This window comes from Arachis stenosperma, chromosome 7 (genome assembly GCF_014773155.1).
Source record: "Arachis stenosperma cultivar V10309 chromosome 7, arast.V10309.gnm1.PFL2, whole genome shotgun sequence".
NCBI lineage: Eukaryota > Viridiplantae > Streptophyta > Magnoliopsida > Fabales > Fabaceae > Arachis > Arachis stenosperma.
The window spans coordinates 17,558,743-17,612,047 of NC_080383.1; the positions used below are offsets into that span (position 1 = coordinate 17,558,743).

General features: G+C 33.8%; 3 protein-coding genes across 8 annotated transcripts; all 3 read left to right on the plus strand.

Moving 5' to 3' along the window:
- The first annotated feature begins 1,377 nt into the window (after positions 1-1,377).
- Positions 1,378-2,805, plus strand: LOC130941749 (protein RSI-1-like). The gene is made up of 3 exons (XM_057870327.1): positions 1,378-1,556; positions 1,914-1,944; positions 2,415-2,805. The coding sequence occupies exons 1-3, from the start codon at positions 1,473-1,475 to the stop codon at positions 2,594-2,596; spliced, it is 297 nt and encodes a 98-aa protein (XP_057726310.1). The 5' UTR covers positions 1,378-1,472; the 3' UTR covers positions 2,597-2,805.
- Positions 2,806-14,242: 11,437 nt separating this feature from the next.
- Positions 14,243-20,977, plus strand: LOC130941281 (senescence-associated protein AAF, chlorolplastic). Of its 4 annotated transcripts, none has more exons than XM_057869720.1 (13): positions 14,243-14,475; positions 15,536-15,928; positions 16,530-16,670; positions 16,968-17,041; positions 17,525-17,601; positions 17,704-17,775; positions 18,467-18,535; positions 19,135-19,181; positions 19,262-19,391; positions 19,502-19,570; positions 19,678-19,781; positions 20,175-20,250; positions 20,364-20,977. In XM_057869720.1, exons 2-13 carry the CDS (start codon positions 15,597-15,599, stop codon positions 20,535-20,537), a joined length of 1,365 nt encoding a protein of 454 aa, XP_057725703.1. In that variant the 5' UTR covers positions 14,243-14,475; positions 15,536-15,596; the 3' UTR covers positions 20,538-20,977. The 4 variants fall into 4 exon arrangements, with proteins under 4 accessions (XP_057725703.1, XP_057725705.1, XP_057725704.1 ...); XM_057869722.1 differs by having other exon boundaries at positions 16,530-16,661; XM_057869721.1 differs by having other exon boundaries at positions 16,533-16,670.
- A 6,506-nt stretch (positions 20,978-27,483) lies between these two features.
- On the plus strand, positions 27,484-32,062 carry LOC130940622 (myosin-binding protein 3). 3 transcript variants are annotated; one of them, XM_057868820.1, is made up of 6 exons: positions 27,484-28,706; positions 28,802-29,023; positions 29,097-29,225; positions 29,295-29,396; positions 29,501-30,919; positions 31,338-32,062. In XM_057868820.1, the coding sequence occupies exons 1-5, from the start codon at positions 27,596-27,598 to the stop codon at positions 30,874-30,876; spliced, it is 2,940 nt and encodes a 979-aa protein (XP_057724803.1). In that variant the 5' UTR covers positions 27,484-27,595; the 3' UTR covers positions 30,877-30,919; positions 31,338-32,062. The 3 variants fall into 3 exon arrangements, with proteins under 3 accessions (XP_057724803.1, XP_057724804.1, XP_057724805.1); XM_057868821.1 differs by having other exon boundaries at positions 29,301-29,396; XM_057868822.1 differs by having other exon boundaries at positions 29,118-29,225.
- The last annotated feature ends 21,243 nt before the right edge of the window (positions 32,063-53,305 follow it).

Genomic DNA, 53,305 nt, shown 5'->3' on the forward strand with positions numbered 1-53,305 from the left:
TACTTCAATATATGAAATTTTTTTGAATTTTTTATTGCGCAATTCACTTTAACACAAATAAATTAATTTATAAAAATCTAAACTTGAACGCTTGTTATGATTAAACTCAAACTTTAATTTATTTTGTCATATTATTATATAAATATTAAATTCTTTAATTTATTATATTATGTCTTTTTGTGTTATTTTTTTTTTAAGTTTTTAAAGAATATTCGTAGATACCCGAAGAGATCTACGTTCTCTAAGGGGTAATTAAACAAGAACTTGCAATGACGGAGAAAGAACGGGGACTTTTTTTTAAAATAGGAATGAGAGATAGAAAGTGGGTTTCTCACGCTCCCTGAGTTCTCATTACCATATTAATTTATTTTTCAATAGAATAAATTATATATTGAATAACAAAAGTTGTTATCGGTTTCTTTTCACACTAACTAATACTCAACGATGGTGTTTCGATACACCATATTACCAAAAAATATTAATCGATCTAATAACTTTTGTAATGACATAAGTTTATGAATTTAAAAATTTAAAAATTATTTCATAAAATGTGAAGTTTTAACAAGTAATAATGTTGATTATATTGTTTTGATTCAAGAATGAATATGATAGCAATAAATAAAATTGTCTATTAATGACTAAAATATTTCAAGTAAATTTCAACAAAGACAAAAATTCATAAGTATTTCTATTAATGAAAAATTAATCTATTTTAAAGACGAATACAATTTTTTTTTTATGAATTTCCTAACTTGGCAAGTCGAGAATTAATCCACCACATATTGATGCTCTATTTATTAAGGGTATGTCGCTAACTAATAGATTGTGATACACACAAGGCAAGATTCAAATTACAAATACTTGCTTAAGCGGGCAAATAAGATGACCATTCAATAAATTTAAATTGACTAAAATAAATATTAATTATTTTTAATATTTTTAAGTTATAAAATATTTATAATAATAATTACTATGTATATTTTTTGTTTAAATTTTAATAAAAAATTTATATAATTTTATGTATTATCCCGTGTAGGACACGGGAACATACACTAATTTTTGAGCAAGGAAAGAAAAAAGGGTAAAATATTTTTTCTTTTAAAAGAAGAACAAATGGTAATAACAAAAAGAAAGAACAAATATGAATGGAGAAAGGACCCTACCATGTTACTGAGTTGAAAAATTGCAAATGAAAACAAAAGACACGCCGCTATTACCGCGCACTTCACTCTTGCAACCTCATTTCTTTCCATGTTACCAATCACTTCCTAATCACCCTTTTCAACGCCATAAACAACGGAAATTCTTTTACTTCTTTCTTTTAAATGATTATTAGCTTTCGTTATAAATATCTACCCAAGTATTCCAACTCCTACATCATCAGTAACACTTCCTTACTCGTTTTTGCCTTTTTATTTTTCCTTTACTCTGAAAGTGAGCTTTTTATCCAATTTGTTCCGCATATCATAGCAATGGCAGCACGTTCTTCCACCAGCTCCATCGTCTTCATTGCTCTCTCTTTGCTTCTTTTGCTCACATTCTCCAATGTGGCTGAGGTACTTACATAACATATAATAACTTACGCCTGAAAACACCTAAATTTAATTTCAAAAAATATTAGAGGTATTAGAATTTATTATTTTTGTTCATTACTTAGTCATCAACTTAATTTTTTTAGTTTAGTAATATAAAAAGATACTTTATCTCATTTTTTTAAACGTTGATAACTAATTAACAAACAAAAATAACATATTCTGATATTCTCACACTTTTCTTTAATTTACTTTGTTTTATTAATTAATTAGTCATGGCTTTCTTTCTCGTGGCAGCATTATGCATGCTATCAAATTAAGATGCCAGTTATTCTAATTCTTACAAAAAAATGTTTGTTTTTGTGTAATCCTTTTGGCCAGGCTTATGGAAGTGCAAGACTTCGCCCTTCAGGTATCTTATAGATTCACTAGCTCTTATGCCACTCGATAAGTTTGCTTATTCAAAATTTTGAAGGAACAAACTTTTAAAAATTTCACTTTCTACTCTCAGTAGCTTTTTTACCAATCATAATAAAAGTAAAATTAATTTTTAATAACAAATGTATTTATATTTCTTTTATTAGTGTTTTAATAACTCAACAAATGGTTTATATTTATGTGTATATTGTGCATGCGTCTTCATTGTTCTGAAATAGTATAAACTTACGCAACCTTAGTTAATAACCTTAGTTTTTTTGTATATATATCATAAAAAATATAAATTTAATAGTAATTAATTTTAAAAAAAAAAATTGGATCTTTATGATATGTAGTTATGTACACATGACAAGTGGTAGTTATAATTTATAAATTAGGTTTTTAGTGATTTTAGTTTGCTAACTAATAGTGGTAAGAAAATATAATTTTAATTATATTGCACAGATTGTAAACCAAGGTGCAGTTACCGTTGCTCAGCAACTTCACACAAGAAGCCATGCATGTTTTTCTGCCAGAAATGTTGCGCCAAATGCCTGTGTGTTCCTCCTGGTACATATGGAAACAAGCAAGTGTGCCCTTGCTACAACACCTGGAAGACCAAGGAAGGGGGTCCCAAATGCCCTTAAAACTTTAAACCCTCTCTTTCCTAATCATATCAACTTTATATATACAAGCTAATTAGTAATACTAATACCACATCAATATTCTATTATATATTTACAATGCCCTGCTTGGCAATAGAAGGGCACATTTGGCTATGTATTTTAGTTTTCCCTTAACGTAGAGGAAATATTAGAGCTTATTGTGTTTGTTGCTGCAATTATATTTTAGTAAATTTATGTGTAGTTATTTTTGTATAAAATTAATAGTTGATAACGGTTAAAGATGATAATTTAATCAAATATATTAAATTATTTATCGATTTTTAGTTATTAATTTTATATAAAAAATTATATGTGAATTTTCACTTTCTATTTTTGTCTTTGGCACATTGTCGCCTTTTTTTTTTTCAAAGCAAAAGTCGAAACTGTAATATTGATTAATAGTAGGCATTTGTCAAGTTTTTCAAGAATCAAGAGAGTAAAGAATTCAAGGCAAATGGCTCTCGGGTCATATTATAATTTGGAAAGAATTATATTTCTCCGGTATTAATTGGTATTAATTAATGAATTCTATCAATTTAGTATGGTAAATAATGATTGAGCAGATATTGTTATTAAAATTTAAGGACATACGAAAAACGTTTCTAAATTTTGGTTTAGGAAAAGGTATTAGAATTTTCTTTTTTAGTAAAAAATAGGATTTACTCGTTTGAAAGATGAATTACAAATCAGGAACCAATTAAGAATATAACCAACTAGAACCAATTAATTTTATAATAAGAGGTTTGTTATAAAAAAAATAACCCTTCACTATTTTTAATTTTTCGAATTTTAAAACTAAAAATACAAGAGAGATTGACTTGAGTTGGCTCATAATTTAATTAGTTCTTTAGATTTTTTCATTACAAAAAGATCATTACAAACACTATACTATAATAGATGGCTGATGCAAAACTGAAAAAAAAAACTCTCAAATTACAATTTACAAACCTAAATTGAAACAGAATAACTAAACAAAATAAAACTAATACTACAAGTAAAAAATGATGAATTAAGAATTTATAAATAAAAAACTAAAATCTCTTGGCGAATAATAGAACTTGAAACCATGTTTGAGAAATTTGTAAAATAGTGAATCAAGATAGAAGAGATAAATCAATCAAGAAACTGAATTCGCCATCACCAATTAAATTAGAAAATTAATCTCTAATTTGCAAAATGATCATAATATTACAACATTACTATCACAATAAAAATACCACAATGGATAAAAAAAAAGAATGGCACAAATTAGTCTAAAAAGGTACAGATTGACCAGAAAATGGTACCAAAAAAGGTACAAATATTATGGAAGAATCATCACATGGCAAGACAATCAAGACATTGCAAAATAGAATTAGTTTATTAACCTGACATCAATTATGATTGAGAAGAGGTAACTGCAGCTGGGCCTTTGGCCCCGTTACCTATCAAAAAATAAAAAATTAAAAAGAATAGGTAACCGCAGAAATTATTGTTCTGTAGAAAATGTTCGTTAGACCATTAGTCCATATAAAAAAAAAAAAATTGTCTTAGGCTCTTAGCTCATTTTTTAATCTTTGAACTAAAATTACTTATACTTTGTACAGACAAATTTTACTTTATATAAACTGAGGATATATCATATAAGATGTGATACTAACTTATTATATTAGCATGTTTCATCTTTTTAAGGTGACAAGTTATTTTGGCCCAATATCCTAATTCGAGCGACTGGTCGATCCGACGAGTACACGAAATTTAAATCGGGAGGCAACTCAAAACGCCACTTTTCCTCCCATGAGGTACCTGATAACTGGAGATAAAAGCTTTTTGAAATGTGAGTTTGTTCCTATAGGACTCGCCCTAATGTAGACTGTATAAGGGGAGGGTTTTACCCCTTTCCAGAGGTACGTCACTTAACCCTTATCCTAATTGACGACTTTGTACGAACACTGATTAAAGCGTCGGAGTCCATTTGCAGGTGGCATCCCCCCTCTTCACTCCACATCGTTAACTCGGGAGGACCTCGAGTTCTGACCTTCTCCTCTACACTCTGGTCCTGAAGATCCAGACGCATGAAGGTAATCCGAATCCAGTTTTTCCATCATTCCTAAGCATTTAGCACATCCGACCCGTTCGATACACGGGCAATCAAACACAAGTTATCCTATAATGAATAAAAAGATTAATTTAATTTACAATTTTAAGTATTATTTTTTGGATTATACTACGTATACACTAAAATCAGTTATTAGTATAAAATACATACTAAAATATAAATACATGTTAAAAATAAATCAAATCACATATATTTATACACAAATATATTGGTGACTGATTTTGGTGTACAAATAGCAATTTTGTCATTTTTTTAAACGAATTCCAATCTAACAATATATAAAAGATTGATACTTTAATATTCACACCCCTTCTAAATATTAAGGCCAATGTTACTATATAGATGGCCAAAAATTTCTACATATATAAATTTAAAGCGTTAAAATAAGATTGGACTTTGTCTATAATAATGAGATCCACACTTATTTAAGCGGACGAGTGAGCTGACTACTCGACCAACCCAAGTTGGTTAGCTTGTGTCTCATTTAAATTAGTTAATATTTCTAATTAATATTTAATGAAATCTTTTGTATTGGGCCAGTTACCGAAATTTTTGGATTGGACTTGGGACTAACCTTTTACTTAGTTCAATGTTTTGTTGCAGTGATAACAAATTTTAGGTTTAAAAATTATTATTAATTGATAAAATTAATAAAACTATATTTGTTAGAAATTTCGTTTTATCAATTTGAATAATATAAATTTAATTTATCCTATGTAACAAAAAATACTATGACTTTAAAACTTTATTTGGTAAAAAATTTTTTTCTTCGTACATAAATTTGATGTAATAGTAAAAAAAAAAGTTAAAAAATGATAGTAATAGTTTTTTTAACATAGAAATATATATTAGCATTTAATTGAGAAAAACTGTAATAAATCATGTAAAAGAGAGAATAGACATTATTTCAAGACTATTTTAAAGATATAGTATATTTGCACCATTATTTTTTAAAAAAAATAATGTAAAATACTTCTCATTTTATTTTTTGTCACTCAGGATAAATTAAATTTATATTATTTGAAATTATAAAAAAATCTCTTTAATAAATCAATCTAATTTTAATTTATTATATATATAATTAGAAAATTTTGTTCAAAACTTTTTTTCAAAGATAATAATATTTTGTAAATATTCATAATTATAAGGACAATTTACTCAAATAAATAAAATGGGTGAAAGCTTTACCCAAATACACAAAACAAAATTCTGTTACGTGCATGTGCATTTTGTCATTTATATGTAATCCGTGGGAAGCAACCACGGTTTCACATTTGAACATAAACCGTGGTAGCTAGCAACGGATTATGAAAGGTGGTTTTGTGAACGTAAACCGTAGCAGGTTGCAACGGATTACGAAAGAAAAAATCAATGCATAAACCGTGGGAGGCTACCACAGTTTATGAAGAGGGCGATTTAAACGTAAACCCCTATAGGTTATCACGGTTTACGTGTTAAAATGCTATAAATACATAATCCACTGAAGTTCCAATAATAATTATTGATATTCATCCAATATGTTTTCTTTTTTTGTATCTTATTAAAAAATAAAAAATTTTACTCCAAGACATACTGAAACCTTTACCCAAATACACAAAACAGAAATATATTACGTGCATGTGCATTTTTATTTTCACCTTTCTATGTAATCCGTGGGAAGCAACCACGGTTTATGTAAAAAGGTTTCTCATTTTTACATAAACCGTGGCTGCCAAGGACGGATTATGAATGATGGGTGTTGTGTGTAAACCGTGGCAAGCCACCACGGTTTACTAAGGCTGCGAGGTGATGATAAAACGTTGTGGGCTACAACGGTTTATGAAGTATTGGCCTTCCATCATTTTCACGTAATGTGGCCTTCCACCATCATTTTCACGTAATGATTTATCTGCTGAAAATATTGACCTTCCACCACCATTTTAAAATAATGTTCCATTTGAACCACCTATTGTATATATTCCTTCCAGTTTTTTCTTAGGGGTAAGTACGATTTTGGTCCCTTAAGTTTAGTGCCAGAATCGAATTCGTCCCTCTTGTTTTTTTGCCATTAAAATCGTCCTTAATGTTGCATTTGTATTTAAGTTCGTCCTTTGTAATTAAATTTTCTTTTTAATGACAATTCTACCCTTTTCATTTCGCGGGAAACGCTTGGTTTCTTTTATTAGATGAGAAACCCTTAACGTTTCTTATTCACAACGCTTGGTTTGTTATTCACAAGGCTTCGTAAAGGAAATCCAATACATTGTGCCCTAACCCAGAATCGGAGAAGACCGTAGATTTTGATGGATTGAAACTGAAGAGAGGAGGCGAGATCGAGGAACTGGAAGAAAGGGACGCGAGGAGTCGCTGGAGCATTACCAATAGGGTTTGAGTAGGTATGTTTTTGTTCCTTCTTTTCAGTTTGGTAGCTCTCGCTGCAGTGGGTATTCTCGGGTTAGATAACTTAGGGTTTGGGGGTGTGTTTATCGTTGGAATGAGGCCATGTGTGTGGACAGTAGGGATTAGGTAGGTCCGTCTATTTCATATTCTATATTAATCTGTATGTGTTGTTGTACTCTGTTTCAGGGTGTGGTAGAAGAGGATGGGTTATTTTAAAATGAAGGTTCACCATGGAGGATGGTTTACGTATAAGAACGGTCCATTAGAGTATGTGGGAGGAGAAACAACGGTGATAGAAGAGATTGACGGTGATCGGTGGTCTGTATTTGAAGCGTATGCTGAGCTAAAGCAACTTGGTTACGTCGAGGAGAATATCCCATCATTATGGTTCAAGGATCCAGTTGCTGAAGACATGGAGAAAAATCTGAAATTGTTTAAAACTGATGCGGATTCCATTGAGATGTGTCGAATAGCAGAGTTGAGAGACCATGTAGATTTATATGTTGTCCATAAGGTTCAGGTTCAGGAGGAAGAGATGTTTCCTGATGTTGGCTACATTGATGTTGGGGATAAAGATGGGATGGGTGACATTAGTGAGGGGCAGGAGCTGGTTCCGTATGGGGGAGTAGATGAGGGGGAAAAGCAATCTGAACCATTTGGTGCTAACTCTGGGGCAGAGGACGACAATGAAGTTGGGTATGATAAAGCTAGTGACAGTGACAGTCTCGATTCGGAGTACAATCCATCTGGGGAAGAGGACGATAGTGAAGATGATGTGCACTTTACTGATAGTGATGATGATGTTGATCCTGAGGTAAGTGGGTTTCAAGATGTGAATGTGATGAGTAAAAAACCTAGGGCTGTGAAGAAGAATGCTTGTGCAAATGAGCAGTTTGAGAATGTTGAGGGAGGAGACAGTGATGACTTAGATTTCGATCACCAGGTTGGGTCTGATTCAGAGCATGAAGGCTTCACATTTCCAGTTCACAAGCTTAAGAAAGATATGAGTCAATACAAGTGGGAAGTTGGCACTTTGTATGCATCTCGGGAGGAGTTCAAGGACACTGTAACTGCTTATGCTGTGCATACGGCAAGGTCAATCAGGTTTAGGAAGTGTGACTTGCAGAGGGTTAGGGCTGTTTGTTCGGGTGATTGTCCTTTCTGGGTGTATGCTGCAAAGGTCAAGGGTGAGGAAACTTGGCAGCTACGCAGCATGAACTTGACACACACATGCACACAAGCACACAGGGTGGGAATCTTACATTCGAAATGGCTCGGCAAGGCGTTTAAGAAGAAGGTTGAGTCAAATCCGAAGGTGAAAATAAAGGAGTTGGTTTCGAAGGCACAGAAGAAATGGAACTTGACTGTCACTAAGTCACTGGCCACTAAGACCAAGCAGATTGCACTTGATCAAATTCAGGGAACCTTCCGAGAGCAGTATAAAAGAATTTACGATTATGGACAAGAGCTGATGAGGGCAAATCCAGGATCATCCGTTCGCATACAAGTGCAGAGGTCCCCAGATCTTGACAGTGAAGCACCAGCATCATCAAGGACCAGTTACTGCATCTTTCAGAGGATCTATGTGTGCTTGGAAGCATGCAAGCAGAGCTTCCAGCATTGCAGGGATTTCATTGGCCTAGATGGCTGCTTTTTGAAGACACCCCAGGGAGGACAGCTGCTAACTGCAATTGGGTGGGATCCCAATGACCAAATGCTGCCGATTGCGTATGCGGTTGTGGAAGCCGAGACGAAGGACTCCTGGAGTTGGTTTCTAAGTCAGCTTGCATCTGATATTGGGCTGGATAAGATGGGAAGATCTACCTTCATGTCTGACCAACAAAAAGTAAGCAAAGTACACTAAATTTATACAGTGAATCACTTCCATTCAATTCTCCCTAATTACAATTGCCTTGATTTCATGCGTGCAGGGTCTGTTGCCAGCATATGAGGAGGTTATACCTGGTGTGGATAATCGGTTCTGTGTGAGACACTTGTACAGCAACTTCAGAAAGAGGTTTCCAGGATTACAATTGAAGAAACTGATGTGGAAGTGTGCTAAGGCAACTCACTGGAGGGATTGGGAGAGGCACATGGCCGAGGTGAAAGCTGTGAATCAGGAGGCCTATAGGTATCTAATTGCTATCCCTCCTAGGTATTGGTCTAGATCTAGGTTCACTTATAACTCTAAGGTAGATACATTGGTTAATAACATGTCCGAGAGCTTTAATTCTGCCATTGTTGATGCTAGAGAGAAGCCTATAGTCACCATGTTAGAGGAAATAAGGGTAAAACTAATGATTAGGTGGGCAGAAAATAGAGAACTTGCACAAAATTATTTAGGGACAATCTTACCTAGGATTAGATTCAGGTTGGAGAAGAGATCTAGGTCAGCTGGGGATTGGAGACCATACTGGTCTGCAGCTTCGAAGTATGAAGTGGTGAACGGATTAGAGAAGTTTGCGGTGGACTTAGGATCCCATGAATGTTCATGTAGAATTTGGCAGATGAGTGGCATACCCTGTGTCCATGCTATCAGTTGCATCAAGTTCAAGGGACTAGACATAGAACCTTTTGTGGCTGGGTGTTATAAGAGAGAAGCTTACATGAGGTGCTATGACTCAATCATACATCCCTTGAATGGAGTAGATCTTTGGGAGAGGACTGCACACCCTGATGTTATGCCTCCCCCCTATCGAAGGCCTAGTCACAGGCCAGTGAAAAAGAGGAGAGCAGCTCCTGGAGATGAAGAGCAGAGCAGCCGCACTCAACTATCAAGGAAGGGAGAGACACAAAGGTGCTCTCTGTGTGGTTCTGTTGGGCACAAAAGAAGCAGATGCCCTAAACCTATTGAGGAGTTGGTATGATTTTTAATTTGTCTTTCTTTTATTAATTGTAGTCTCAGCTATTGTTGCTATCCCATTATTAAATTGTATTTGTTTGTGTGGCCCAGCAGTCAAAGAACAAAGGAAAGCAGCAGAAGGGAAGCACCAAGACAAACCATCTACCTGCCAAGGGAGGAAGGAAGACTGCCTCTTCCCAGCCCAAAAGGAAAGTTGTTTCAGCAACTCAGCCACCCTCTGCAGCCCAATCCAACAATGCAGCTCAGCCCAAAAGGCCTAGAGGCAGGCCCAAGGGAACTACTAAGCCCAATTCCTCAACCCAACCTGCTCCACAGCCCAACAAGGTTGCCAGCCCAACAAGTTCAGCACCTCCTTCATCCTCATCACAGCCAGCCACCAGAACTATTCCTTCATCTCAGCCTACCCTTACTACATCTTCAAGCCAACCTGTTGGTCACTTCTCTGCCAGGCTCTCTGGAGCACTTCACATCTCTCCAAAGAAACTGAAGTTAATGGCAAAGCTGCCTCCAAGAAAATGGGGAATGCTTTAGGAAAAGGAAAATGGGATATGCTTTATTTTGGGTTATGTTGTCTTTTGTGTCTTCTGTTGGGTATTTTGTGCATGTTGTCTTATTTTGGGTTATGTTTTTGTGAACTTTGCTGGGAAAGTGCAGTGTGACTTGTTAGCTACTTCTTGCTATGTTATGTTTCTGTCAACTATGCCTATGAGCATCTATGTGTTGTACTTGGTTGCTGGATTGGACCAGCCAACCCTTTTTGGATTACCTATGTGCCTGAAACACTTTTTATTATCTATGTTATTTTGACATTTACCATATTCACATGAGATTGTCTTTGATTCAAGTTTGTTATATTGTTAGGAAATTAGTCAGTAATGAAAAACAGGTAATTTACCATATTCACATGAGATTGTCTTTGATTCAAGTTTGTTATATTGTTAGGAAATTAGTCAGTAATGAAAAACAGGTAATTTACCAAGCAGAAATCAAATTCACATAATTGTCATTTATACATGTTGAGAAACAATTCAACATAACACATTCATACCAGGTACATCATTGTCACCTAATAACTTACCACCAAAACACTTCTCACCAAAACACAGTCAACAAAACCAACCCTAAAAGAATTTACCAACAGCAACAGCAGCATCATACCCAAACACCTTTTTCATAATAGGTTCAATGGAATTACACACTTAGGCCTAGACATAGAAAAATTCTGCAGCAACAGAAACAGGAACCCAGCCCACCCAACAAACCCTAACAGAGCAACGACCATTAACTTCCACTCTGCCGCTCTCGTCCTTGATTTCAGGGAGGCAACCTTCTTCTTCATCCTTGCAATTTCTGGGTTTCCCACCTCTGTCTCCGGGTCTGCCCAACGAAAGAAGTTGCAGCCTTCATGCACCTACATAAAATCACCGTCTTCAATCTCCACTCCTCAACCCAAATTACTCAACTCAGAAGAAAAGAAAGAAAAACAAACCCCATAATAAACACAGCCCCAAAATCTGCGCCCGTAGTTCTCCTTGGTCCCCGAAGTACGCAGCACCGGCCTCTCACCATGGGAACAGAGCAGCAACGCACCATGCGAGGGAGATTTGCTCCGAGACGACATCGAGCTTTCGGCAGCCATGGCGTTCTCCCTCCTCGACGTCGACGACGGTGGTGTCGGCAGCAGTTCCAGAATCAACCAACTTGCCCTTCTTTTTGGGGGTTAACATATGCCTATTGCCTTTATTTTTATATAACCATTCTTCTAACTACCCTAACGATGCAAAGGGCATTTATGTCCGAAAAAAATTTTAAGGGCGAACTTAAATACAAATGTAACATTAAGGACGATTTTAATGGCAAAAAAACAAGAGGGACGAATTCGATTCTGGCACTAAACTTAAGGGACCAAAATCGTACTTACCCCTTTTTCTTACTACTCTATTTTTATTATTAAATTTGTATTTAACATTGTGTGCAGTATAAAATCTCAGTTTTAATTTTATTTTTTTCTATGTGATTTCATTTTTATAGAGTTGCTATTATTTTTATAGTTAGTTATAGCAAGTTCTTGACTCCAATAAAAGAGAAAGAAATTTTAATAGAAGTAAAAAAAATAAAAAGAAGCAACAAAATATACATTGACACACATTTCACATTTATTTTTTATTTGTATCTACCATATCATACACAATAAAACAGCAAACACTAACTACACAATAATTTGGAGTAAAATTTTTTATTTTTTAATAAGATACAAAAAAAGAAAACATATTGGATGAATATCAATAATTATTATTGGAACTTTAGCGGATTATGTATTTATAGCATTTGAACACGTAAACCGTGGTAACCTACAGGGGTTTACGTTTAAACCGCCCTCTTTATAAACCGTGGTAGCCTCCCACGGTTTATACATTAATTTTTTCCTTCGTAATCCGTTGCAACCTGCCACGGTTTACGTTCACAAAACCACCTTTCATAATCCGTTGTTAGCTACCACGGTTTATGTTCAAATGTGAAACCGTGGTTACTTCCTACGGATTACATATAAATGACAAAATGCACATACACGTAACAGAATTCTGTTTTGTATATTTAGGTAAAGCTTTCACCGATTTTATTTATTTGAGTAAATTGCCCTAATTATAATATAAAATAAGAATAGCAAAAATATAATATAATAAAATTTTATTTAACAAAATCAATACAAATAATAATTTTTAATAAAGAAAAATTTTATATTGACATAAAAAGTATGATATCAAGTTTAAGTCCAGAATTTAACTAATGTTATAGCCGAACACTCAAAAAAAATTATTAATACTAATTAAATCTAATTTATCTAATTTAAAGGATGCAAAAGTAGTAAAATGGTTAACATTTTTTACATATATACTGTTTCTCTCTACAACAATTCAGATGGTGGCCCATCAATAATAATTTGTTCATTAGTGCGGGTTCCATTATTATAGACAAACTCCAATCTCATTTTAACACCTTAAATTTATACATGTAGAAATTTTTAGCCACCTACACAGTAGTAGCATTACCCAAATATTAATTATTTGTTCTATTACCTATTTTATTATCAGTATGTATTTTATTTATCATTACAAACTTATATAGATAGATATTTAGAGACTGATATTCATCTCAAATATGATACAATTTGCCTTTTTCTATATGATATCTCTTCTATCTATCTGAAATATAACCAATAATCTATAAAAAAAAATATTAAGTACTAAAAATACTATATAAATTTTAGATATACACATTATAATATCTTAAACAATCTTAAAAAAAAGTTCGAAAGTCACCAAACTAAATTCATCCATTATGATACCATAACTCAAGTATTCATTTGTGGATCTTCCAAACAAATACAAAAAGCAACAAAAGCGAGGCAACCACTATTTATATTGGTCCCAACCCATACAATTATAATCAGCTAAAAATTTGCCATGCCCAGCAAGACATAGCAGCGGCTGCGGATCTTTTATCCAAAATGGATTGGGATGATGAAGTGTTGAAAGTGTCATTTACCCATCTTGTCCCACAAAAATAAAAATTATTTTTAATATAGTAATAAATACAATATTTAATTGAATATTAAAATTTAAGATGTATTACAATATTATAGATGTACAAAAAATATTAATACAATATATAAAAAGTTTGGTATTGCAATTTAACACGTGTTCAATACATATCTTATATGTTGGTTAGAATATTAATATGTGTCTAATACGTATTTTGTAAATTAATTTTTTATCTATAAAATTTATCTAACTGTAATTATATTAAATAATTTTATTTTTTAAAAATATTATTTTTATTGATATAATATTACATAATTAAATATAGATTCTGCCAGAAAGACAATAGACTATTTGTATAATGGGCTATTAAGTTATAAAATGAACATCTCCATACTATTAGAATAACTATCCGAGTACTAGAGATAATAAACATCTTCCCAAAAAATTAAACTAATTTTGGAGTTCACCAAAGATCAAATTCTTGATTTTTCGGATCTAGAATTTTAATACCATGTCATAATACCACTCATCCCATTTTAACTGATGGAAAAAATAACACTAATAGTTATATCTCTAGTACTCCGTAAACCTCCATTGTTCAGATTCTCATACTTTCCCATTAAATATATATATATAAAATTATTTTACAATAATACTACCAGTGACCTGTATCAAAATTAAATTGAAAAAACAATGCCCATTTATGAAGTGACGTGGACATTCATTTCACCCCTCACATGTTCCAGTATTCCAGTGTGACTCTTTGTCCCATTCCATTTCTCATTCTTTCTACTGTTCGTCGTTGGCCTTCAAAGGACCACACCCTCTCCTTGTGGTTCTCAATTCTCTTCTCCAATTTTCTTGGCCTTCACACTCTCTTCTTTCATTTTCTTACTCTCTCTTTCACTCCATCAACCTAATTTATTAGCTGCTGCTTCTTCTCCTTCCGCACAAATTCCCTCTCTTTTTGTTTCCATAGGTAATTTCCCCATCTTCCCTTTTCTTATTGCTTCCCCAATTTATCTTATGATGTTCTTTGTTTCGATGATTCTCTAATTTTGCTAGTGTGGTGTTGTAGTGGTGACTCTGAAATTTGAGTGAACTTGAGATATGGCTTATGTATCTGAATAGTTGGGAAAATTCATCTGCATTTGAAGTTTTAGCTTCAAACTGGAATTACTTGTGATCATAGTAGTATTAATTGATTGATTGATTTCATTGAATAATCACTTAGGATGATATAGAGAAATGATGAGGTGAATCACATGCTGATCTGCTCTACGGTTTTAGAAAATGAAATATATAGTTATATACTTCCAACTATAAATAACTGTTTGGAAAATTTCAGACTTGCCAACTAGATGTAGCTGCTACCTGCTAGCTAGTATTTCAAGCATTTGATACTATCTTTGCCGCTTGGATTTTTCAACATCTAAATGTTGGAAAAATATTATTAAAATCTAGGGTATTAGATATAAGTTGCTTTGGATTAATTTCTGGAAATTCTGGAGACATGAACTACATACTGTGTTTTTATTAAATGCATATTCTTTGAAGAAACATTTGGATGAGGTTGGGGCTAAGGTGCCCTTTGAAAAATTTATAAAAAGGGGTTAGGGAGGTAAGATGCAGCAGATTGCTGCATAAACACTAACTATTAGTAAATATTTGAAACAACACAAAGTGAAACCAAACTTTCAAGATTGTCATAGGAGTCTTCTAAGAAGTCATGCTTAATGTTGACTACCAGTTTTTTCGGCACTTGAATTACAAAATTAGTGGCATTGTGATTGGTATATATGATTCTCAACAATATAACACACAACTTCACTTATACTCTAATCTGTCAGTTTATTTTATCAATCAGACCCCAGATTGTATTTTCTTGAATACGAATTTGTCTCTGTATTTCTTTCTCACAATATGCATCTTTTTTAATGGAACTTGTAGTTCCTTAAAAAAATGGATTGTACTATTACTATCTACCATTTATAGGTAGGTTCTATGTCCTCATGCTCGTTTGTGATATTCTTCTGCAGAACTGAGATATTTCAAGTGTGATGAAGACCAGGCATACATGATTCTTTTCTTGATATTCTGATGGCACTTACTGCAAACAAAATTTCAAGTGGTCCTATTGTGACTCATAAAACAACTCTTTGTAGATCACACGAAAAACATTCTTCTTCCATGTCCACAAAGATCAACAGAATACAGCCTCCAGGGAATGGATTAGAACATGGATATATGAACCAAAGATGTTTCCTCACAGGGAGATCAACCTTACTCAATGACCCGGTTTTGATCGTCAATGGAAAATCAGATAGGTCAATCTCAAAAAAATATTCTATCTTATGTAAATCACCTGGAGCAAACAATACGGAAGAGAAGGATCGTGTTACAACTTATGCTGACATTTCTGATTTAACTAGGTAATAGAATTAAAATATAATTAAGGGTAAAGTATAACTTTTATCTTTGAAGTTTGTCAAAAGATTTAAAAATACCATAAATTTTACTTTGTTTCAATTTTGTCCCAAACTGTCCCAAAATTTATCGATTTGCATCAAATATACCCTGATAGATAAATTTTCAAAAATTTAAGGACTAACCAGCAATAATGCATGACAACTATTTTTGGTTTGCTTGTAGTGATGGTTGTTCTTGTAAAATTGTTGCTGAATTGGTCCTAAGCTTTTTGAAAAATTGGCGTATATTTGATGCAAATCGAAAATTTTTAGGACAAAATTGAAATAAAATAAAACTTAGGATATCTTTAAAATTTTTGCAAACTTCAAGGACAAAAAAATTTACTTTACCATATAATTAACCATCCTTCTACCATTATAATTCTTCCGTAATTTCTTATGCCTGGCCTAGTACCCTTTAGTTATTGCATTTCAGTTGCCAATTCTATCATATGTCAAACTAGCATTTATCTTTCTCCAACTTTTGATGATAGCATGTAAATTTATCACTATTTCATATTTGAGTATTCAAACTTAAATGTTAGAGATATTTTTCTGTGTACAGCAGACATACCAAAGATGAGAAAATTGATCGCATTCATTCTGTTCGTGGCTTGGCTGAAGCTTGTAAGTTCGTTCATAATGATGCAAAGTACGTCAATGAAAGGGCTCGCAATGACATTGTCTTGCTCTCACGGTACTTCCTGTAAGCTGTATTTAGTCCTATGTTTTTTTGCTTGAAACATGCTCTAACTATTGTTCATCTAGCTGTCTTTTTATCACACTATCTGATCAATTGTATAAATGATGTGTTTGGTCTAGATATTTTGATAATCATGGCTTGCAAATTTCGATATGGGACTTATCTGTAGCTGACTTCAATAATGCCTCTCACCTCAATGTCTATCCGTTTTATATATTGTATTTCCTATATACATATAAGAGTAAGAAATGTAATCGAGTCCTAGGCAACGAAAATAATTTTAAATTATTATTTTGTCAGAGGCATAATGAGGTTGGATGCTCGAGCGCGCCAAGATATTGCTTTTCTAGGCACAGAATTTCTCAAGCTTGATGGTTAGCCAATTCATTTGTTTTAAGCAATGTGATATTGTACTGAAACATTGCATCCTTATTCATACAATGAAAGTTGAAATAAATGTTTCATTAGAAGTGATACTTGTGTAAATATACTTTCTAAGTGATACTTGTATTTCATTAGAAGTGATACTTGTATTTCATGTGAGGACAGCAATGTCCACCCATAAACCTAGAGCATCCCCTCTGCCCAACCAAAAGAAATAAAGAAACAAATAAGTCAATTGAGATTGCAATTATATATAGCAAGCACCTTCAGTTTGAAAAGAGATTACGTTATTACTTATCGAAGTGTTTTTCTTCGAGCATCTGGGGAATATTGAAGTGCTTTACAACAAAATTCCATGTGCATGGATCTTTTCTTCCTTTTATTGCTTCTGAAGAGGAAGGATTCAATAGGTGCATCATCTTTATGGATGATTCTATTCTTACATATATTTTTCTTCTTATTTTGCTGTGTAGCTCGGGCTAGAGAGGACACTGAGAAAATCGATCGTGATGTCAAGGAGAAAGCTAAACGGCTTAATAGCATTGCTGCTGTCTGTATCATCTAGAATCTTCACATTTTTTGATTGAAGATTGCAGATTGGTGGTATACTTTGTCCTGGTTTTTCACTCTTTCTTTTAAATGTGCTGCGCAGATAATAAAGGATAAAGCTCGGTCCAGATTGAAAAGTGCTGCTGATGAGCATTGGAGTGATGGGGCCTTAGAGGTGAACCTTTTATCCTCTTAGTTTTCCTTTTTCATCCGAATGATATGCTTGGTTAATATGATATAAGATTTTTATTGATATAATTTGTATCAAGTGATTTTGTCTTTGATACATTGCCTATCCCCTTGTCACTATTCTACACTCACGATTTGTTGGTTAAATGTGTCTTAATTGTTGACATAGAAGAGAAATTCTTCTAAAATAATAATAATAATAATAATTAAATAAATAAACCTTGTGATTGCTGTCTTGCTGAAGCTCCATTACTTCTATGGAACAAAGAAACAAATTCATGGGTGGTCATAAATATGAAATCTGTCCTGTAATCTAATTTCATGGCTCGACTTAGGTATGCCTAGGGGGTGGTATGACTTGAAGTTCAGTCTTCCCTAGCTATTCTTCATTAAGTTAAAAGCTAAAGCAGCCATATGGCTACTTTGTATAATCCTGTAGTCCATTAATTAAGAATTCGAACAACTATAAAACTGTTTTCGTGATCAGTACAAATTATTTTGTCTTCCCTTGGGGCAATAAAAAGTGTTTCTTGTGTAAAACTATGACTATCCCATCCCATTAGATCTTAATATGAACCTCTAGATCCTTTTGCAAGATTGCAGCAAGAGAAACAAGTGTTTGATTGTCTATAGCCAAAAATACAAAACCCCTTTTGACATAACCTTTGAACTATCAGGCTGATTTACGTCTTGCTGATTTCCGTGCTAAGCAGCGTGCTATGGAAGATGCCCTTATGGCCTTGGAGGTAACATTTTATGCTCTACAACAGTTTTCACTTTGGAATATTTCTCTTTTCTACTAGGCTGCATTTATTTACATGCACATGACACTGAAACATAGACACAGACACACAAGAACATATTTGACAGATGAGATATGGATAGAGACATTATGTCCTAGAACACTGAATTAGTGTATTTTGTGTCCTTTCTGGCAAGAAGGACACAAAGACACTGGATGGGGACACAATTTCTTTTTTCTATTTATTGTCACTATTAATTTTTCATAATTATTTTTTTTACCATTTTATTTTTCTTTCTGAATTTTGTGTGAAGAAAAAATTTAAAGTAAATTGGACTTTTATTATTTGTTCTATCTTATATTCAGTTTATTACCAAACAAAATATAGAAGAACTAATTTTTGTGTCTTTGTCCTTTGTGTCCTGTTTCCAATGTTCTGTCTTGTCCTGTTATCAAAACCAAACTCAGCCCTACTTATTGTTACTGACAGTTGGAACTATTCTGCTTAAAATGAATTCTACTTAACTTGTTTTTGAAATATCATGCATATTTTGTTTGAGCTCCCAGTTAAGAAATTTATTTTGTATTATGTAAATATTGCAGTTCATAGTAAACATCCATGACATGATGGTGAGCAAGATGTATAAATTGTAAGTCAAGTAACTTCAAATGCCTTCTTCTATATAATAATAAGCACTGAAAATTTGTTTTCTGATGATATTGGGTGCAGTCCTCTACGCAGAGATAAAAGATCTCTTTCAGCTAATAATAGAAGAGGTCGTATAAGGCTTGAAAAGAATGGAAAATCTGTAAATTTCCTCCCCGGGGATGTGACCACAGAACGGATCGCTGCTCTTCAGGTCTTTTCATGTTTGCTGTTTTATTTTCCTCATTACGTATAGATCAATTTCTGTAACCGAATTGTATCAGGGAAAGTATCAATCATATGGTAAGATTTTAAGGTGAACAGGAAGCTTACTGGATTATGGCATCAGCACTATCCGAAGCAGATGGAATTGATTACACTGACCCTGAAGAGGTTTGATTCACTGTTTATTTTTTTTATTGTCTGATTCTAGTCACTAACTCAATATGCAAGTAATGAGCATTGATTTTTTTTGCGCTTTTTTTTTAAACCTGGAACAGCTTGAGTTGTTGGTTACCACTCTTATAGACCTTGATGCAATGGATGGTAAACAAAGTGTATCGTTGTTGGCGGAGTGTTCCAGTTCTCCTGATGACAGTACTCGGTAAGCTTTGTCTGATATTGGAGTCTTTCAAGGAATATGATTGCATTGCCTTGTTTTTCTCCAAAAGGATCAATTTTTTGGGCTAAAAATACCTGGCTTTAATTCAACTAGTATTAATAGAATTAGCTTGGTTGGCTTCATCGTTGACACGTTGTGATCCTTCTGCTACAAAACAAAAGTTACAGATTATTCTGAAATTTTAAAATTTCCCTTTCACTATGTCGTACAATTCTGAAAATGCAATCATAATAAAGCAAAAATTCCGTTGATTACTTGTAAAGAAATATATAGTGGTGGTGGTAATAGTAGTAGTAGTAGGAGGAGAAGAGAAACATTAAAAGCAACCTCAATCCATATTCATTTATATTCTTTTCAAATGTTATGCGTTTCCAGACGAGCTTTAGCCAATGCACTAGCAGCAGCACCATCCATGTGGACTCTTGGAAATGCTGGGATGGGGGCGCTGCAGGTTGGTATATGCGAATCTATCATCATCTGTACTGTCGACTACTATTAACAGTTTCATCATTTTTTTTCTCCTTTTGGCAGAATGATTTTTATTGTCTTTGGTTCATGTTGCAGAGACTGGCAGAAGACAGCAACCCAGCCATTGCTGCTGCGGCATCGAAAGCTATTTATGAACTGAAAAAACAATGGGAAATAGAAGAAGGGGATAGCTGGAGGTTTATGATGGATGAAAGCATCATGGAAGAGAAAGAGGGCACAAAATCAGATAGTGAGGAAGATACCAGATGAAAAAATATATATGGAAACAAACATTGCATTGTACAGCATAGATGCATCCCACGGATTGGATTCTAACTAGTATATTAACCCCAACATGATCACTAGCAAGTGACCATTGTGCTCCTCTAAAAGGGTGTGTTTGTGAGTCCGAGGTTTAAAATTAAAAAGGAGAGCAGAGAAAGGTTTGTAGAATGATATTATTTTTCAAACTTTTCCATTCCCTCCTTTTTTTTTTCCTCCTCAACCAGGAACACACCCTAGGATACCATTAGATTGGTGATATGCGTAATAAAATGCAAAGCTTTCATCACAATTGCTTAGATTTCAATTTATAAATGTGCTTGTTTTCATGTAAGTGTTCTATATGTACAATGTACTAGATTAATTTCTTCCCACGGTGTTGGTTGATATAAACGTTATTATGGAAAATGGGACAGCCTGTTTCAACTTTTTTTTTTGTGGTTTAATTGTTTTATTAGTCTCTATAATTTCACTAAATTTGTAATTTAGTTTTTATACCTTTTTTTTTCTTTTAATTAGGTTTTCACATAGTTTTTAATTTTGTAATTAAGTTTTTTTTTTCGTGTCAAAAATCTTAAAATTAATTGAATATTTTTTTTTCAAAAAATGTGATAAAGATTTAAATTTTTAATTGTGGGTACCTTACAAAAAAAATATTCTGTTAATTCTAACATTTTTTACCATGACAATCATCTAATTAGAAAATTAAAAATTCTAGAGATTTAATTAAAAAGGAAAAAGCATATGGATCTAATTGTAAATTTGGTAGAAATTAAAACTATAAGAATTAACAGAATAATTAAGACTTTTTTTGAAAAGAAACATATTGATTCATCACTGTTTTAAGAATTATGACCATGTTTCGCCCAAAAATATAACAAATCTTATGACCCATATGTGCCTAGCTTGATAAAATGAAAAATTACATCTTAGACAAAAAATAATACTTGGATATCGAAGAAAATGATTTTGTATAATTATTTGCTTAGATGACTTTACGGTACCAAATCATCCAAATGAAGCTCTTCTAATTATCCTTCACAGTAACAAACATTTGTCAACCCTCATTAATTTGAACCTCCCCCATTACACTATTCATGTCAAGCATTAATATAGAGAAACCCCAGTTAGGTGAGAGTGGGGGCAATCTTTTTTTTTTTCTATGTCATAATTTAACAAAAACCCTAATGATGGCTAGCAAACGTGGCTTTAATGCCGCCATCACCTTCCTTAAATTTGATTAATTAATTAATTAACTAATTGATCTATAAGTTGGGGTAGACTATTGTGATTAGATTACATGGTTAACGAGATTTTTCGCTTTTCTTAAATCTAAGAATGAGCTTTTCAAAAGCTAAAAGATAAAGGGTGAGACCAAAATAAAGCAAAAGGTGAAGGAGGTAAGACTATGATCCCCACATAACATCATTTCCAATCTTTATTGAATTGCAAAAGTCCTTAAATCACTGTCACAGTGCCCCCAATTGATCCAACTCCCTCCCCTCCTTTTTCAATTCTCTTTTTCTTTCTTATTTAGAATTGTCATCATACCATCCACTATTTACACCGTTGTTCCATCATTCCCATTTCCCACCCTTCACTTTAGATTTTTTTTAATAGGCAGGATCCCAAGTTACCCCATCTCTTTTGTGTGTTTCCTGAGCACAGGTCGGTTTGGTTCGGATTTATGGTAAAACTAAAATTGAATCGTAATTGGTTCGGTTTGGTTTGTATTTGTATTTTTTTTTATATATATTCGAACCAAACCAAATCGATTAAGAACGGATTGGTTCGGTTCGAATAATTGGGTACCCGATGACTTTGAAATTAAAAAAAAAAAACAAATTTTTATCTTAAAAATTCAACGAGTACAATAAACATGTAACATCAATAAAAATAATCCAAACATGTTAAACACCAAATACATTAAAAACTAAATTCATTAAAATTCAAACATATTAATAATGAATAATCATTGTCTAATAGAAAAGTCATATATATTTTTTTATTTTTTTTATTTAATTAATATATGATCGAGTTCGTAGGTTAGTTTGAATTACGCACCCCAAACCAATATCCAAACCAATCACTAACAAAAGTCATCGATTTGGTTTAAATTAGACCCAATTATCCGTTAATTTCAAAACCAATTTAATTGATTTAGTTCATGTTCAGACGGATAATCGAGTACCCACTACCCATACAACCGTGCTCACCCCCCTAGTGTTCCCTACTATCCTACCCAAGTATAAATATCTGATAAGGAAAAAGTTTTATTTCATTTACATAAAATTTAATTTTGATTTATTATCATTTGCAAAGGTGAAACATACATAAATCTAATAAAAGATTCCCATTTAATACAAAAAAATAAAAAAAAAGGCTATATTTGGACACAACTACAGCTAAACTATAAATACGGTTATCACACTCCCCATAAAATCATACTTACTATGTGACAATCTTAAATATTTTTTTAAGATTTAAATAAAATGTGTTTCTAGACATATATTAAGAGTATAATGATGATTTTTTTTTAAAAAAAAATTATGTATTTAATGTATTAAAAACTTTGTAACATATATTCCGTTCCCATTTGAGTTCACATAAATCGTTTAAACTATGACTTACATAAAAAAGTCTTGCTAACATGTGTATGAAGAATTATAAATACAATCGTGTAATCTCTTAAAAGAGGAGGATTGTGTGTATCAACACAATGACCGTGTGAGTTTAGACATGTATAAAATTAAACTAATTATACTTTGCTGTTTAACTTGGAATTTTAAGTGGATAAAGAAATCAAATAAAGAAATAAAAGAAAGAAACTCAACAGTATAATATGGAATTGATACATTTGGCCGAATAATTTGGATGTTAGAGAATAATTACTCGATGGTAGAGCCTTAACTGCATTGAAGCAATGATGGCAATTTGAAAAAGGAAGAGGAGCTTAGTGAATAATGAATGTAGTAGTTTTGTGGCATGTAAGAGCGTCGTATTAGGTCGTTTGTTCAGATATTGAAATTGAAATTAAAGAATTGAAATTCAGTATTAAAATTTTAGTATTGTCAGTATTTTTAAATAATAAAGACATAAATTAATAATATTTTAAAAAAATATTTTTATTTAATTTTTTAAATTATAAATTTATTATTTAATTTTTATATTTATCTTAAATTAAATATAATATTAAAATATAACTCAATATATTTTACACTAATACAAAAATTTAATTTAGTTTTTATCTTTCAGTATTTTTTAAATTTTTTAATTTTAATCTCCGTTCCAAAGGTGGCCACAGAACTAATTAAGTGGGCTTCGGTAACCTTTACATAGATGACTTACTAAGCCATTTTCATGGCTAGTGGTGGGGCCCATCTTGCGCGTGAAATGGTCCAAACCAAATTCATGGAACTATAAAGCTGTCTTTGCTTGTCTAGTGGTCTTTATTTATTTATTTATTTATTTTGGAAATTTTTATTTAAGTAGCAAGAAAAGAAAAATTATACTAAATTTGCTGTATGTACGGATACCTGTATTTATTTCCCAATGGTAATCAAATAGAAGGAAAAAGAATCACAATTGTTGGACTGGTGTTGGAGAAAAGGAAAAATTATCTTTCTGCTTTTTCTTTTTCTTTTTCTTAATATTAATTTGATTTGATTATTATTGCTCTTGATATAATATTATAGTGTTGTCATTCATGATGTTAAGTGTTAACGGTATATTCTTTAGCAAATTAACTTTACAATTTTTTTAGCATAATTTATGACACAATTTGAACCAAAGGCCATTACTTTGGTTATATAGAAATGAGAGTAACTAATTATGACTGTAAAATCGTTTAAATAAAGTTTCAAATGAAAAATATTATATCGGCTTACAAATTACAATTTATTGATTATAGAATAAAATATAAATTTTACTTTTAGTTTTGGATGTATTTGGAAAAGTATGTGCTTTTCAAAAAATGTAGCAGGTATAATTAATAAATCAAAATAAAAATAATTTTTTAATAAACATAGACTGCAAAATTTAAAATTTAAAATAATTTTACTAGATATAATTTATAAAATTATATAAAACATTTTAATTTTAAAAAAATACGAATTGACTTTAAAAAGTATCATCATGAATATTTTTATAAGTATACATAAATTTAAAAAAATAAAACAATAATTACATAATATTTTAATTTATCAAATATTAAATAAAATACTTATACTTTTAAAAAATACAGACACCTCTCAAATCATTAATTGTCACATCTCATCCTCAAACTTTATATATGTATTATCCAGAAAATTGACTACTAATTAATATTTTTATTTATGATTTTTTTTTATCTACGATATCCCCTAACTCGACAATTCATCGTGGATCGGAGTTCTATTTAAAGGTTTATCGACTGTCGCTGACTAATAAATTATTGAGTGAAATTTAAATTCTCAACTACTTGCTTAAATGAACGAGTGATTTTTATTAGGTAAGTATGTAACCTTACAATTTATCCAATTCATTTTGGACACATAAATATAAAATGCAGAAGAAAATAAAAGTATACATGCAATGTCATTACCAAATAATCAAATATGAGGCTATTATAGTGTCGACTGGCATTGAAACAGTTACGGATAAAGATAGTATTATGTCACTGCTGAGATCTACTTTAAGCCTTTAACTAGCTACTAATAATAATGTTGCACATTGCTCATAATAATATTCAGTGAGTGAATATAACAATTGCACGTTCCGCAGGCCCTGCCTCTCTTTCCAATCACTTTAGAGACTTTGCTGTTCCTCAAAAACTTGAGCTATATCACCTTTTCTTAATCTCTCTCTAGATATATATTTTTAGGTTATCTCTGTTCTGTTTAGGTTGTTTATAAACAGAAAATTTGGTAAAACTTTTGCTTCAAATATCGCAAAGATCTTTTTGTTATACTTGAATTTCGTTTTAAAAAAAAAAAACATAAAAATTATATCTGTTATAGTTCAATTCTCATACTAAACTTAAAGCTATGACTAATTTAAAAACATTCTTTTAGAAGTATATCAAGACCATAAAAAAATATATTTTGATCATATTTATGGAAGATCTTAAATAAATTGGACACAGATTTATGTTAATTCTTTTCAAATTCATCCTCAAAATATTATAAATAAAAAGGCTTAATTCACGTCCAAACTTTAAAGGTTTAATTATTCTGCCGATTTTTATAATTTTATCGAATTTTTAATTAAATTTCTGTAATTTTTTTTAATTGAATCTATATACCATATCAAATTTTATAATTAACTCTTTATTAATAGTAAACACTAAATAAATGTTTATAAAATATAAATTTACTTATTTATCCACACCATCTCCCCTTCATCCACCCTCTTCCACTTTCGGTGTCCTCCACCATTCTCCCCTTCATCCACCATCCTCTCATCCTTCTTTTCTATCATCCACTTTTCTATGCTAACAAGTTTCCTTTCTTGCATAGCAGAATTTTTGCCATAATCAATATAAATTCAAAACTAAAATTTTTGTCATAATCAATTTTTAACATAATCAGAAACAAAATTTTTATCGTAACATAATCAATTAATTACAAGCAAAATACATAGTTAGAACTCATAATTAGATTTTTTTAACACAATCAAAATTTTTTTAACATAATACCAAGTAAAAGTAGAATGAAACAAAAGCAAAATAAAACAGAAGCAGAAGTAAGATGAAGTGTTGAATTCGGTTCTTCTGAAACTTAAATTGAGACATGTAGGTCTAAGAGCATCGGTCCAAGTCGCGAGGATGTTGACACGAGAATCTCAGGGTTCAAGCCGTTAGGTCCTCTTGCAGAGAACGATGCCAAAATCAGTGTCAATTTGATTCCGAAGATCATTCCTTTGAATTTGAGAGTTGCAATAAGGTTTGCGGTAGATAAGATGTAGAATTTGATCATGTCGCCTTCATCTGCGCGCCCACGACGCATGTCGGGATGAGGTGAGCATCGCTGATGCGACCCTTACTATTGGAGATTCTGTTTGCGAAAATTATTCTAACTCCATCAGCTCTTTTTACCATCAAAATTGGCAACCTTAGTACTACGTTTTCAATCGCAGGTCACAATTTTGTCTATCACTAGTTTCGAATTCAATGAATTTTTTATGTAAAGTGAATTAGATAGAACATCAAATTTTTTAGAGTATACTAGTTGGTACATTTTTTTTCTCAATAAAATTCGAAGTGGTGAATTTGATGGAAGAGGTAGATGGCTTGAAAGAAAGAGATGGAGAAGAGAGAGTAGAGGTTTTTAATTTTATGTTGAGGCACTTTTATAATTTAAAAAATAAAAAAATGTTATCTTTTAAGTTTTTTTTTTTTGTTTTATGTGTAATATATTTGTTTTATTTAATAAAATATTTTATTAATTTTAATTTTTGGTAATAATAAATATTTAATTATAAAATTTGATATATTTTTAAAAATTTTAATTAAAAAAACTATAAAAATCTAATTAAAATTTTGAGAAAACTATAAAAATCCACCGACTAATTAAACTATTTAGTTATTTACTTCTCCTCCATATACTTCTATTACTGCCTTAACTCCTTGAGTATTGAAACCTAATAATCTGATCCGTAAATTTATATTCTATTAAGAGATAATCCTATTATCACCTTCTGAATAGTATCTATATATTTATATCCAAATCTGGAAGAACTTTTGTATTTATTATTTTTAATTTCCATTGTAATTTATTTTTAGATCGTTGGTTATAAATTCGATCCAAACTTGGACAGACAGTCAAAAGAATATCGTATATTGTAATGACAATATTTTTGACTCACCATGATGTGATAATTACCAAACTATCCCTTAATGTACTCTTTAACATCCTTCCTTCTTTCCATTGCTCTTTCTTTTCCCTTCCCACACTTTTCTCTCTTCTCACATTCTCTTCCCCACTCTTCATAGTGACACACACACATATGCAAAAGAAACTACAAAGCTTCGGAAAATTGGAAACAAAACCAAAAAACAAAAACCATCAATGGCCGCCAACAAGTTTGCCACTATGCTACACAGAAACACCAACAAAATTGTGGTGATTCTTGTGTATGCAGTTCTTGAATGGATCCTCATAGTACTTCTTCTCCTCAACTCCTTGTTCAGCTACCTCATCTCAAGATTTGCAAAATGTGTTGGCCTCCAACCACCATGCCTTTGGTGCTCAAGGGTTGATCACATCTTGCAGCATGGAAAAAGTGGAAATTTGGATAAGGATCTTGTTTGTGAGTCTCATGCAGCTGAGATTTCGAAGCTTGGTTACTGTTCAAACCATAAAAAGCTTGCTGAGACACTGCACATGTGTGAGAATTGCTTGGCTTCTAGGCCGAACCGGCACGAAAACTCAGTTGGAATTGGACACAACAGAATCGCATTCATCTCTTGGATTAGTCATGAAAACGGTGATGATGATGACACAAAGAGATGCTCCTGCTGCAATGAGAGCTTGAGGAGAGAGCTTTACCCTCCTTATCTTTTGTTGAAGCCTTCTTGGGGAGATGCAAGAAAAGGCTCTTTCATTGTAGAATCAATACATGATGAAAAGGAAGCTGATAAAGACATTGAGTTTGAGATTAACAATGGAGAAGAAGAAGAAGAAGAAGATCATGATGATGTGCATCAGATACTTTCTGATATTGAGAGTTTTATCCTCAGGGAAGTGGCAGAGGATCGTTCGAGTTCTGTCTCGAACTTGCACTCTGATGAAAAGGAAGGAGAAAAAGATGATCTTATCATCATCACCAAGCTGGATCCTAATGGTTCTATCAATTGTTGGGAAGATAGATCAATTGAAGTCATCGATAGACACTTCAAGAACAATGTGGAATGCGAAACGAATCGCTTGATACCTGTTGAGTTCATAGATTCTATTACCTCTTTGCCTTTTGAACCATGCAAGATTGATGAACTTGAAAGGTTTGATATAACTGAATCAAGCTTGGAGAATTCTATAGTTTTTGAATTTGAAGAGTTGAAACAGGATTCAGTAGCAAAGGTACATCGAGAGAAGTTTTTTACTTTTGAAGAAGCTCAAACTTCGTCGAATGAAGACAACAATGTTGAAGCTGTCTCAGAAGAACAAAATAACACTAGAGGTACAAGAATGTTCATGATTTTTTCATGTTTCTTTTACACTTTCTTTTCTTAAGTGAATTCATCCAATAGTAGAAATAACCTTTTGGTCATGTAGTTGATTTGCCTATATCTGAAGAACCACTTTGCTCATATGGATGCTCACATGAAGATGAATCTTCAATGGATGATGAATCCTCAACAAGTGATGGTGATGATGATGTTGGAAATGCCTTCGAAAAATTCATTGCTCAGAATAATCTAAGCAAGTCTCAAATTTTATCCAATGGTGACAATGATATAGAAGATGATATGGAAGAATCACACAAAAATCCAACAGGTACAAACAATTACATAAATTATAAGAACTAACATTTCAATCTTTTATGTGACTTCAACAATTGCTTACACAGATAATTTGCCTCCATCTGAAGAACAAGAATTCTCATGTCAATGCATAGCAGAAGACGAATCTTCAGAAAGCGAGGATGATACTGGAGTTGCTAATGCCTTTGATGAATTCATTTCTCAGAATAACCTATGTAAGTTTTCTTGTACCTTACTCTTTTCGTTTTGTTTCATTCTAATTCTGAAGCACTTAAGTTCTGCAGGTTTAGATAAAGGTGAAAAAGATAATGATTATGCTGAAATGATTGTGAATGATGATGGAGTTGACAATGCCTTTGATAAATTCATTTCTCAGAATAACCTATGCAAGTTTTCTTGCACCTTACTCTTTGATTTTCCTTTTGTTTCATTCTAATTCTGTAACTTTTCAATATAGAAATTCTTAGCTATTCATGGTTTCACAATGCAGGTTCAGATAAAGAAGCTGCAAAAGATAATGACTATGCTGAAATGATTGAGAAAACAAACTCAGCCGAGAAAAATCATGAAGAAACAAGCCATCAATCATGTGAAGCAGATGAAGATAAACTTCCTGAAACTCCCAGTTCTGTAAATGGCCTGCAATATGCGCATAGGAAATTGATGCAAAGAGAATTAGGAGCTGAGGATTCAATGGATGGCAGCGTTGCGAGTGAGCTAGAATATGGCGATCCAATATCAACAATTGATAATCTAAAAACAGCTTTAAAATCTGAAAGAAAGGCTCTGAGTGCTATATATCAAGAACTAGAAGAAGAGCGAAGCGCATCCGCTGTAGCTGCTAATCAAACAATGGCAATGATTACAAGATTGCAAGAGGAAAAGGCCGCGATGCGGATGGAAGCGCTGCAATACCAGCGAATGATGGAAGAACAAGCAGAGTATGATCAAGAAGCTTTGCAGCTTTTGAACGAGCTAATGTTGAAAAGGGAAAAAGAGAAGCAAGAGCTTGAGAAGGAACTGGAAGAGTATAGACAGAAGGTCATGGATTACGAGGCGAAAGAGAAGATAAGGCTGTTGAGAAGAATGAAAGATGGAACCACAAGAAGCAGAGACTCTTCTTCTTCCTCTGATATATCCATTGATCTCAACCGCGAAGTAAGGGACAAAGAAGAAGAAGAAGAAGATAACTTGAACAACAAGGCAACTACTGCTGATGGTGTTTCGAATTTGGAAGAGATGGCATTGGATTGTGTGAAACATATTAGTGTTCTTGATGATTCATTAGCCGAATTCGAAGAAGAGCGAGCCTTGATTCTTGATCAGCTAAGAGAATTGGAGGAAAAGATTATGAATCTCGAAGAGAGCGAAGAATTCATGGATGATATCGAAATAACTGAGCATTCATCAACACATTGTGACAAAGAATTGAATGAGAATTGCAGCAACTATAGCAGTCCAGAGGAAAATATGCATAATTTTTCAGATGATAAACAAAATATTCAAAGAAGAACAATGGGATCATTGGCAAAAAGGCTGCTACCATATCTAGATGCCGCGGAAAATGAGAACGAGGAAGAAGCATACACACTTGATCATACACAAATCATGAAACCTGAATCAGTTGAAGATGTGCAAGATTCAGTTGGTGCAATTGAAAAGGTTTCAGTTGAAGAAGAAGTGGATCGTGTTTATGAGCGGTTACAAGCTCTTGAATCTGATAGAGAGTTTCTGCAAAATTGTGTGGGCTCTATACAGAACGGTGACAAAGGAACGGGTCTGCTTCAAGAAATTTTGCAACATCTTCGTGATCTTAAAGCCGTTGAACACAGATTGAAGAACTTGGGCACTGATCCATTGATGTGAAGTAGAATTCAGCAACCATAGACATGTAGAAATCAACTATAAGGTATGCATTTCACAGAAATCTATTGAAAGTATTTTATGATTATGAAAAAATTTCTTCAAATCAAAACATGAACGAGATATTTACTAAGACTAGATTTACACTTGATGAAAACAATATGCTACTTAAATGATTGAAATTTACACTTATTTAAAATATCAACGTCATATATCATAAAGTGATTTTACACATGCATCCAATTATATAGTATTATGTCAATAAAAATAACTATTATTTACGTTGACCGCAATAATGGTCATTAAAAAAAAACGAATGTAACTTGAATGATTGTATAAAATATTCTGTAAGTCAAAAATAACATCATTATATATTCTATTAAAAATAATGGAATTATTTTATACATCCAATTACCTTTATTTCAAGACTGATTTCTCTTTTTTTTTTCTTTTACTGTTTGCAGATTGCTTTTGTTGGATCATGATGAATATGTCACACTTCATGGTACCAAATTTTGTTGCAAAAACAATTAGGAAAAATTTCTCCTTGGAGGGAGAGATTTATGGTATCATGCCAATGCCATGGTTTGTTGAAACTAGTACAAAATGCAAACCACGAAGTTCAAGTTCGTCTTTATTTTAAGGTGTCGATTTGAGCCACATACATGACAAAATTATGTGTGAAAGCCCAAAATTTTGCAAGATGGTGTGAGAACCTTTGGTCTCTTGACTATTAAGTTAATCAATCTAGGAAGTTAAAAAATTATTAATACATCAAAGATCGTTGTTTTACATTTCCTTTGATTATCCATTGTTAGGTTGGGAAGGAGAAGTAGGTGGGAATGGGTGCTTCGGAACCTCATAGAAAAATCATGCGTCCATCATCTTGTATAATGTGTATTTATTTGGGAGTTATGGTTGTCAATGCCTCAATGGCAAAGACTAAAAGAGTGTCAATTTTTTTTTCTTTTTGTATCTGTCCTTTTCAAAATAGGGTGTAATATAAAATGGTATAAAATGGTAAAGGCTAAATCTGCCGTCTTTGCTTTAATTAGTTCATATTGCTTACTCGCTTGAGTGACGATTTGGTCAATAACTCAAGACTAGTTGTAGTGCTAAGTAGTCTCTTTTGTTGTTGGGCAAAATGTTCATATACTCTTGAGCTTAATATTCTCATTGGTTTATATAATAAGTGTTATGATGTGATATGTTTTGTGTTTTATTATTATTCTTGAACACTTAAAAGGCTATATTTGGATATTTTTTATAATTTAATGAATAAGTATATTTATTATTTAAATATATAAGGTTATGTTAATAAAAAATAAAGTTGTCAACTAAAAGATTTTAATTCATTTGATAAATATTTTAAATATTGAAATTTAATTTAATTTTGTAATTCTACTAATTCATTCGAAATACTTGAATTCAATTCAGTTCCACAATCAATATTATCATTTTAAGCGGAAGGTTGTTACACTCGAAACACAGTACATATTAACAATCTTTGTCAAACAACTGTTGTAAAGACTAGAGAGACCCACTACACTGTCCTCTTTTTTTTTGGTGAACAAGGCCACCGTCGTTATCACTGATTTCTAATCACAATTTCTCTTTTTGGTTTTGAGTCACAATTTGTTCCAATAGATCCAAACACCACTCACTTTGGACAGGGCCTCACCTTATCAGGTTTAATACAAAATGAACCAAAAATTAGAAATGAAAAACAAATGCCGGGTTTAGAAATTTTTGACGTTAGACCGAAAAGTATCTCTCTCTATGCTGACTATCGGTGAAGGTCGTGATGGGGTGAAGCCCCATTGGTTGAGGAGGTGGACAACTTCTGAAGGAGTAAAAGGAAGCTGCGAAGTGAAGACAAGGCGGAAGATAACCAAGTTGTAAAGAAGGGAATGGAAGGTCAGGGAGGGGGCCTGGAGCTCCGCATACTGTGAATAGAATCCTGTCTTTAGAGTATGTTGAGCTAATTCATGCGAGTACATGAAAAAAGTTCACCATGAGGGGTGAAGATCTGAGCCCCTATGATCCTCTTCTTTAAAAAAGCTGTCCGTTAAGCTAATGATGGTAAAGAAGTGCTTGTTGGAAGGCAATCCAACCACAAGTATCCTTTAGTCTAATTCTATTTTGAATTCAGTTTTCTTTTAGTTTGAGTTTTCTTTTGGTGATTTTTATTTGTCATTGATTTTCATAATTTTTCTAGTTTTTCTAGTTTTTCTAACTTTTGTGATCATGTATAGCACTTAAAACAGGAACAAGAATACTTAGCGAGAAAACAGCACACCCTAGAGAGGACACGCTGCAGGCGCTAAACGCCAAAGAGGGCGTTTAGTGTCAAGAGAGGGATTCTTGGTTTGGACCTTAACGTCCAAAAGGGATCCCAACCACTTTTTACCCATTCAAACTTTATCCATTCTCTCTCTTCTTTCACCCACTTTTCCATCCACATTCATCCATCCCATCACCCATCATTTCTCTTGATTCTCTCAACCCACCTCTCACTCTACCCAATCAACTCTCATCAATCCCATCCATCTCTCCTTCCAACAACCCAAATTCAAATTCAACTTCTCCCCCACCCCTCCCCATAACCGAACCCATATCCCCCCAACCTATAAATACCCTCCCTTCATCCACTTTCACCACACCTCACACTCTTCTATTCCTCTTACTTACCTCTTCATTATACACACTTCTTCTCTTCCTTTTCCCTTTCTTTCCCACTACCAAGGCCGAAACCACTCCCCCTTCTCATCTATCTTTATCTTCTTGCTATCTTATTTTTCTTTTCCTTCTTTTCTTTTCTTAGTTCCATTTTTATTTTTCTCGTAGATGAGCAAAGCTTTTAAGTTTGGTGTTGGGCGCTCCGCTTTCTCTCTCATTTTTATCTCCATGGCACCCAAGAAGGGAGAATTCTCATAAAAAAAAGGCAGAAAAAGGTGTCTACCTCCGATCCATGGGGCTTCACCCGGTTCTTTTCTAAGACACATGAGGACCACTTTTATGAAGTTGTGCACAAAAAGAAGGTGATCCCCGAGGTCCACTTCGATTGGAAGAATGATGAGTACTCAGAGATCCTATATCAGATTCTGAAATGGGATTGAAAAGTTCTGGCCAACCTCGTTACTGAGGTTGGAGCATTGATGGTGCGAGAGTTCTACACCAATGCTTGGGTGACATACAAGCATGTCAGAGGCATGAACCCATAGCCAAAGAATTAGCGCACCATGTTCAGAGTGCACATCATGAAATTTAGCCCGGAGAGTGTGAGGGTAGTGCTACAGTTACCGCCATCCGGAGAGGACTCTCATTCATACACTCGGAGGGTCAATACTGGCCAGTGGTTGGATCAGGTTCTTGAGAACATTTGTCTCCCCAGAGCTCAGTGGAGGAGGGATTCTAAAGGCAAGCCGTACCAGCTGGGTAGGCATGACCTCAAGCCAGTAGCTAGAGGATGGTTGGAATTCATCCAACGCTCCATCATCCCTACTAGTAACCGTTTTGAGGTTACAGCCGAGCGAACAGTGATGATTCACTGTATTATGCTCGGCAATAAGGTGGAGGTGCACGAGGTGATCTCTCAGGAGTTCTACAAAATAGCTGACAAGCGCTCCAGCACTACGAGACTGGCTTTTCCTCATCTCATCTATTGCCTATGTGCAGCAGTTGGAGGTCACATTGATGGAGATACCCCGATTGGAGTTGAGAGACCGATCACAAAGAAGGGTATGGAGTATATTAGAGCATAGTTATCATAACTGAACCGGTAATCAACCCGGTCATATGACCGGATCACCGGGTCACTGATTCAACTGGTGGGTCACTGATTCACCCGGTTAACCCGGTCATAACTAAAAAAATATAAAATTATATTAATAAAATTGAAATAATGTCTTAAAACTTAAGATGCGAGTCTTACAAACATTAATAATCAAATATCAAGTCTTAAACATAACTAATAATCTAAAAGAAGAGTTAATAAACTTGTTTCTAGTATAAAATATGTTCTCAATTTAAATCAACAAGAGCAAGTTAAAGATAACACAATCATTAAATCAAGTCCAAGGGGTGAGCTCAAAGTCAGCATCAACATTTTCATAGGGCAAATTAGGAGCTTGGTCAACATTTCTCTCATTTTGATTTGTATCCATATCTTCCATAGCATTGTTACTTGATCCATCATTATCTTGGTCATCTTCCAAATTTAATTGATCTACATTTGTGTATTTTTGACAAATCATGAAATCAATATCAAGAATAATTCGTAATAGCAACTGACAATTAAAATATTCAAGCAATTGATGAATTTACCAAGATCATCCAAAGTTGGTTGAATGGACATATTTGCCAAATCATTTCGTAGAGCATCAACCTCTTCAGGAGTTAAAAACGGCGGTGAATCTTCCAATATCCAATCTGAATGGTCATCAAATGTATCAAGACAAATTGGATCATAGCTTTGCTTTCTCATTAGATTCCTATGTTATCAAGTTATGTAATTACTAAACTAAAGATTAAATTTTAATGAACAATGCTTTTTGAAATTAAATAAATAATTATAGAAGATACCTTTGTTGTAGCCTCAAGTTATAACGAACGAAAACAAGATCATTAAGCTTTTGATGTTCTAACCGATTTTTCTTCTTTGTGTGGATGTGTTCAAAAATACTCCAATTTCGCTCACAACCAGAAGAACTACAAGTTTGACTTAAAACCCAAATGGCTAACTTTTGTAAATTTGGTGCTCCAGTTCCATAAGATTCCCACCATTGGTCTTAAAATCAAAAGAGGCAATGCATTACAATTAGCTTTTTTAAATAAATAAACAAATAAAGAAAGATAGAACTAAATAAAATATTTAACTAATACCAAACAGCAACCCGCAACAATACAATTCAAGAACAATACAATTCAAGAACAGATTTTAACTAATATCAACAGATTCCATAAATATAGTCAATAGGTCAATAGCAGAGGCACTGACCTGAGGGAGCACATGCTCTGAGCTTTCTGACGACCAGGTGAGGCACCAAGAAAGAACAGAAGCAAAAGCAGAAGCACAAGAAGCACAACCCACCAATGACCAATATAGCAACGAACACGGCGAGGTGAGGGGAGAAGCAGTGACGGCCGGGAGAAGGAACGACACTGCGGAGAGTGACGACGAGGGTGACAGAGAGACGAGGTTGGCTGAGGGGGGTATCGGCGGTGACTGGTGACTTCGGCGTTGACTGATAAGGCCGATTGATGAACTCAGAGCACAGCGAGGTGAGGGGAGAAGCAGTGACGGCCGGGAGAAGGAACAATACTGCGGAGAGTGACGACGAGGGTGAAGGAGAGACGAGGTTGGCTGAGGGGGGTATCGGCGGTGACTGGTGAGTGGTGACTTCGGAGATACTGCATTACTGCATTACTGCCATTAGGGAGATCAGAAATGTGAGGTGAGGGCAGTGAGGCAATGGGGGAAGGGGGGATAGCCTAGGGTTAGGTTTCATTTCAACGAAAAGGGGGGAATATTAGAACGATGGCGTTTTAGCATACAAAAATAAAAAAAAAATTGCACCGCCTGGACCGGGTCAAATAACCCGTCCGGGTCGCCGGTTTATATCAAAACCCGACCGGGTGAACCGGGTTTCTCTGGGTCAATTGCATTTCCGGTTCAACGTGTGGCTTGGCCCGGCCAGGTGACCGGGTTTCCGGTCGAATCGGCCGGGTCGAGCCGAGTCTGATAACTATGGATTAGAGAGCTTGGACACGGACCACAGCAGGAGCCAGTTCCACCACTTCCATATGATCTTTCGAAGATGCCTCAGATAGTTTGCTTTTCTCTCCGTGATTACTGGGATCAGTTGACCACATCTTTAGGGGAACTGACATAATCATTTGATCAGCTGAGTCTAAAGCATCAGGATCATTCTGCTCTCCTCCATTAGATAATGGAGGAGCAGAGAAGGCAGGGGCGTGATATAGAGGAGCTTAAGCACTCTATAGGATTCTTCGGAGGGAGCAGTAGCCACAATCACTGAGGTGGTTGAGTTTCATTCTCCCTTTCTGTTATCTTATGTCTATTTTTAGTATTTCATTCTATTCTCTGTTTTCTTTTCTAAGCTTGCATGCACTATTAGGAGTTTTTTGCTTTCTAGTTTAGTTATCTATTTTAGTATTTTATGTTTAGTTGAAAAATATGTCTCATGTATTCTGCACTGAGCTTAAACAAAAATCAAAAGAAAAAGAAGTAGTAAAATGCATGAGATTTTGAGTTATATATTTTGTGTTCTAGTTATTTTTATGTGGTGGCACTATCTCTATTTCTGAATGTATGAACTAACTGTGCATACTTGATATTGGAATTAAGTATATTGGTTCTTGAGGAATAAAAACTTAGATTTAGCATAAAACGCCAGCAACCAGTCCGAAACACCTTCTCTTGGGCCTCCAATTGGATTTAGCACCTATTAGTTTTATTTTATTTTCTTTTTGTAACTTTTTTATTTACAATTAATATCTTTTAGGTCTAGCATTTATTATTAGGTTAGTATTTAAGGAATAAGATGCACCATTTCTAGGGCATCAAGCATCATTAGACGACACTTGTGTTTTCTCTGTAAGTCATAAGCAACTAAACCTCTTGATTAAGGTTAGGATCTCTGTTTATTTCTATGGATTAGAACTATTATTCTTCTATTTTCATTTATGTTTGATTCGATTCTAAGAATTGTTTTCGTTCTTATTCTTATGAATTGGGTGGAACGAGAGTATGACCCTTTTCTACATGAGTTCTTGTGATTCTCGAGAGAGTTATCTCGCTTGAACTACAGCCTGAAAACAAATTCTTCTTAAATCACTAATTGCATGAACTAATTTGGATATGTGACATATAATCCTGTTAGTCTTGGGTAATTAGGGTTTTCGTGGAGCTAAACTAGTTTTCTGAACTTCACCCTCTAAAAGGAATTAAATGACCATTGAGTGGTAGTTAATGAAGGTTAGAGGAGGCTAAATCACTAAGAGATTAGGGTTTAGACATTTACAGTTTGCCATAGAATGAATCATTCATTATTAAAATAGTTGGTAAGAAACTTTAATTCGGAAAGATAAACATCTCCGAAACCTTAACTGTTTTCTCACACTGCTTTCACACCAAACTGTTTATTGCTTTATTTACTTGCATGTTTACTATTTCATGTGAATTGCAACCTTTAAACCCTTTTCTGATTCGCCTAACCAAGTCCAGCTAGACAACCATTGTTTGCTTAGTTCGACGATTCTCGTGGGATCGACTTTCACTCACCTGAGGTTATTACTTGGACGACCCGGTGCACTTGCCGGTTAAGCTGTGGGCATTCTCAGTTCCGCACCAACTATACATCATCATCATTATCATTATCATTATCATTATTATTCTAGCGAATTATGCTTCATCATTTGGTCATAAACCGCGATAGGGTGCAGCGGTTTATACCTTATGTTGAGTTATGTTTGATTTTGGATTTATATAAATGATGACAAAAATTCATTGGGTTAAAAGTCTAAGTTTGTTTAATGTGTGTGCTAGTAATGCAGGCCTATTTACTCACTCATCAACCTAAGTTCATGTTGCTTCAGCAAATTCAAATGTCACAACTCCAAAACTTCAGCCCAATACTCCTAATAAGCATCGTTCAAGATATACAAGCCAAGAGAGAGGTGTAACAACTGCCCTTCACCCCGTCTAGAAATAAAATTAAATTTGAAATTTGAAAATCAGTTAAAAGATGGTTTAGAATTTTGAATTATGGATAGAAATCTAATAATTGCCCTTCAGCCCAATTCTAAGTTTGTTTAATGTGTGTGCTAGTGATGTAGGCCCATTTACTCACTCATCAACCTAAGTTCATGTTGCTTCAGCAAATTCAAATGTCACAACTCCAAAACTCCAGCCCAATACTCCTAATAAGCATCGTTCAAGATATACAAGCCAAGAGAGATGTGTAACAACCGCCCTTCACCCTGTCTAGAAATAAAATTAAATTTGAAATTTGAAAATCAGTTAGAAGATGTTTAGAATTTTGAATTATGGATAGGAATCTAATAACTGCCCTTCTTTTGAATTTAAAATCATAGCTGTAAAAATTGAACCGGATCAGTCGGTTTGACCAGAAAATCGGTGAACCAGACCATAGTCCAGTTCGATTTACTCCTTGGACCGTTTAAGGAAGAAAACCGGTGTGAACCAGTAAGAATCGGATCAAACCAGTCAAAACCGATGAGAATTGGTACAAACCGGTCTAACCGAACCGGTCTGCTTGAAAAATTTTTTAAAATGTCTCCACCAGGTCTCAAACTAAGAACCTTGGAGCAAAAGCAACCTCCACTTGCCACTCAGCCATTGCACTTCTAACTATTATATTTGACAAATACTAATTATATAGTGTACATAAATATCTAATTTAATTTAATTTTTGTTTTTTCTATTTTTCAAATTAATTATATTTTAATTATATACCATTATTAATATAAATATAAATTTCACTAAAAATTTATTAATTTACTTGATCTATTTTATTGCTAGTATTGTGATTAAGGTTATTTATTTTAATATTAGTGTTAAATCTACTGATATTATAGTTAGATGATAGGTTTTGTGAATTAATTATTTTTTATTGTGTCAAATTAAGATACTATTGTAGTATTACTGATAAATTTTATGGTTTTTTTATATTAGTTATTTTTAGAAGTTGAGACTTGATTCATCATAAAATGTTAGTGAAGATATGTATTTCAAATTTAATTTTAAGTTTTTAACTATTATATATTTTATATTTACGTGAGATTGGTTTTATCGGTTCAACCAGTAATTTATCGGTTGAACCAATAAACCAGTGAACCAGTAGTTTGACCGGTTCAATCACTGGTTCGGTTCTGACAACTATGTTTAAAATTATCCCAACCATCCTACCACTGAAAGTATATAAATAGGGGTACACCAATAGGTAGAAGATCATCCCCTCTCAAACACTAATCCTCCCCTTTCTCTCTCTACGAAAATATTATGTGTCCAAACACAAAAGGCAAGTTCATAGGCAATAAAGAGGCGTTAGAAAAAGAGTAGGAAATTATGCTTTCTTTTACCTTTTATGTTTGGCATGTATTATGTTCTATTATTATTTTTACCATCTATGCATGTTATCATGTTTAGTTGTCTTATGGCATTATTCATCTTTTACTTTTCTTTATCCACATAGATCATGTTTGTCCATTATGTTATTCATGTCCTTTTAAGCCATTAGTACATGTCTTTTTATAAGTCTTGTTCAAATTATTTAAATACCCTATTTTCATTATATACATTCATATGATGTTTTGATTTATGCCATTATGTTATTAATATTCCTTTTGAGTCAAGAGTACATACCCTCTTATAAGCTTTGTTCAATTATTTTATATGCCCTATTTTATTATGAACAATTATATAATCTTTTAATTTATGCTATTATGTTATTATATTCCTTTTGAATCAAGAGTACATACTCTTTTATAAGCTTGTTTAATTATTTCATATGCCATATTTTATTATGAGCAATTATATGATCCTTTAATTTATGTCATTATGTTATTATATTTCTTTTGAATCAAGAGTACATATCCTTTTATAAGCTTTGTTCAATTATTTCATATGCCCTATTTTATTTACTTTAATATAATCTTTCAATTCATGCCATTAGGTTACTAATATCTCTTTAATTAGAGAGTACATGCATATACTGTGCCATATAACTAGGGTCTCATTATTTCACAAGTCCCTCTTATCATCATATTTGTCCACCTTCTTGCATGATTTTCTTTTTGTATGATTTTCTTCTTGTGTATGCCTAAACAACTCTATTTGTAAATTGAACTGAGGGAATGATCATTTGGTAAGGGAAAGTGACTCCAAAGACAAGATATTGATGTGATCCTTCGGTAAGAGAAGGTGATCGCCAAAACGTTCGAGATAAAAACCTTTGGTAAGGGAAGGGGATTCTCATTTTTATACCTGTTTGAGCTCAATACCTTCCATAAAAGCTACAAGTTAAGAAAGGAGAAGTATAAAGAAAAGATTGACTATAATTTCATTTTTAAGGTTACTTTCTTAAGTTATAATTATATTAATGTTTCATAAGTTATTATCCTTTCTGTTTGACTTGCCTATGTCAACATTACATACTTTTCTTTTATGCCTATTATGTTTTACGTTATACAAGAAAGGTCCATAATACATACCATACCATATGATTTTTAAATCCCGCATATGGGCTGGGGATAGATATGAAGGTGTTACATAGCACTTCTACTGAGACTTTTTAAGTTCTCATCCTTTCTTTTTTCTATACTATCTCCAGAGGAACATGGCACAGCGGATGGAGACGATGCAGCGCCCCCCGAGGATAATTTTTGAGTATGACCCCTCGAAGCACGCGTGGGTAGTTACGACCACTACTACCGTGCTCCAAACTATCTACCTAGGTCGTGATTTCATAGAAATAGACCCCTAATTGCCTGTCGTAACCTTCCTAAATACGAATACTTCAGCACTCAAGAAACGGTCACCCGAGGTAGTATATCTCGAATCAGATTTTGAGGCAGAGGAAGAAGAGTCCGACAGCCCTAGCCAGGAATAGGACTGCTAGTAACTCAATTCATGAAAGACTGAAGGGTCCTGACCAAGGATAGGATATAACACAAGGATGGGAGTTTCTTCGATGAAATTAGTTAGGATGCATTGGTTTCTTTTTCTTTTGTCATAATTACTTTTAATCACTTTCTTATTTTAGAACCATGCTCATGGAAATTTTGTTTTTATTCTATTTGCTCGAACTTCTTTGAGTGTATTCAATTCCGTCTTTTCAGTGCTATTCGATTGCTACCCAAAACTTCATGTGTATTTCCCTCCTTCCTTGCATAACGATTGAGTTTATTGGTTTTCTATCAAGGGTGACACCCTATCTACTCAAGGATAGTATTTTACCTAGGGTGTTACAAGAGGGTTCCTAAACATTCATGGTTTGAACAAAAGAAGAAAAAGGTAAAGGGATATTTGGCACTATTATAGGACAACTGTGGCTCTAGAAAAACAACAATGATACAAGGACAAAACAAAAAGAATTGTTTCTGTATATTCATTTTTTGTTGAATTAGGATTAGTTCTCCTTGCCAAGTTGAGATAGCACTTGGTATATCTGAATCTGGTTAGGTCCCCCTTTCAAGTTGGGACAACACTTGGGTAGTTAGGGTTTGGGGTAGAAAATTTAGTAGAAGATACTACATGAATTAGGTTGTAATTCATTTATATTGGTGTTTCTAATCAGTTTAATTATAGTGAAAATTCTACTATGGTTATGCTGGAGACTGGATGTAGGTTTTATGGCACTTGAAAATCGAACCAGGATATATGTTGGCCTCATTCTTTTCTTCCCTTCTCTGTTTCTATCTAGTTTTAGAGACAAAACATAAAAAATCTCATGCATAATTAGCTTCCACGAAAATAGAGCATAAGAACTTCATTTCTCAGTTAACTTAATTCAACCTTCCTTCTCAAGTTCTAGCAGTTCCATCAATTGGTATCAGGAGCTAAGTCTCAAGGAGTTAAGCTTCACAGCTTGGAGTAAAGATCCATGACCAATAATATGGGTGCTAACATTATGGGTACACATTCACCGAAGGAAAGTCCAACAATAGACCTCCCTACTTCAACGACAACTACTACTCATATTGGAAAGAGAGAATGTGAATCTTTGTGCAGTCAATCGACTACAATATCTAAACGATTATTGTTAATGTCTTGGCATTCCAACAAAGAAAAATGCTGATGGAGATGTGGTTCCAAAGGAAGACAATGAGTGGACAGAGGAAGAAAAGAAGAAGGTTGAACTCAATGCCAAGGTAATCAACCTAATGCACTGTGCTATTAGTTTTGAAGAATAGAAAAAATTTTCAAGGTGCAAAATGACTAAAGAAAACTGGGACAAGCTCAAACTCACCTATGAAGGAACCAAACAAGTAAGAAAGACCAGAATTGATATGCTGATGAAGGAGTATGAGATGTTTAACATGAAGGAGGATGAAAGCATCGATCAAATGTTTGAAAGGTTCTCAATAATCATCAACAACTTGGATGCCATTGGGAAGAGTTATTCCAAAGAAACATTAGTAAGGAAGATCTTGAGGAGTCTTACTAAGAAGTGGGAAGTAAAAAAGCACAGCCATCTCTGAAAGAAATGATTTGATGAAAATCACTTATGATGAGCTAAGAGGCAAGCTGCTGGCATATGAAACTGCTCACATGTCTTAAGACAGAGATGGTAAAAAGAAAAGTGTAGTATTGAAATCAAGAATGATAGCCAAAGAAGAGGAATATGATGACAGCATCTTAGATGAAAAAATGGTACTCTTTGCAAGAAAAATGAGAAGACTAATGAGATTCAAAAGCAAAAGCTACTTCATACAAAGATTTCAAGAAAGATCAATCCAAGTTTACTTGTCACCACTGCAAGGAACCAGGTCACTTCAAGTCTAATTGTCCTCAATTGTAGAAAGGCGAAAAATCAAGAAGGACAAAAAGAAGGTGCTGATGGCAACAAGGGAAGACTTGGAATATGACACTGAAGACGAAGAAGATTCTGATAAAGAGGCTCAAATGTTCTTGATGGTTGATCACACGGACATGGATGAGATAGATCTTTCTGACTTATCTATTGATGAATTGCACTATATTATCAAAGATTTCATTGTGAACTCAAAGAAATTTTTTTGATAAATATGTTAAGTGCAAGAAAGATAATGAGGAATTGAGAGCTGAAAGTGAATTTTTATTAGAAAAAAAGCTTGTGATGAAAAATCTTTGAAAGAAGAAAACAATGCTTTTAGAGCTGAATTCAACAAATTCAAACTCAAGCATTCGATTTCTGCCTCTATTGATTTAATTGCTAAAAATAAAAGGTTAAATAAGAAAATTAACAATCTTAATGAAGACTTAGCAAAATTTGTTCAAGGTTCACAAAATATTGACAAATTACTTGCTTGTCAAAAAACCAGATTTAAAAAATCTGGACTTGGATTTAAAGAGGAAAGCAAATATGTTTTCAAACAAATATTCAAAAAACCTTAAGCTTCCTTTTCCAAGATTGTTAAGCCAAAAATTTCAAGCAAGCCTCAAAATTCAGCAAATGAGAAACATTGCTATAAATGCAATAGGAATGGTCATGTTCCTCAACAATGCTTCGTTTTTCTAAAATCTTTTGGTAATGGTAACAAATTATATATAGTTGTTCATGATTATAAAACTCTTGGACAGCCAAGAAGATTTCACATAAGAGGATGCAAATAGATTTGGATACTTAAGGTTAGTTAAAGAACATGGAGGTTTGTCTTACATTCAAGAAGAAATCGGACATGTGGTATCTTGATAGTAGATATTCAAGGCATATAACCGGAAAGGCTACCTTCTTCATCAAACTCAACAAGTATGATGGAGGATTTGTCACTTTCGGAAATGATGGTAAAGGTAAAATAATTGCCATTGGTAAGGTTGGCAAAGATTTTTCTACTTGCATGGATAGTGTATTTCTAGTGGATTGGCTAAAGCATAATCTATTGAGTATAAGTCAATTATGTGACATTGGATATGTAGGAACCTTTAGGAAATTAGATTGTAGAGTCATAAATGAAAAGTCAGGGGCTATTTTATTTATTGCAAAAAGATGTGACAATGTTTATGGTCTCACTCTAGATGATCTTAAGGTTCAAAATGTAACTTGTTTCTCTTCAATGGAATCTGAAAAATGAATGTGGCATAAGAGATTAGGTCATGCTAGCATGTTCTAAATCTCTAAGCTTGTTAAAAGAGGCTTAGTAAAAGGTATTTCTAACATTAAGTTTGATAAAGACATCACTTGTGATGCTTGTCAAATGGATAAACAAACGAAAACTTCTTTCAAACCCAAGGAAGATGTCTCTACTAAGAAACCATTGCAATTGTTGTATCTTGACCTATTTGGACCAACTAGAACTCAAAGTCTTAGAAGAAAAAGCTATGGAATGGTTATTGTGGATGACTACACTAGGTTTGGTTGGGTGTTCTTCCTAGCACATAAACATGAAGCATTTTCTATTTTTGAAAAAATCAGCAAGAAAATTCAAAATGAAAAGGATCTAAAAATCGTTTTAATTAGAAGTGATCACGGTAAAGAATTTGAAAACCAACATTTTAAATCTTTTTGTGATGAACATGGCATATCACGCAACTTCTCATATCCTAGAACACCATAATAAAATGGTGTTGTGAAAAGAAAAAATAGAAATTTACAAGAAATGGCAAGAGCTATATTGTCTGAATATGAAGTTCCCAAATCTTATGGGTTGAAACTGTAAATACAGCTTGTTATGTTTTAAATCGAACTCTCATAAGCAAATTTTTGAAGAAAATACCATATAAACTTTGGAAATGACATCCTCCAAATCTTTATTACTTTCGTGTGTTTGGTTGCAAGTGTTTTATACTGAATATTAAAGAAAATTTAGGAAAATTTGATCCTAAAATACATGAAGGTATTTTTCTTGGTTACTCCACAAATAGCAAAGCATATAGAGTATATAACAAGAACTCTAAGATTATTGAGGAGACTATGCATGTCACATCTTGTGAATCTAACATTATTCTTAGTGCTTGTATTGATGATAGTCTAAGTTTTGAAGCTGAATTGACCAAGAATGCTGAGACAGATCAACAACTTTCAAGTTCTCAATAAACTGCACTGGCAAGCAACGAAAATCTTAATTCTGTAGGAAATAATTTCGAATTATCTCCTGTCGCAGCAGAAAATCTTGATGCAGAGGCAATTGTGGATCAAGATGAACCAAAATCTTCAACCAAAACCAAAAGGCCAAGAGAATGAAAATTTTTGAAAATTTATCCAGAGGAATTCATAATTGGTGATCCCTCCAAATGAATGACAACTAGATCATCTTTGAAAAGAGCCTAATCCAACAATATATCTCTTATCTCAAAGATTGAACCTTAAAATATCCAAGAAGCACTTGTTAATCCATCTTGGGTGTTAGCTATGAAGGAGGAATTACAGTAGTTTGAAAAGAATCAAGTCTGGACCATTGTACCTCATTCAAATGGGAAGGAAGTCACAGGTACAAAATAAATTTTTAGAAATAAATTGAGTGAAGATGGAATCATTGCCCGAAATAAAGAAAGAGTAGTTGTTCAAGGCTATGATCAAGAGAAAGATATTGATTTTGATGAATCATTTGCACCCGTAGCTCGAATGGAAGTCATCAGATTGCTCTTAGCCTATGCGACTCATTGTGACTTCAAGATATTCCAAATGGATGTAAAAGGTAATTTTCTAAATGGAAGTAGATAGAGAGGTCTATGTGACTCAACCTCCTGGATGTGAAAACAAAAACTTTCCAAATCATGTTTTCAAACTAGCTAAAGCCTTGCATGGTTGGAGACAAGCTCCTAGACCTTGGTATGAGAGGCTTAATTCATTCTTGTTGAAAAATAATTTTTAAAGAGGAGCCACTAACACCACTCTATTTATTAAAAACTCCAATTATCATTTTATTTTTGTACAAGTTTATGTTGATGATATCATTTTTGGTTCTACTAATGAGGCTTTGTGTGCAGATTTTGCTAAGCTTAATACAAGTGAATTTGATATGAACATGATGGGAGAGCTCACTTTCTTTCTAGACTTGCAAATTAAGCAAAATATAGAGGGTATTTTTGTTCATCAAGAAAAATACGTTGAGAAACTTATCAAGAAATTTGGGTTAGAATGTGCCAAGCTGATGAAAACTCCCTTGCATCCCAACATCAAGCTAGACAAAGATGAACATGCTAGAGATGTAGACGAAATAATATATAGGGAAATGATTGGTTCCTTAATTTATCTTAATTCTTCAAGGCCTGATATCATTCAAAGTGTTATTGTGTGCTCAAGATTCTAATTAAAGCCCAAGGAATCCCACCTCTCAGCTGTGAAAGGAATTATTCGATATATGCTTAGTACCACTAATTATGGCTTATGGTATTCTATTACCGATTCCTTTCAATTAGTGGGTTATTGTGATGCAGATTTTGTTGGGGGATAGGGTTGATAGAAGAAGCACCGGTGGCAGTTGTTACTTTCTTGGTAAATCACTCAATGTTTGGTCAAGAAAGAAGTAAGCAACAGTAGCATTGTCTACTGCCGAAGCTGAGTATATTACAACCTCTTCATGTTGCTCTCAATTATTGTAGTTGAAAACACAATTGGCTGATTACAAATTGAATGCATCTAATATTCCTTTATTTTGTGACAATATGAGTGCCATAAATATTTCAAAAAATCTTATTTTGCCCTCAAGGACAAAGCACATTGATATTTGATTTCATTCCATAAGAGAACATGTGCAAAATGGAAATTTAGATACTCAGTTTGTTAAATCATAAGATTAACTAGCTAATATTTTCACTAAACCACTGATTGAAGAAAGGTTTTGCAAGTTGCGAAATGCATTGGGCATCATTGATTCATCTAATATTTCTTGATTTTTATGATATTCTGGTTTAGCATTTTATCTCACAGGTCGAGATGAGATTATTCTGGACAAATGATGAGTGAGCTTCATTTATTAAATTGTCACTACTTGAAATTGTTGGAGGCTTATTAGATTTGGTGGGCCTAGGATGTTTGCTTGTCTACTCTCAGATAGGTCACTTGTGTCCAAAGTGTTGGGTCTACTTTGGACTTGGAATTTAAAACAATTGTTTTCCATTTTAACTTAGACTTAATTTTTTAATTGTTTTCAACAATTAACTTTTTCATCTTCTGAAAACTTGGTTCAATTGGTTACAGCTGTGAAATTTAATTATTTTCAAAATTTTTAAACACTTTCAAGCTGAGATCTTTATACTTCTCCAAGTCTGTATTAGTGCTCCTCTTCATGCACCATTTCACACACACCACTCTCCACTCCTTCACCTAATCCTTCACATTTTTGCAACTTACCAAGTGTTAGTTCTCATTCTGTGATTCACTGGTTATGTTTGCTTGACGGAAAAAAAATGTCGGTAAAGATTTTCACAAAAATATCGCGTTGCAAGTATAGTTCTAAACCGACAATTAAACCTCAATCAATGTTTTAAATTGTTTGTCACTTAAGCAAACCCAATAAAATTAACCGAAGTATTTAAACCTCGGGTCATCTCTTAAGGAATTGCAGTGAAGTGTTTTTATTATTGGTTATGAAAAAGTATATTTTTGGGTTTTGTAATGTTGAACAAGGAATGTAAATGACAAGAAAGTAAACTAATAACTAAGTAAGCTCTTAGCAAGGGAAGAGAATTAGAAGTCCTATCCTAATTATCATCGTCAATTGTAATGGTAAATGTGAATTGCCTTCACTTAGTTAACCTCTAACCAATGGAGGAAGGTCAAGTGCACACAATTAACTTGAGTTCACAAGTCCTAATCAACTCATAGTGAGAGACTAGCTTTGGTGAAGTTCAAGCTAACCGGCAATCTTCAATTACCAATCAACAAATGACTTTTGATAACTCAAGAGTATCTAAATAATCAATCCAAGTCAAGAACATAAAAATCTAAATTAAAATCCACCCAAGCATTTCATCAAATACTTGGAAGACACAAAATAAAAGTATAGAAAAGTAATAAGAGAATGTAAAATCTAAGACTAACAATTGTAAGGAATCAATAACAACAATTAACGAAGAAGCAATAAACATGAAATACCTCAAATTACATTAAAAGGAAATTGAATCTAACAATAAGGGTTCATAAACTAAATTGGAAAAACAAAGAAACCAATAAGAAAAGTAGATGAACTAAAAGACTAGAACAAATAAAAGTAGAAGAAGACTAAATTAAAGTAAGATAGAAATCTGAATTTGAGAAAGAACAAGACTAAAAATCCTAAAACCTAGAGAGAGGAGAGAGCATCTCTCTCTAGAATTCTACATCTAAACCTAATATTGTGTGAATAAAAGTTTGAATGAATAGTGAATGAATGATTCTGCTCCACTTCCAGCCTCTAATATGTAATTTCGGGCCTGAAACTGGGTCAAAAGCAGCCCAGAAATTGTCCCCAGCGTTTTTTGTAAATTGCAGCACGTGATGCTCGTCACGTACGTGTCAGCCACGCGTACGCATCGCTGGACTTTTCACTGGCCACGCGTAGGCGTCAGCCACGCGTGTGCGTCACTTGGACATTGGCTCAGTCATGCATACGCGTCATCCATGCGTGCGCATCGCGATTAGCTTCTCAAAACTTCAATTTCTTGTGTTCCTTCCATTTTTGCATGCTTCCTTTCCATCCTCTAAGTCATTCCTGCCCTATAAAATATGAAAATACTTAACACACATATCACGACATCAAATGGTAATAAGAAAGGATTAAAATTAGTGATTTTAAAGCTTAAGAAGCATGTTTTCAATCATAGTAAAAAAATTAGGAAGAAAAATGTAAAACATGCGAATTCTATGAATAAGTGTGAAAATAATGGATAAAATCCACTCAATTCAGTATAAAATAAACCGTAAAATAGCGATTTATCATTACTCTCATTGCCAAAATTTTTATTTCATTTGCTTATTTATTGTTGAGGCACATGCATGCATGTGTTAGTTCGAAAAATACTTTACCTTATGTCATGCTGCTAAAATTTTTTTTTATCAATATTATAATGTTGATTTTGGAGTTGAGATTTCTAGAGAAGTTAATTCTTACATTAAAGGGAGTGGTGCAGTAAAAAGAACAGCGACCAAGCGTAAAAGCACTGATGAGGACACTGAAGCTCCATCTCAAGGTCATGATCCATTGATTCCTAAGTCTAACTCAACCAAAATCCAAATCATGATGACTAGTATTATGAAGGATGTGCTCCGAAAATTTGTAAATCTGACAGATCTTCTCATCAACTTTGGGGCCGAAAGGAAGAAAGCTGAAGGCATAGAGGAAACTGTGCTCAAGAAGACTAAAGGCTGCATTCGCATTCTCAGGAATTACGTGGAGGAAATTGAAGCGGGGTGTACCACCACTGACAATAAAGATGAGGATGGAGGGTCTAATGACTCCAATTCTGATGCCTAGCTTATCTCATATCTGATCCGAACAATTTCAAACAATCTCTACTTTCATTTTGAGACTTATTAGTTTTATTTTTTTTTTCTTGGATGACTGTAGACACTTTAACACTTTGCATTGGTTTCTACTTCAGACTACCTGTGTTAAACTACTAACAAATTTTTTGCAGGATCTTTCATTTTCCTCCTTGATGATAAAAGAAGGAGAAAAGAAAAGAAAAGTTAGGCTTGGCTTAGGATATTGATGATGATTAATGATATATATTGCCTTATGTATTGTTTTGTTTCTTTATTTGCTCTGTGTCATTGTTGCTGTGTTATATTGCTTTGGTATTTGTTCTTGGCTATTTTAAGTTATCTCCATTTCAAGAGTAAGCCTTGATAAAAGGGGCGAAATACTGACACTGAGAGGGAGTATTACACATTTTGGATGATCATCAAAAGGAATTATTCTCAACTCATTTAAATTAATATTTTAAATTCAATTATCCTCTTTTATCATGTTTGTCATCAAGGGGCTGGGGAGATTGTTGAGTTAAGTTTGATTTTGGGTTTATATAAATAATGACAAACATTCATTGGGTTAAAAGGCTAAGTTTGTTTAATGTGTGTGCTAGTGATGCAGGCTCATTTACTCACTTCTCAACCCAAGTTCATATTGTTTCAGCAAATTCAAATGTCACAACTCCAAAACTTCAGCCCAATACTCTTAATAAGTACCGTTCATGATATACAAGCCGAGAGAGAAGGTTCCTAAACATTCATGGTTTGAACAAAAGAAGAAAAAGGTAAAGAGATATTTGGCACTATTATGGGACAACTGTGGCTCTAGGAAAGCAACAATGACACAAGGACAAAACAAAATTAAAATGCAGAAGATCACTAGCAAAGTTTGGAAGAGCAAAACAAAAATGCAAAGTGTAACACCCTAATTACCCTAAGCCTTACCTCGCGTCGTAAAGCAAAGGTTAATCAAAGGTTACGACAGTTCTAAGCTTATACATAAGATATATAGAAGGAATTTATAATATCTAGAAGCCCGATGAAGGTATATAGCTCAAAACAGGATTTCAAAAGCGCAAAACGTACTAACGAAGCTACTAACTTGAAGCATAAGAAACAGGTATAGAATAACAAATCATCATAGTATAATATCATAAGACACTAGCCACGACTCGCGGAGTTTAAGCTAGCTAGCCAAATACAAACCATGTATGAAACCAGACAATAAAAACAGCTTATACAATTTTTGTTCTCTCAAATACAAGCCTCTAGGCTAAACAAGGTACAAAAGTGAGAGAGAGAGAGAGAGAGAGAGAGAGAGAGACACACACACACACACACACACACACACACACACACACACACACACACACACACACACATATATAAATCAAAAGGACTGCAAAAGATATTCAGATCCTCCACTCCTGTCACCAACCAGGCAACTCACCGAGGTGGGTTGCGACCTGCATCTGAAAAACACAACAGAAATATAGTATGAGAATCGGAGGTTCTCAGTATGATAACAGTTTCCAGTGATGTAGGATATAAGACCCCAGGACACCAAAAGCAATCCTAGATTCCATATTCATCACAAGATTCAAGTTTAAAGGATTCTAAAACAAAACAGCATAATAGGTAATTCTTTAATACAACTTAAGCCGTAATACCATAAAAGGGTAATCTATCTTAGAGAATTTCTGCTCTAATCAAACACCGCTGTCCCACAGCCTTCACCACCCGATCCTCCATGCGATCCCATCGCCACCGCCTTCCGAACCTCCTCAATCCCAGTGAAAACACAAATATATACAATACAAGTAAAACACAAGTAGAAGCATATAAGGCAATTAAGTCAAATAGCAGGTAAGCATGCTATTCAATTAGGCAAGCCATTACAAGTAAACAAAGCATACAAACAGATAGAAAATGCATATGATGAATGCCTGCCCTACTGGTTGTGATATCACATTGTCGGTTCAACTGCCAACCTGACACATCTCCATGGAGACGTCGCCCTTCGAATTTTCTCATATGGGAACCCACGAGATATAGTGCTCGGATCACTGTCCAGGTACTAGCGCCTGCACGCCCTATAGATCCGAAGGGATGCGAGCGGGATCTCTTGCCTCCGTCCTCACATCTAAGCGCAAGCGGGATTAACCACCGTCCCTGCCGGGCGCATAGCGTCTCATAATCACAGTAAAAATAACATATCAGTGGTTTTAGAAAACACTCTCAGTATACATAGATCTATCATCTCAATCCGAGTCCTCGACTCATCTCAACCACTGTCCATTCAAAACTCAGTTTCCAAATATCAAAGTTCATCATTCCTCATCTCATGTATCAATCATCCTTCACCTAATGTGAAACCATTCTCAGCACACCAGAAACCTAGGCCTCCGTTTTCTAATCTATCATAAAATCATGTACTAGAACCCTTAAGTTATATCCCATGTTCTAATACTCAAAACTAGGCCCAAAAGTCTTAAAATGGTGTTATAGAAGCTTGCAACCTTGTTGGAGAAGTAGAATAGTTGAAAACAAAGTAAAATTTGAAAAAAAGGTCGTGTGCGTCCGCAAAGGGGTGTGCGTGCGCACGCCCAGGAAATTTTTAAAGGTGTGCGTACGCACAGGTGCCAAAACACAAAAGGTCTGTTCACTCGCACAACCTGTGCTAGCACCCCCAACAGACAGTTCTCCCCAACGTGTGCGTCCACACAAGCCTGTACGTCCGCACATGTTGAAATTCTTCCTTAGATATGCGCGCGCACAAGCTGTGCTAGCGCTGCCAACAGAATGCACTTCCCTGCCTGTGCGTGCGCACAAGTGTGTGTGCATCCGCACAGGTCCAAATTCTCGCAGGGTGTGCGTGCGCACAAGGCTGTGCATCCGCACATATCAAAAAACTCATAATTCTGTAACTTTGCAGAATTTTCAGATTTTCAACACCAATTTTGAATGATCATAACTTCCTCTACAAAATTCCAAATTTCACAGACTTTATACCGTTTTAAAGTGTTTTCAAAGATCTTTAATTCTAAACAAATTTCAACAAATTTTTGAAAACCGAGGCAGAAATTATGATAAGACAAAGTTCACCAAAATTCCACTTTTATCCAAAATCACAATTTTCACAATTCCTTCATAAAACACAACCAAACCACTCCAAAACTCCAATTTTCATCAAATTCAACACTCTATGGCATATTACACCAAACATACCACATTTTTCCTTATCCACAATATCAATATCAATATATCTCATATATCCAACATTAACAATTTTTCAA

Bases quoted from the DNA above. Each gene is read 5' to 3' on its own strand.
- LOC130941749 (XM_057870327.1), top strand. From the start codon at position 1,473: ATGGCAGCACGTTCTTCCACCAGCTCCATCGTCTTCATTGCTCTCTCT. The intron at 1,557-1,913 runs GTACTTACATAA...CCTTTTGGCCAG, and splicing joins CATTCTCCAATGTGGCTGAG to GCTTATGGAAGTGCAAGACT. The intron at 1,945-2,414 runs GTATCTTATAGA...TATATTGCACAG, and splicing joins TGCAAGACTTCGCCCTTCAG to ATTGTAAACCAAGGTGCAGT.
- LOC130941281 (XM_057869720.1), top strand. From the start codon at position 15,597: ATGGCACTTACTGCAAACAAAATTTCAAGTGGTCCTATTGTGACTCAT. The intron at 15,929-16,529 runs GTAATAGAATTA...TTCTGTGTACAG, and splicing joins GACATTTCTGATTTAACTAG to CAGACATACCAAAGATGAGA. The intron at 19,782-20,174 runs GTAAGCTTTGTC...ATGCGTTTCCAG, and splicing joins TCTCCTGATGACAGTACTCG to ACGAGCTTTAGCCAATGCAC.
- LOC130940622 (XM_057868820.1), top strand. From the start codon at position 27,596: ATGGCCGCCAACAAGTTTGCCACTATGCTACACAGAAACACCAACAAA. The intron at 28,707-28,801 runs GTACAAGAATGT...TTGGTCATGTAG, and splicing joins AGAACAAAATAACACTAGAG to TTGATTTGCCTATATCTGAA. The intron at 29,397-29,500 runs GCAAGTTTTCTT...TTCACAATGCAG, and splicing joins CATTTCTCAGAATAACCTAT to GTTCAGATAAAGAAGCTGCA.